This window comes from Curcuma longa, chromosome 8, assembly GCF_044706935.1.
Source record: "Curcuma longa cultivar G26 ecotype Majalengka, Jawa Barat chromosome 8, ITB_CL_G26_1.1, whole genome shotgun sequence".
In the NCBI taxonomy this organism is placed as follows: domain Eukaryota; kingdom Viridiplantae; phylum Streptophyta; class Magnoliopsida; order Zingiberales; family Zingiberaceae; genus Curcuma; species Curcuma longa.
In genome coordinates, this window is record NC_133868.1 from 2,264,286 (window position 1) to 2,336,374 (window position 72,089).

Below are 72,089 nucleotides of genomic sequence, written 5' to 3' on the forward strand. Positions count from 1 at the left end.
TAACATATATAAAAGATATTGAGTCGGTTCGCTGAACCAACTCCGAGTCTTAACTTCGGATCTCCGGTGAGATCCTGGGTTAGACCGGCGCCTACAGTTCCTCGTAGGAACGCGTCTTCACCCACTCCACTCGGGAGAATTTACCTGATGCCAACCAAGTCCTCCTGACTTGTTGGACTTGTGCTCGGCTCTGTCGTTGCCCCCCAGGACTTTAACTGCAACTGATCCTCCTGATCAGTCCAGCCTTCTGCTGCAACTTGTCCTCCTGACCCAAGTCCAGCCTTCTGCAACTTGGTCCTCCTGACCCAAGTCCAGATCTTGCCTGGTGCACGTTGACTCTGCCAAGTCTTCTTGCCTAGCCACACTAGGACTTTAACCTGTTCTCTGAAAACTCACTTCAACCTGGTTAGTCAAACCACATACTTAACTTGATCCTAGTTCCATAATCAAAACATAGGTTTGACCTGCTAGTGCTTCCTGCACTAACATGTCTTGCAGGAACCAGGAGCTGGAAGCAAGAGGGAAAAGCAGAGGTGAAGCAAGCAAAGTCAACCTAAAGTCAAGCTCAAAGTCAACTCTGGTCAAACCTGGGTTGAGTCGACTCAGATCGGGTTTTGAGTCGACTCGGCACTGGAGTCGACTCAGATCGGGTTTTGAGTCGACTCGGCACTGGAGTCGACTCAGATCGGGTTTTGAGTCGACCCAGGCTGACGTAGAGTCAAGACTTATCGGACTCGGCACTGGAGTCGACTCAGATCGGGTTTTGAGTCGACTCAGGCTGACGCAGAGTCATGTTCTTATCGCCGCTGACGCCACACAGGCTGGAGTCGACCCAGGAGTCAAGATGAGTCGACTCAGAGAGGAAATCGACGAGCGGGATAAAAGTTGATCTGCCACGCAGGCTGGAGTCGACCCAGATGGGCATCTGAGTCGACTCAGGAGGGCTATAAAAGGAGGTCGCGAGCAGCAGCTAGAAAACAACATTGATACTCCTTCTTCCCGACAAGAGTCACTACTGAACGAAGGTGATGAGTTAAGGTTTTTATTAATTTTTAATCGATTTATTTTTGGGCTTTTACATGAAAATAAATTATTAAATGAATTAATTTCATTCGTATTTGTCCTATGTGGTATAATTGAAGGTTTTATATAATTTTTATGATTTAATGGTGAATTTTTGTATTAATTTGGTTTTATTTGATTTTAGGGCTAAATCGGGTCAAGTTCGAGTTCAATCGCAATCAAATCAAGCTAATCGGCCCAAATTGACCAAGCCAACATGGAGGACATGACCTAGATCGAGCCCGATCAAAATTCAGAATTTTTCGCAAACCCTAAAAGCCTAGATCAAGTCCAGATCATCAAATTCAAAACGGACGGCCAGGATGCAGTGAATAATCAACCCTCAACTATATAAACCAAGTTTAATCGATTAACAGGTGGCTCCTGTGCTTCGTCCCGCCGCGCGACGCCACCCCTGTTCACCGACGTACGCGCACGGCCAGCCCCTTCCTCCCAAATCAACTCCCTTGTACTCCTTGGTCTCTGAAGAAGCTAAAGCCGGCCGATTGGGTATTTTCCGGCGACCAGACGGCGGAGGCGACGGAGGGGGTTCTTCCGGTCGCCGCCACCCCTGTTTTTTTTGGTTTCCAAGCATCTGTTGTGCAATCCGGAGCCGCAAGACATTGGAGGGGTTCTCCTTTGATCGCGTGGCACCCTTGCGTTGACAGAAGCACCGTCGGAGCTAGAAGAAGCAGTGGATTCCGGTTTTTGCCATTTCAAACGTGCCAGCACCGTCCTCTGTTCACGCCGGGTGAGGGTTTCCTCGGTTGTTTACGGTTCGGGAAGCTAGCAAACCCACCCGACGACCATCTTCAAGCTTCCAAGGGACTCAATATCTTGTTTGACACCAAGCTACGGAAATTCGATGGAGAAGAAAGGGATGGATGCATTTACTGCTCTTTGTTTCTGTTCCTGATTTTGTAGTTTCGGACAGCTTTTGTTCTTCTTATTTCTGAATGTTTCAGTTAAAGTAGAATTCTTAACGACTTTGTTGATTGGTTCATGGTTAGCTATTGATTGAATTCAAATGGTTTGATTGATTAATTAGTTTGTGTAATTGAGTTTTCTTAGCTTAAATGCCTTGCATTGCTTGAAGTCTGTTTCTGATAACCTGCTGCTTTGTGCCACCTTCAGCTGCTCCGTGCCAAGCTTTTCCCAGAATATCAGTAGGTTAGGGTTTTACAGCTGATTGGTGTTAATGTTAGTTCAGTGAATTCGATTAGCTAGTTGTTTTAGAATTGTTTTAGCTTTGTTTCAAAAGTAAAATCCAAGATAAATGTTTTGTGCCAATTCACTGTTCTGTGCCATTTTGTTTTCAACGTATTGGTTTTGCTAGGGTAGTTTTGTTTGAGTAGGGATTTCATTGCTAGCTAAGTGGAAGTGGATAATTAAATTGCATCATAGCTTTGATTTTTGCAAGCTAGATTAGTTTCATTAAATTCAATTTCTAGTTTTAGTTTAGCTTTTGAATTCTATTGCGTTGCTAGATTAGGAGTTATTTCAACTTGATTTCAATTGCATTTCATTAGATTATTTCATTTTCATTTTCATTATATTCCAAAAATACTAAAACCCCCATTTTTATAGAAAACCCCAAAAACACGACACGATAAGCTCAATTTACATAATTTTCTACTAGTCCTTGGAAAAATACGACTCGAGGCCCCTATACTTCATTTGCTTGAATTAATTGTGGGTTTTCGACATTTTATTAATTTGAAGCCCTATCGTGACACCTAGTTTAGGGCTTATCAAGGGTGAGGGAACTTACGTAGCCTTTAGAGAGGTTTTACCCTAAAGGAGAAGAAGATAATGAAGCCTTTGTAAAGCCTCAACCCTTTCCTTGCTTCTCCTAGACTCTCCTAGCCTTCCTAGAGCCTTTCCCTTTCTCCCTTTGCTTGGTTGATGAAGCCTCCTCCCTTGAGATTTTCGGCCACAAGGAGAAGAGAGGGGAAGAGAGGGAACTTTCGGTGAGGGAAGAATGAGGAAGAGATGAAGATTTCGGCAATAGGAAAACTCATAAGGAATTGATGGGGTGGAGGTTGCCATTTACTCTTCTCTCAACATGGTATGGAGTAATACCTCTTTAAACCCATTTAATCCCTTTCCTTATTCTCTATAACCTTCCATTTCATGATGAAGTTATCTCCTTAATCCATAATTTTTGAAATTCAAAATCCTCCTCATGAAGATTTCGGCAACACTCAAATAAAGAAAGAAAACTTGAATTGGGTGAGAAACATAATGAAGAAAAGGAGTTGGAAATTGCCACTTGTAACCTCTTTTCCTTTTTCTCCCCACTCAAATTTGTTTCCCCTTATGTCTCTAACAAGATAAACTTGCTAGCCCATTTGGTTATCCCATGCTTCTACTAGGCTTGCCATTCCATGAGGTCCAAGGATCAATCCTTGGTTCCTCCATTATTTTCCTCTTTTTATTTTTTTTTGCAAAGCCCACATGGAATTAGCCCATTTAATCATTAAGGCTCATTTAGAAATTTTACTAAATTTCTTTAAATCAATCATTCATCATTACCCAAGAATTATTGAAGGAAAATTGTGGGTATTACAGGGTTAAGTGATGCCAGCTTCCAAACCGACCAGGATGACTACAGATCGCAGTCAGGGTTCGTGTTTTGCTTAAATGGTGGTGCTGTGAGCTGGAAGAGTTCGAAGCAGGACACAGTAGCTGATTCTACAACAGAGGCCGAGTACATTGCTGCATCTGAGGCAGCAAAGGAGGTTGTTTGGATCCGCAAGTTCATTACTGAGCTTGGGGTGGTTCCTAGCATTGCAGAGCCTGTAGAGCTCTATTGTGACAACAATGGAGCGATTGCACAGGCTAAGGAACCTCGCTCACACCAGCGGACCAAACACATACTACGGCGCTTCCATCTCATTCGAGAGATCATCGATAGAGGAGATGTGAAGATTTGCAGAGTACCTACAGAGGCTAACATCGCAGATCCCTTGACCAAGGCTTTGGCACAGAGAAAGCATGATGGTCACACTAGGTCATTAGGGCTTAGAGCCTATACTGATTGGCACTAGTGCTAGTGGGAGATTGTTAGTGAGAGCCCTAGAGCCAATCATATGATGATTGTTGTATGGACTCATTGTATCATATTTCTATTTATAAAGGCATTTTATTATGGTTATTATACTTACTTGTATTGGTGCCAAATAACTAAGTATAGTAATGTCCTTGAGTAGCTGGTTCGTATCTATATCAATCGATTGGTTGAATCGATAGTGAGATGATATAGAGAACACTACTCTAAATGATTCCTAGTCAAGTATTAACATTCAAGGACAATGTTAATACGATGAGACTAGCATGTAGGTCAACATGATGACTTGATCTCACAAGTCATGGATATGAGATATCAAGTTGACACATGGGTATGCATTGGAGAATGTATACTGAATGACCCGCCATGAGAAAGTATCATGGATCGTTATATGAGTGTCATATACTTTCTCATGTGGCTATTAGTATGACTATTAGTCCTTGGACCTGAAGTCACCATGGTTCCCTACATAAGGAGTTACTTACTTTGGCTTCGTCAAACGTCACCCGTAACTGGGTGGACTATAAAGGCGATTACTGGGTATGTAACAAATTATGCGGAGGGATGTGAGTGATGTAGATGAGATCTATCCCTCCCATATAACGGGAGTGATATCATAGTTCTTGATAGAGTGAGATCACTAAAGTGCATGGCCATGCCCAAATGAGTCAACATGTGATGTTGAGCTCGTTTGATTGTAGTGAGTCTACTTGGAGTTCAAGACATAGATTGATTAGAGGATGACACGGTCTATGCCTCGGTTTGATCAATCATGATATCAAGGATAGAAGGACATTGTCACATATTGTGAAGAGTCACAATTAGTAGTCACAATGGTGATGTTGGATCTCAACATTCTTGTAACTTGGGTAGTAGTGATGTGTTGCTAGATACCGCTCACTACTTATGTTTCTAAATCGGTTTAGAAGCATTGCCAACGTTACAAGAACCTATAGGGTCACACACAAAGGACAATTAGGTGGAGATTAGGTTCATATGATGAACCAAGAGGATTAGATTCATGTGATGAATCAAATTGGGTTAAGTGTAATCCAAACTAGACTAGTTGAGTTGATTTGATCAACCTTGGGAGATTAGAAGTCAAGTTTTGACTTGACTTGAGAAGGAGAAAGTCAAGTTTGACAAATTGATGTCATGTCATTGATTTGTGGAGTCAAGTTTGACTTGACTTTGTGACTGAGGAAGTGACATGTCATCATAAATGTTGACTTGACTTTTTGCCATGTCATCAGTCACAACCAAGATGGTGTTGGACAACCCCAAGTTTGACTTGACTTATGCCACCTCATGGTCAATGTTTGACTTGCACCTCATGGTCAATGTTTGACTTGACCAAGATTATGTGACATATGTGATGGCCTATGATGATGCTCCACATCACCAATAAGTGCCACCTCATGGGAGTTACCAATAGGGATTGTAACTCATGGAAATAATTATTTTTGTTATTTCCAAAAAGATCTAACGGCTAAAAACCAAGCAAGCTAATCTAAGAGCCTAGATTTAAGAAGTTTTTATAATTTGGAAATAATTCATGGAATTAATTCAAATTAAAATTATTTCTTAATGGGCAAGAAAAGGGTGCTTGGTCTTGGGCATGAGGCTATAAAAGAGGCTAAGGGGGTGGGCGGCATTGAGCATTCAAGAGAAGAGAGGAGAGGTGGCCGAACCCTTCTCCTCCCTAAACCCCTAGCCGCCGCCCCTTCTTCTTCTTCCTTCTCCTCTTTATTTGTTTTCTTCTTCCACCGCCACCTTCCCCTATCTTCTCCTAAGGTGGCCGAACCTTCTTCCCAAGGGGGTGGCCGGATCTGAGCAAAGGAGACGAGACAAGGCGAAGATACTGCGAGAAGGAGAAAGTCGATCCAAGAGAAAGTCATCCGGAGGTTGCAGTTCTTGCTCCTGGAGGATCGTTGTCCACCCAACGTCCAGGAAGAAGAAAGGAATACAGCGGAAGGCAGCGAGGTCGACTACAGGTTCTGGTAAATTTATATATTCCGCAGTTTTAATTTACTAGAATTAATTTAGTTTATATACCGTAGATAATAATTTAGGAATCGGCGATCCTGAAGGATCAATTGATCTAGTCTTTTTGTAGACTTTGTCAATTGATCCTAGGCGGGATAAATTTTTGTTCTGTGGGGTTCTATGCTCTTCGGAGCGGATAGAATCCGGATCGCAGAACGGAGATCCAGATCGCCAACATGGTAAAGACTCTAAAAATGTAGATCTAGAGTAGATCTAAGTAGAAAACAAATTTTATATTTCGCACGGATCCGGTGGCTAGTGAATCGGGGTTTTTCGCAACGCAAAAAGGCAGTTTTTGCGGCCCGATTTGCTAACACAATCATCCAATAATCCTGATTCTTCCTACATCCTATAATCAGGAGGACTACTCCATATCAGGAAGGTTACAATACAGAGAAGAAGAGAAATAAATCATCCTATTCCAAGAATCTAAGAGAAAAATAAGAAATAGGACTTATCGATGAGCTTCTTCTTCTCCGGACTGCAATCTCTGCGAAGGTGGGATGTGGATGCGATGGAGTGTCTGGACGGATGAACGGATCATCGAATCTAGCTCCGAAATGAGGCGTCGGTGGCTCTAGCGTGCTCCGGTGGCTCTCCAAGGTCTCCCCCCTTTCTAGGGCTCTTAAGGGGGTCTATTTATAGGCCCCCACGAAATGCCCTGAAATTTGGCCAGGCTCCTGTCTTCTTCCTGGACGTTGGGTGGACAACGCTCCAGTAACAGGGAATACATGGAAGTTTTCCACCTCATTGTTCCCTCCATAAGCTTCGGCCAAAGCCCATAAGGAAGGAAAAATAAGATCTAAGGGGAAAGGAAATTAGCCGAGCAATCGTTTTAAACTTGCCATTTAGGGAGCGTCATTCCTTATCCTTATTTATTCATTTGAATTTCGAATCTACTTCCTTTCTTAAAGTTTCGGCCACTACCCTATAGGCAAGAAAATCTTGATTGAGTGGTTAGAACCTAATAGAGAAAAGTGATCGTAAACTGCCTTTTATAACCTCTCTTCCTTTATCTTCTCATTTAAATTTATTTCTCTATGTGTCTCTAACAAGATAAACTTGCTAGCACATTTGGTTAACTCATGCTTCTACTAGGCTTGCCATCCATGAGGTCCAGGGATCAATCCCCGGCTCCTCCATTAATTTTCTTTTATTTTACCTTTTTGCAAGCCCACATGAAATTAACCCATTAAATCATCAGGACACATATAGAAATTAAATTCCTTTGGAGCAATCATTCATTATCTTATTATCCAAGAATTATTTAAGGAAAATTGCGGGTATTACACTAAGTTTTTGCTTGAGGACAAGCAAAGGTTTAAGTCTGGGGGTGTGATGTGCATAGGATTCATATTCGTATTTATACTTTATTTGCACATTTTTTTGAGTTTATTGTTATATCTTGTGTGCATTGCATCCCTTATCCGTGCATTTAGGCATATATCTTGCATTTCCTAGTTCGGAGATCTGCTCTTGTTTTTACTTGTTTCAGGGTGGAAAATGGAGCGAAAGCGGGCAAATCGGAGTTACCATTGAAGACAAGGCAAGACAGGGCCGTGCCTCATAGGCACGACCGTGTCTATTCAGCTACCTGGCCGTGCTTCACAGGGCACGGGCGTGTGCACAAACAGAAGACCAACAAGCCTGGGCCGTGCCTCACTGGCACGGCCGTGCCAACATCCCCCATCAGCAGCAGAAGAGGCCGTGTCTACCAGACACGGCCGTGCTTTAAAACAGAAGCCAGCCGAGACGTGGCCGTGCCTCATAGGCACGACCGTGTTTCCAATCAGAGAGAAGCAACTGCTGTTGGCCGTGCCCACCAGGCACGGCCGTGTGTCAAAACAGAGAGTCCCCTGCAGCTGGTCGTGCCTCACAAACACGGCCGTGTCTAGCAAAATGAGAAGAGACAGGCTTAGGCCGTGCCCCACAGGCACGGTCGTGCCTTCAAACAGAGACCCAGCTCTTCTGGACCGTGCCCCAGAGGCACGGTCGTGCCTCAAAACAGAAGGATAACTACTCTAGGCCGTGCCCCAAAGGCACGGCCGTGTCTCATCCGATGAACTACGCCCACACTGGGACCGTGCCTCCCAGGCACGGCCGTGTGAGCGGGGGCGTGCTCACTCGGGGACTTCATATAAATAGGTCCTCTTAGTGACCTAAAAAGGGGGGAAGACCTTGGAGAGCCACCGGAGCTGTTCTAGAGCCACCGACGCCTGTTTCGGAGCAAGATTCGACGATCCATCCACCGATCCGACTGCTCCATTCCATCCACATCCCATCTACGCAGAGTTTGCAGTCCAAGGAAGAAGATAAGTCTTATTTCCTGCACTTTATTGTAATATCTTCGGAGTAAGATGTACCCTTTCTTTCCTTTGCATTGTAACCTCCACGATATGGAGTAGTTCCCTAGATTCTAGGATGTAGGATGAATCAGATGTATTGGATGATTGTACTCTGGATTTGTTAATCTACCGATTTCAATGATTTAATTGTTAATTGCTTTGTGGATTTGTGCTTGTGCTGTGATTGATGATATGCTTATGTATGAATCCATGAGGGTAGGGATTAATTATGAATTGAGGAATCATTAGGCCGTACACCGGGGCGCTTCGTGACAGGAAGAAAGCCTTGAACCGGGCGAGTTTCCGAGGGGTTTCTTGATTTATAGTTAGTTTCTATGAGGGATAGTTAGCGGTCATCCATTGTTGGGGAGAGGTCCGTAAAAAGATATCCTGTGACAGGGGATAGGGTTCTTTTAGCACTCCGGGGCGCCTGAGTGACACAGGAAAGCCTTAAACCGGGCTTCTAGAACCATCTCAAACCAACAATGATGGCGTAAGAACACCAATGCTTTATTTCGAGGATACCTAACGAGGTTGAATTGGATATATTGGTTAGCATCCCTACAATTGAACAATTATTGAGGAAAGGTAGAGGATCCAAGTCAATCAATCAATGCACTGAGGAGTCCGAAGTCCTAGGATCGCTTCCCAAACCATTGTCACAGTCGTCTCCTTACTTCGGTTCTAGGATAAAGTACTCTAGAATACTCCCTTCTCCCCCAACACAACTCATGCTCAGTTTTCTCTCCACCTTCTTGTGCTAAATCTAGTAAGTAATTCCACGGTCCCTGTGGATTGATATTTTTATTACTTGACGACAACCCGTATACTTGCGGGGAGCCCATCAGGGACGCCCGTGCTATATGCACAGGTAAAGGGTGTAACATACATAAGATACAGCATAAAAAGCATAAAGATGTGCGAATAAAGTATAAGAAATGTTTATATATCCTACGCACATCACACCCCTAGACTTAAACCTTTGCTTGTCCTCAAGTAAAAACCTAGCGTCTAGATTCAGATAAATGATTCAAGTAGTATAAATTCTCAAGTACATCAATCTAGTCTTATCAAACAAAAGCAATGGTAAGCATGATACTCAAAATCATCAAAACATGGCCTAGAAATAGTTATATTTGCTCGGTGCTAAGTGACCTTAGTCTAATTGGTATCAAAATAGTTCTCTTTCCTAAAAAAGAAAAACAGAATATTTATACTTAACAGAATATTTATCCCTAATAGAATATATTCCTAAATATTCTTAAATATTCTAACACTCCCCCTCAAGCTGGAGGATATAAATCATATGTATCCAGCTTGTTACATATGTAGTTAATTCGAGAATGTCCTTTATCTTCATACAAAAGACCCTTTCTTGGAGCACCTCTGATATATCGGATAATGCTTGTTACAGCATCCCAATGTTCCTTGTATGGAGAGTTGACTTACTACACTTACTGTAAATGAGATATCCGGACGAGTAACAGTAAGGTAGCTTAGTCTCCCCTACTAATCGCCTATATCGTTCAGGATCTGAAGAACTCCCCCTGATTTGGCATGAGCTTGATATTCGGAGAGCTAGAACTTGCTAGCTTGCTGCCGTTACTGAAAGAGGGCAGCGGATAAGAAGAAGCGGTTGATGTTGTTGCTTCTGTTGAGAAGAGAGGAGACGCAGACGAGCACAAGAAGACGGCGCGATCCTTGCGTCGAGACCCTAGTCGACGGATGAACATGCTGCTCAGAAGCGCGCGACCACGGGAAGAGTGGCGTTGCGAGGAAGAAACAGGAGCACGCGACCACGGGAAGAGTGGCGTCGCGAGGAAGAAACAGGAGCGCACGACCACGGAAAGAGTGGTGTCGCGAGGAAGATGTGTTGCTCGTCGCGACGAGGAAGCCGCTGTGATTGCTGCTGTCGCGATGAGAAAAACACGCGACGAGGAAGGCAGCGGAGGCGTGCTGCTCGTCGCGTCGAGGAAGACGCGCGACGAGGAAGCTGCTGCGATTGCTGCGTCGCAACGAGGAAAATGCACGATGGAGGAAAGACGGCAAACAGAAACGCACGCGAGGAAAACGCGTGGCGAATAGAGAGAGAAGGAAGCCGCTTGTGATTGCTGCGTCGCGACGAGGAAAACGCGCGACGAGGAAAAACGGCAACAGAAACACACGTGAGGAAAATGCGTGGCGAACGAGATTCATCTAAATTAATGTTTACATTAGCAATAACACATTTTTGCAAACTGACAATTGTCAAATTAAAATCAAAATCCTTTGTTGTGATTTTTTCATCCAAAAAAGAAAAAAAACAAAAAATATATTGTCAATTGCATTACTGAATGTTGTTGTCTAGTCATCTAGCTGTTGTTGCCATTTGACAAGATACAAAAGATCAATATCTATTTAACTTTTTGCATCATTTTTCTCAATCTTCACGCTTCATTGTTGTAATACAAACAGATAATGGAATTATTGCTACTTATTTTGATTTCTTCTCTTTGCATAAGAATATTTGTTTGTAAGAACATTTATAATTGCAGGGCATTGTCACAGAGAAGAAAATGAAGAAGCAGATGTGAGAACACCAATTCCAATCTAGAGCATAAAAGAGCTGGCCTAATCACTATGTTACAAACATAACACATGTTTCATTTTATTTAGCATAACTTATGGTCAGGGACACCAATAAAGATATAAGAAAAAATTTGATTCCAATATGAGTTAGATAAACCACCAAAAGTGCAGAAAAAAAATATGCAACTGCATTTATATCTTATTTCTTCCAAAATATAAAATCATGTTGAACTATTAACAACACTAAATTTTTCCTTCAGTACAAAAAATTATTACTTAAATGTACATGAAAGTCCAAATATAGTGAGCTTGGCTTTCAATTAAAGTTTTTAGTGCTATTTAATTTCAAATTTTATTGGTTATTTAAGGTGAACCAAATCAATTATTAGGTTTTAGGGAACTTAATCAGAGTGTAATTTGGGTTTAGTAGAGTCATTGGGTAGGGTTTGCAGTTTGGTGAAGTGAGTTTAAATTGGGTCCAATTCAGAATTGATTTAATCGGATATGGGCTTATTTTAGTTCAGACTAGATTTAATAGTGTTTTTCTGAATTAATTAGGAGTTTTGGGATAAGATTCTTATTTATTTCTTTTCTTTCTCTCCCCACTATACTCTCCTATCTCGAAGTTCCTCTCTCTTACCGAATCTCTCTTGTGATACTCCCTCTCATGCAGATCTCAATCAGTATCATTGTTATTAATCCGATTGTGACATCAGAGCACTAGATTGAGCTGCAAATGAGTGTCACTTCTTCCTCTTTTTCAATAGGTCAGTGATGTGTGTAAATTATGCATATATTTTTCTGTCTCATTTAACATACATCTACGGCATTTCATGAGCATATTTTGCATAAACTCTCAACTCTTTTCATCTTTTTAGTTCAGATGATTGCTCTTTGTGTATTTTATTGATAGAACGTGAAGATCTTGACGTTTGAGCGTGTTTTGGAGATGAAAAGCTAAAGGAGCAGTATTGCAGTATGATCCACGGCCAAACCGTGGTAACCACCATAGTCATGGGTCATCCAGAAGTCAAAATTGCCTTTAGAGCATCACCCAGAAGAAACAGCAAGAACCACAGCCAAGCCGTGGTACATTCTATTGCCTTAACGAAAATTTTCCAACACGAACCACGATCAGCCCATGGTAGCCACCCGGCCATGGTTCATTAGGGTTTTATGATGACACCCACCCCTATTTTTGAGAAAGTTTGTTATGTTTTGGTATCTATAAATAGAACCAAGGGACATCGGCTATAGACATGCGGAGTTCTCGTGATAGAAGACCCCAAAAGAGAATCATTCTCCAAGACATCCAAGGAGCCAAGAGATTCCGACCGTCGAAGAGCACATGGAGATCTTCCAGAAATGTCGACGACATCTACAACCGAGTTCTTTCTACACTTTACTCTCGTTTTCGATTGTAGATTGTTTTCCTTGATGTCTTTGGCTCGTATCTCCACGCGATGGAGTAGTCTTCTTAATTCTAGGATTAGGGAGTAATCCGATGTTAAATCGACAATTGATATATGTGAAATGACATGTTTGATTTTGGATTCGGTTTTAACTTGCTTCATGTATTCACGTATGTTTGCATGATCAAAGATTAAAGGATGGATTTCTTTGGAATAGTTCAAGAGGTAAACCTTTACCTAGGATCTAGCATATTAGTATACGTTGCATGTGTTAAGATTAGGGGATGGACCAACAAGTGAACTCTAATCTCGGAACTATAGAATTGAATTTGAGGGTTGGATCACGAAAGTGGTTCAAACTCTCTCAAGGTAAACATTGGTTGTCACAGAGCGTAAAAGATCTATCCATAATCGACTACCACAAAAGTAGAGGTCGCGTTAGGATAGATACATTGGTAGATTTCTTGTTTTTCTTTATCTTACAGACATATCGATTACCTTAGGATAAACCACCTTCAAGCATATCTAACATTGAGGTAAGAGGGAATCACAACTAAATTGTCAACAGTCATCATGATGAAATCGAAGTCTTAAGATTGTCTCAAAGAATTGATTTTCTCATTGCTTTTCATAAAGTCTTCTTAGTTTGCTTCCACAACAATTCTCTCAATTCAATTTCATCTAGATAGCCTGCTTCGCACATAAAATGGTAGTTAACACACAGTCCCATAGAACAATAATTTTATTACTTGACGACGACCGTACACTTGTGGTTCACACTCCTCAGTCAGCCTCTCTCTCCTACTCTTGAATTCACACTCTCTCCCTCCCTTGCATCTCTCACAACTTGTCGCGTTGCTATTGGACTAGATTGCATTGCTATCAGTGGGCAACAATGGGCAAGTTCCTCTTCTTTTCCCAAACTTCTCGCTCCCTTGGCTTGTCCTAACGTAACCTCACTACCTTTTGCAACAACGTGAGGAATCAATGGTGATTAATAGCATCTTCAACCTCGGCAGCAGTTATAACAACAAAGACAGCCTTGATGGCGCGACCCTGCTTGTAGGCCTTTTGCTTGACGAAGTCGTGGTCATGACCATTGAGTGAGCGACTCGATACTCATGAGCAAAACAACTTTGAGGAAGAGGAGAAAAAAAGAGGAGTGAAACAACTCCTCTGTTCGTGTTAGTAATGACGTTGTTATGTGTCTCAGTACTGGAGTGAATGAAAAATCTCGACTGTGTCGGCCAACATAGCTTGAGATTTTACACTGTGATAAAGACCATTGTACATTCTACCATATCCAATTGTCTCCTTTGTATGAGAGGGAAAAAAGTTACTTTAAAATTACAATTAAGTGTTTTAGTAATAGAGCTAATGGACTGAAGATTATTTGGAAAGCTAGGAACTTCAAGACAGAAGAAAGCTTTAAAGATGAATTTGCATGTAACTTCTGAAAAATGCAACAAGAGGAAAAAAGGGTTACTTTACAATTAAGTGTTTTAGTAATAGATCTAATGGACAAAATGTTATTTGGAAAGCTAGAAACATACAAGACAGAAGAAGGTTTCAAAGGTAAAGTTGGACTAATATCACCTTTACTAGAGATAGATGTAAAAGAACCATCAAGAATATGAACTTTATCTTTATCTGAACAGGGAAAATATGAGACAAGATTTGGTGAACTTGTCATATGATTAGATAGATGCACATGAGTCTATGATCCAAGAAGACGTTGAAGAATTCCTACAAGTGAATGCACTATATAAAATGTCTGATTGTGCAAAATGAGACTGAGACAAACAAAGAAAAGATTGAATAACTTAAGTCATATAAGAAGTTGCTGTAGGAAAGGAGGAATTTTCCATTTTTACAAAGCACAAATAATAATAGTTTTCCACCAAAGGTATTAAAAACTCGCTTGTTCACTTCAACCAAATTACTGGATCTCAAATGGCCAGCTCCTTTTACCTCTTCCTTATGTTTGTCATGTTAGGACCTGTAGGAATTGTCCCCACTATTTCATGATGTGAGAAAATCTATCCATATTGCTAACAATATCAAGTCAATCAAGCATTGGAATTGCGTCAGATTGAGATGATGGATGTAACAAAAGCTCAAAGTTGAACATTAGCTCGCATGATAGTCTGAATTCTTTTTGCTTGTCCATCTGAAATAGCCAAGGCCAAACAAGCATTTGATGCAGTAATTCAATGGCGGATGAAGAATCAAATCCTTATGACACATCCAGGCAATGAAAGAATGCCCTTCTGCTGATCATCCAAGCAGTGTTAATCTATTCGAGCAGGGGAGTTCAAAAATCTTGGGAACAGCAGAGTTCCATTGCCGTATCAGAGATATTGTTTGATTTCTAAGGGGGCAATGGTGACACCGACACTGCAGCAGAAACAACTAAAACTAAAAAAGCAACACCAACAGTGTTGGTGATGAATATAGTTGTGCTACCAAATTACAACAGAGAAAATATCAATTGCTACAAGGTAACTAGGGAGATTGAGAGGAAGAAGGAAGGAGAACGGTCTTGTTCATCTCCCTTCTCACAACCTTAAATTGTCACTTTAAGATTAATGTTGAAAATTGCAATTAGGTTCTTGGTAACTTAATAAATTTAATCCAAGCCCTTCATTATGATAAGCAATAACAAAGCAGTCCATGAAATGCACAATCTTACAAATATAGAAGAAAACAAGAGAAATTGTACTTACAGATGCAAGTTCAAAACTAGAGCAGTGTATGCTTTTTCCATGTTTGATAACCTAATATTGATGTTTAAGAACTTTTACTAAGGGCAATGCCAAAAATGAAGACAACATTTCAAACAATATAAACTGACATTGACCTGAATAAACCTGTCAGGAAGCTTTCCGCTGACATCTTTTTGTGGAATACTAAAGTAAAATCCTTGTCTATTGTTATAAGGAATCTTCAGATTTGGTAGCTTAAACTCGTCGCGGTACTTATTTGCGAGATTATGCACAGCTGTTGTGACCATATAATTAGAAGATTAACTATTCAAATAAATAGAAATCATGAATTAAACCTTCGCTAGTATCGCAAAAAGATCGCCTTGCAACATCAAGAAGTCCATCAATTCCGGCCTTAATAGCAAAACATTGTTGAGTGCAGGCAATAAAAGGAGCCCTTGCATGTATAACATCCTCATCAATGACATCCCCAATCCTAAACAGAAAGCAGAAGCCCTTTAAGGTTTTTATCCAAATTGTTAGCTACAGCATTCAATCACCAACAGAAATTCTAACAATTCATCCACGATATATCGAATTGCATGTGTTAAGAATAATAACCAACTAACATGACCACTAAAACAGTCATATGAGCATTGGAGGTAGGAGCATCGACAACTTAATTTTTTCTGCTCTTCAACAAAAGATTGGACATTATCGAATGGAAAATTTCCCAAAAGGCCCCTATTTTCAGTTAAAGCCCTGCCAAGGTCTTTCTTGCCCAAAGTCAAAGCCCTTCTGAGGTCTCCTCTTGATCAAAATACCCTCAGCACTGCTAATAAAAAATAAAAAAGAGATAAATTTCTTTATAAATAAAAAAAAAGAGTGTCAAAAAAAAAAAAAAGTGGTGCATCTAATGATTGTTGAAGACACTGACACTTGAAATTATTTTTCAAGGATTTCATAATGGGTCCTAAAATAATTTATTTTAGCACTCAAATATATTTTTTAGATTTTTTGGCACTAAATTTTGATCAAAATATGATTCCGTATTGCTTCCCGTGATATGTTAGAAGTTCATTTTTAATATTGTTAATGTCTATGATTATTTGCGGCTACCTATTGGGAATTTGCACATCATTATCTCTATTTTGGCACTCAAGCATGTCTTGGATGAAACATGGTATGTAATTCTTGAAATCGCATAACCAAAAAAGCATATTTTGGTCAAGAAGGGGCCTCAACAGAGCTTTATGAGAAAAAGGGCCTTAGCAGGGCCTTAACTAAAATTAGAGGCCTTTTCAGAGTTGATGCTCTTATTAAATTTGTAGCAAATATAGAAAAAACATGCTCCATGAATAATTGTTCTCACAAATCCAAGACAAAAATAACTGCCACTATTTACAATTTGAACCTAAAACTAAATTAGTCCAGCCTCAAGTGACAAACAGAGGAAACGTCATCAGTTAGTATTCTAAACTGAACTTCTAGAGTTGAATGATGACAAGCGACAAACAACTAACACTTAATCCTGAGACTCTTCACCCTGCTCCACTTGATTGTAACTCAAATGAAGCATTGCTAACCTTGTTCCTTTCACGTCCTCCCAAAATGAAATATGGAGGAAAAATAATCATATTTTATCACCTCTACAAATACATCAATAGCATGATGGTTTTCTATTGGCCTTCCATTTCCCTAAAACAGAGACTCTATTATTACCTAAGCACCTAATTATCCCAAGTGAGGAACATGTAAAGACCAATATAGGTATAAGATCAATGGTTTCAGGTGAGATCTTAATGCGTTCCTCATGAAAGATGCATCCAAACATTACTAATAACTATAAAATTCTCATAATACATAAACCTCAAGAGAAGTTTGTATAAAAAGATTATTGACATAAAATCATAGCCATTTGTCAAAGAAGTCATCGAGAAGTTGCATGCAAGAAACTTATAAATTACTTAAAAAATTTTGCACCATAGATACAGAAAGAATAAGAGCGGTTGCTAATGAGAGAAATGCCGGGAAGCCTCTAACCCAACAAAGATGGGAAGATCCTCGCTTGGAGAACTACAACTTCTAGTCTCGAGGAATTCTTCGGTCCTTTAGGTAATCATTGACACATATATCATTATGGATCAAGTAGCAAGGCATTCATGTAGTTTCGACTTAAGTAGTCAAAAAAGTTCTAAAGTAAACTCACTCCTTGGATAGTTGGCAATTGCAAATGTTTGGGTACTTAATGGATCATTCTCGCCCACAAGTGAGATCAATGGGTAATGGGCAAAACCATAATAATTGGGGAGGCCCTCTAAACTCCTTTGCTCATGGATTGAGGTGGGGTTAACTTAAAAGGATCCAAGGTTGCTCTCCAATCATCCATCACCAGGAGGATCATCAACCATTACTTGGAGCATTGCTTTCATTATCTGTGAAAAGGATACAACAACAACTTGTGTCGATCCCACTATCTTCTATAGTTGTCTTCAATAGGGTAGTCGCCTATGCCAATCTGACTAGGAAGTCTAACAAACCCCAGTGGACTTGCGAGTTGTTATGTTCCTTAGTTTCTATCATTGGAACAATCAATCAATCACCTCGAGTATTGTTGCATTCTTTAGTTTGATGCTCCCCTGTCTATCTTGGCAGTACACAAATAGGTATGGCCAAGGTTTAAAATATCGAGCCGTGCCGAAGTTTCGGTCCCGGACCGAAACGATACAGTTTCGGTACCGTATCGTACCATGCCGATATAATTTCAGTATTTTTAAAATATAAAATATATTAATTAAAATAAAAAATTAATCTAAATATTTAAAAATAAAAAATAAATTTTTTTTGATAATTTTATAGGTTTTAATAAAGCCTATTTAAATTATCCCGAACTATAGCTAGGAATTGATTATTAAAATCTAATTAAACCCTAAGTTTTAAAAATCAAAAAAATAAAAATTGCGGCCACTACGCGCGACCAGGTACGCGCGGCCCGCGCGCGGAGGCGTTGCCTGCGGCGACGGCGACGGCGACGGCACCTCTGGCAGCGTCGCTGGGCTCGAGCGGAGCCTTCGGCGGCATCGTCGAGGCCGCGCAACGCCTCCAGAGGCGTCGCCAAGGCCGCGCGATGCCTCCGAAGGCGTCGTCGAGCCCGGGCGACGTCGGCCTTGGCGATGCCTCCGGAGGCGTCCCCCGGCCAGAATTCTTGTGCCGGCCGGTGTTGATGCGTCAGCGGAACGAAATTTTTCACCCGTATCGCCCGATACGGTTCGAAATTTCAATCCTTGGGTATGACAACTTCTCCAATATCTTGAAGAGCCAGTTCTTCCCAATATTCAACTTAAGCCTTTTTGATGAAGGGTTCACAAATGTTAATTGCATGTTCCCATAAGACATATATGGACCTTTTCCTAGAAGGGAGTATCATTGTCATGGAAGAATAACTAACTTGTGTTACTTACTAGTATCTAGAGATGGGTGATGCACAATCGGAGGCTGTCACTATTGTTCCTCTTCAGCTCTTTGGCTTGCTGATCTACTGTAGGTATAAGGAAATTCTCAGGAATTTGTTCAGTGGTTGGGGAACCATCCTTGAATTGGAAAACGTCAAAGACTAATTTTCTCTCGATGGTTCTGTCAAATCCTTTGCAAGTCACCAAAGAAGATTCTGCACAGCATAAAATTGATAGTGAAGAGTTGTACCTTTTCCATTGATGTCCAGGTGATTTCTTCTTCTCCTTCGGCAAGTAGAGGCGGTTCTCTGATGTACAGTGGAAGCAGAGATTTGCAGGAGAGGACAATCCTGCAGAGGTAGAGGTAGATGGTGGGAGCTTAAAGGACCTGCCACAAAATTTCCATTTTGGGGTGTCTAAGAGAAAATTCAAAGCTGACAGAGATTTAGCACAACTTTGAAGAAATTGACAACTGAATCTAGCAGCCCTTCAGTTTCAGATTGGAGGATAATGTTGGCAATCTAGTTTTGATTCACTAGCACTTGGATCTATCCAACTGGAGGCCTCCTCCAAGGCATAAGGCCAAGAAAGGGTGAACGAAGCCTGTTGACCCACTTGGCATCCATTCCAGCTCAAATTCGGTAAGTCCACCAGCTGTCCATAAATGTTGCAGACTCAGTCAAAGAATTGTTGGGCCCTTCCCTCTTAGATCCTAAGGCACATTCTTATGCCACTTCTACTAGCAGACTATACATTTTCCTGGTCTGCATAGAGGATGTTAATGGAGGAGCTCCTGATCTTGATTAGGGAAGAGGGATTGAGTTGTATGTAGAAGCGCACATCCTAGCATCAGTGGAAGAGGGGACAACAGTATTGGATCGGATGATCACTTACAAGAAGGGGTCTTTACCTGGATCTCCCATAACATCAAGGAGGATGGAGTTCTCTAGCAGACCCCTCCGCATGTAGTAGGCTCAGTCAGTGTTCCTTTGCTATTGAAAGGTTGAACAGTTCTCCAGGAGACAGTATAGGCATGATGTTGGTTTGCAAAGCAGCAGACTTCAAGATCCAAGGCAACGACATGGCTGTAGATAGAGAAGTGGCCGAGTTGGCCTCTCATAGACAGAGTCGTTGCTCCACACCCTGTTTCTTTAGTTCCTAGCCTTTCTCAATGTATGTTCCTTAAAGCTTACTTGTTGGAATATCAGAGGGCTCAACAAGTTATCCAAGTGGAAATCTATAATAGATCTTGTGATGGAACATATATGTCATCTCATTATATTATACAAGACAAAAGCTAGTTCTCCCTAATACTTCGCAAATGGATATTCTATAAGAGGAGTGGAGCTTACAGCTGGGGGTGCCTTGTGGCTCTTGGCTGATCGAGTAGATTGGCACTTGATTACTCTAACAGATGGACACTTTTGGATCATCATTTTGGAGATTACTCTATCTCGATTTCTCTCAAGGATTCATGATCACTGAATATATTTCGTGTCACTTCAGTCTATGTCCTCACTCAAGCATAGAGTGGGTTAATTTCCTCACGGAATTGCAATATCTTGGTGGTCTTTTTGATGGATCGTGGCTTGTTGGAGGGTATTTCAATTCCACCTTATCTATGGCAGAAAGGGCAAATTGCATCACGAGTCAAGCAACTTCAGATATGCTTAATGATTGGCTTCCTGATCATGAAATATGGGATGTACCACTGCAGGGTTGCCACTTCACATGGGCAAGTTCACAAGGGGGAAATCCATGTCATGCCAAATTGGACAGCATCCACATCAATTCTAGTGCTGCAGAGATGTTGCAAGGATTCTTGACCATTGCTCTATCTTCGTGGTTGTCTAATCATTCCCCCATCCTTTTCTGATCTTGCAAGGTCAATTTCCTCACCCCTAATATCTTTTATCTTCAGAATAACTAGTTTTTCCACTATAAATTCCCAGATAAGGTGCAAAATGATGAGTCAAAGAAACTGGTGTGTGCGCTTGAGTTTGCAGGGTTTTGCCCCTTAAGATCTGGGCTTAGAAGGTGGGAGAGCTTTGTTAAGGCTCGAGTTGGGAGTAGGGAACACTGTCTACTAGAAGAACTTGTAAAAATAATAGTTTTGGAGAGCAAAGACCCTTGAAACTGCCGATTTAGAAAGCAAGATGGTCTCCCTAGCTGAGCTCCAGTCATTGAAGCTGGGCAAGATCAAAGTTGGGCAGCATAGACCAAAGTTTAGATGAGCCAAGGATGGGGGCAAGAATTCTAAATTCTATCACATTGCAGCAAATGAAAAGCGGCAGCGAAACTCTAACACTACAGCCCAGCTATTCTTGAAGCTTTTTCTGATCACTACTCAGAACATTTGGGTACTCCTAGCTCTTTGCTGCAATTATGCCTTTACATTTTTTGCTGATCATGACAGGTTCATGGATTCATTAGTAGCACATTTTTGAAAGAGGAGATTCTTAGTGCCTCTCGAAGACTAGGAAAATTGTAAAGTCTGAGGCCAGATGGGTTCAATGTGGAGTTCCTCTTGTCCTCCTAAGACGTGATTTGACATGACTTATTTGAGGATTTTCATGCAAGGAAACCACCTCCTAAAAATGCATCAACTATTTCTACCTAACACTTATCACAAAAGTGGAAGAAGCATGCAGGCTAGTTGATAATTGTTTTATAGCAGTAGAGTATATTCTGGTGAAGTTGATATTCAAAGTGTTTGTTGTAGGATTGTGATCCATTATTGAGGTTCTGATTGTCAATATCTGGCTTTCCTTCACCAAAAGCAAAAGCACAAAAACCTATTCCAGAATCAAAGCTGATTAATCGGTGTAAATCTGAAAGTGAAGAGGAATCATTATCAAATTGGATTATGATAGGACATTTGACAATGCTAGCTGGGATGCACTTGCCCATGTACTCACTCTCAGAGGAAAGTTCCTATTCCAGAATTGGCTCATCTTTTGTTTTCCTGTCCCATGATTACCTTGGGTTGGAAACGGACCTTTTGTTGTAGTTTCTATTCACTGGTCAGCCAATTTCACTGCTGACAGATAGCTTCTGCTGGCCCAGCAATCTCCTCAGAGGAAAAGAAGAATGCCCAATACTATTGTGCGCTTAGCTTCATTCTGTGTGGAGAGCTTGATGTGCAGTAATTAACCTTTGAAACTGTTCCAGCTGATGCCTTAAAGTTATGGGGAAAAAGATTCCACTTGTGGAAAATAAGGGTATCGGCTGTGGACCGAATAGTTTTTGATGGTCTCCTACTCCAGCTGCAATTCATGTTAAACCTAGACTAAAGGTTTCTGTGACCATTTTTTATTGTTGGTCGCTAATATTAAACTCCCTGTGTTGTTGGTGCAATTGGGCATCTTAATGTGTATGAAAAAAGTTTAAATTAAGTTTGTTTATTATTTTGTTGCGTGTATTTAAGTCTTGCAGGACTTGGTAGAATACACATGGAGATGACTTAGTGCAACCAACTTGGTTGGATATCCGATGGCTCGAGGTTCGTGGAGATTGGTGAAGGATGGCGTACAGCATCTAAGGGACTACAGAACGAGGAGTATCAAAATGTAGCCAAGGGAAGTAGACTTCAAAGGTAAAGGCGTGAACGATGGCATGGAGAGGAGCTGTGAGCTCAGGTACATCCAAAGGGCGTAGGACCGAAGAAAGATAGCTTCAAGACTAAGGTAAACTCTCAGGGAGTTAAGTGTTAAGAGACTATATCCCAGGTTGAGGAAAGTATATCAATATAAACGGAGTCGACCTTAGAATGGTCGTATCAAGTGCACCAATAGATTGGCACTCAACTGGTATATGATACCAATCGACTAAAAGCTAACTTAGGTATTCAGTGGTCGAATATAACAAGTTTCTATTCATGGCTATCCCGTCTAATTGATTGATGAGACTTGATGTCAACTGCTAAACTCTCAAACCCAAATGAGGAGATTTTGAGATTAAGCCCGAGTTGTGGTATTCCCAATTGACTTATAATGATTACCAAGTCAACTGGTAGGTTCATTCAACGGGCCAATGCAGTCAATTGGGGTCAATTAAGCAACAAATAGAATATTTTTTATCATGACTTAGTCGACTGGGGAATCAAATAATCATGGATCAATCTACTACTAGAAAATGTTGAATCCACTGCTTTTACAGAATTTGAATTGTCAGAAACCATTGATGGAGCACAACAGTCTAATTTGCTAACGATTAATGTGAGTAATCAACTAGTAGTAACTTAGCAGATTACTGGTAGGCGTCGGGAAGCAATGGTAACAGCCGAAATCTACATCTATAAAAAGAGAAGATGGAGCAGTACTGAAGGCTAACATTCCCGACATACTTGAAAAGTTGAAAGGCATTCCTAAGCTCTTTGTAATTTTTATTTCAATTTTCTTGTGCTTAATTGTAAATCAAAGAAATTGTAAGAGGTTTCTCCATCTCCGATGATTGATCGAGAAGGAGAAAAGCTTAGTGGCTGTTTGGAGACTAAGGTCATGGACATAACATCCCGTGAGGGATTGTGAACCACGTTAAATCTGGTATTTGGTTTGTTTTGTTTACTTTATTTTTGTTGCATTTGTTAAACTAACCAAAGTAATCTTCAAGCGAGTATTTTTTAAATCCTTTAGAAAGAGAGGCGTTTGCTATTCACCCCCCCCCCCAACTAAGCCATCCGATCCCCAATATATGCATTCAAAACTTCAGCTTGACTCAAAATAAAGAATTGCGTGAACATATCAGTAAACTCAAAATTCTTTTTCAAGAAATAAATGTTTGTTGAAACAAAGAGACAGAACTTGTGATACAAACCTTTTTCTCATTGCTCCATATTTTTTATTTTCACAAACAGTCTTGTAGATATTGCAAAGAAGCAAACTTTTTGCATCTTTAAGCACCTGAAAAGCAATTACAGCGACTTTTAACTCAAATATGAGCAAAGCATAGATGTGTTTAAAGCACATGTTGACCATCATTTCAAATAGAATAATCATGCATTAAATGATAACATTTCCTACATGCATATCATTCAGTCATATAATGTCTTCAGAAGGAAAAAGTTTGCAAGATCAGCTAAAGAATGAAATAGTTGCCAGTGTTAAAGTAGATGGCTTATCTTGCATTGTTTCCTGTAGCCTAGATATAAAAAACCCAATAACATCAATTATCACGAGAGATTCATGCACACCTTAGAGAGGAAAGGTAGGGCATCCAAAGCAGTTTTAAGAACTATGATATCTGATATCAGCATTTGGACCTTCCTAGTTTTTATTGTAGACCTCAAGGCTTCTTCTGTAACCTTTTTAGGTTTGAAGCAGAAGTGACAGAGTACTTTATCTGAACAAAGATTGTATAGATGCACAGTCAGTTGACAAACAATCAATAGTCACTTAACATATAATGGAAGCTTACCAGTTTCTTTTGGAAATTTTCGCAGAACTTGTGATAAACTGAAGAATAGTTCTTCATTGCTCATTAGCTCGTCCTGATAAAAGAAAAAAAAGTCAAGAGTGAGAGAATGTGAAAATGAGCCTGCAACTGATACAGAAGTTGTTTTATTGTCATATATGTGAGCCTGAAGCCAAGGTATATCCATAAAGAAATACAATTATCCAATTGCTGTGCATCATTATTGGAAGAATAGTTTTCCTACCTTGTCCTCAATGGTTGGCATGACTTCGAGGGTCTAGAGACACCAAAAACACTAGTCATTAATGCACTGACTTCTAAAGGTATCTTGTGCACTTACCTGTATTGAGTGGTCATAGGATAATAGGTCACAAACAAGGGCTGAAATCTTGTTCCAAACTAGGGTTTCGTTCCCTGATCAGAATGAGACATGCCAAGCGTGCCAGGCATCATTGCTAGTGATTGTGTTGAGTGCCAACCTTAGGCAAAGGAGGGAGGATGAACCAAAGGAGAAGAGGAGGAATTGCGTACTTGTGGAACCCTCATGGACCAATCAAAAGCCTCATGTCACATCACATAAAGGTTTCATTCACCAAAAGTCATCATATCGTGGCATGGAAGCCATCGTCTTACATCACAATCCCTCTTAGTGTTGCAGAAACCCTCGTCTGGTTGAAGTTGCACCAAGGAAGTCATCACAGGCAATTTTTGTTCGTCTAGGGCTGGTGTTATATAACAAATTTATTCCATTTGATTATTTTCATAATTTAATTTTAATTTTCAACAACTAATTGAACTAAACAAAACCATTTAATTTATTCATAATTCTAATTCTAATTTTGACGATAACTTGAGCTAAACCGAACCAATATTTTGAGTTTTGATGTCCAATTAAAGTCAGATTAGGTTTTCATCCAGTCGTTCAGGGAGGCGTGGTTAAGGTTCAGAATCTCAAGCTGTGCTAGTGTTTTTGTCTTTGACTAAAACGATATTGTTTCAGTATCGTGTCGACATACAATGTATGGTGTCGATAAAAAAATTAAAACTAGAAAAAGGAAAGAAATTAAGAAGAATAAGATACGACAACTATATAGTCAAGTTCAATTTTTTCCGTTGGAATGCTATGATTGACATTATCTTGTACGGAAACAAACTACAAAAAAAATCAACATTATCTTAATTTTAACAAGTGAACAGGTGTCGAGTGTTGGCATAAAATGATACTCGTCAATGTGATTGATACATCTCGCTATCGAGTAGAATTGAATTTCAATAATTTATCAAAACGATAAGTTTCGACCATTTCACCAAGTATGATATGAGATTTCAAACCATAGGCGTGGTGATTAGGATGAGATAAATTTAGATTGGTCACAATTTGGATTTATTTTGGTCATTTTAGGAATTGAATCAAGTTTCAACTTGAGATAGATTGATTTAGTCATGCTTGGTTGGATTTAGTGAAGTTTTTTGGATGTTAGAATCAAAATTTAAAATCTCGACTCGTGTCAGAGTTCGATTTTTAATTGGAATGATAGTGTTTCACTATCATGCCAACGTTTTGATGTATAGTGTCAATGGCGAATTGGAGGTGGAAGGAAGAAACATATGAAGAAGGAAAAGAACATGACAAAACAACTATATACTTAAGTTTGAACTTTGTGTTCCATCTGAAATGGTATAATTTTCACATTATCTATTATGAACACCAACTAAATAAATAACATTATCTTAATTCATCTAGACCTGTGTTGTAGCATGTCAAAGGTTATGAAGTGTTGGCATGGCACAATACTCATTGACATGACACAACAATATAGGAAGATATAAGTTTTGGTGATTCATTGAAACAATACATTTCGATTGTGTCGCACAACAACATAGTACGAGATTTTAAACCATGGTTAGCATTATTTAAATCTTCTCTTATTCTCTCTCCACATATCATTTCTTCCCGAAACCTCCAAACCCTTCATCTCTTCATGATTCCTTCTCGACACGGTTCCTCTCTCTCCTCCAACAACCCTAAGCTCTCCAATACCCTCTCCCTCTCTCACTCCCTTTCTTGATCCTCTTTCTTCTCCCATCCACTCACCTGTACAGTCCCAAAGCCACTCACTTGCTGCCACACAGCCTCCAACAAGCAATTGTGTTTCTTTTCCACCTCTGCAACCCAAGGGCCACCTCTATTCTCTTTCTTTTATCATCTGACCTCTCCCTTCTCTACTCACGCCGATAGCAACTTCCAAGCCATTGCCATTGACATCACCAATTAACTATTGCATGTTGTATTTTTTCTCTTTATAAGTTTTAATCCTGTGATTTCCTTCTTTGATTCAGATTAGGGGTGTTGGTTGTTGAGTAGATTTCTTCAATCCATACCATCAAATCTTTCTATCAAAAGACAACCGAATCTAGGTAAGGGGTTTCTTACCTTGGTTTATAGCCCTTTTTCTTGGTGATCGGAGCTCCATTCCTCATTGTAGCCTCTTATATTATCCCATTGATTAAAGGAGTGGTTAGGTATAAGTTGTTTGATAATTTATATGGTGCTGTATCATTGTTACCTTATTAGTGTGGGAAAGGTCTAAGTATTGTTTTGTTATTGCTATTATATTTGACTATAAATTGAGTTGTGGTATAAGTAATTGGATTAAGACTATCCGATGGTGGTTGATCCCTAAATTTAATGTTATTATTATGTTTAGTATTCTCTGCTATGGAAACAACTCTGTTCTTGTGGTTGGGTTTGACCATGTTGGCAATATGATTTAATTGTTGTGATTTGATATGTGCATCAAGTGCGCAGGTACTTGAATAGTGCACATGGTAGAGATCATGTGTTTAAGGGATGGAAGCTTGGACTGAGCAGAGCAAGGAGCTCGATAGATTCAATGGGATCAAGTTGTGGACTTGGCAATCATAGAGCTCATATGCTCAAGAGCTTAGCTTGAATCAAGTTGTTGCGTTGAAGCTCAAAGACGAGCTGATGGACTCAAGAGTCAGAAGAATGGATCAGATGGTTCCTAGATCAAGTTGTTGCATTGGAGCCCAGGGAGGAACTTGGTGAAGTCAAAGAGATAAAGTCCTAAATACATGAGGGTCATGACTATAAGGGTGGAAATTTAAGTTTTTCTTTGGACATGTAATATTATTGTAATAGTGTAATAGTGTGGTGATTGTTTTGGTAGTAGGTAAGCTACCTAGAGCTTGATGTAAGGAAGGGTCATGATTATGATAGCTTGTCATGTCAAGGTGCTATATTTGTTTGTGGAGGCTTACCATATTACTACTTGTGAAGGGTCAGTAATAATGGAATATATTCGAGGGCAATACATCGAATGTGTTATAGGTATACAGTAGAGCAAACTCTCCAACCCATCTCATATTCGGTGAATTATATTATTGAGTTTAACTGTTTTGCTAATAAATGTTGTTTGAACATATAGGCTTTTATATAGGATCGCATTTAGGGGAAGTTTTTATACTCTAATGGGATGCTTTACTTGCTCGTCTATTGATGTTTAACCTTCCATGTTTGAGATTGGTTTTATTTCATACTTATATGTTTAAACCTATTACAACTTAGCTCTTAAAACCTTCCTTTATTACATTATTAAATTTATGATGGTATTAAACAAATAGTGACATAGATTAGTCCCTCAAGCTCACTGTATTCTAATTGTGATATTTGCTATGTAATGTATAAACTAAAAGTGGAATAATATTTGAATATGGAAACCCTAAAAGGAATAAATAGCTATTATTAATGGAGAAATAAATAGTATAAAGTGAAACTCTAAGTCTAGCCTTTTATTAGAGCTCCTAGCCGCTCATAAAGACATATTGTGGAACATGTGCAGTGTGTATGACACTATATTGTTGTTTATCACGTGAGGACTTTAACCCATGTGTTAGATGACTACTAACAATTCACTTCTTAATAAACTTTCTTGTTGTAAACAAATGAGAAAAAACTAAAATTGGATACAAATCCATGTATGATTTAAAACTAGATTTTGCTTTATATATTTTATCTATGGTTCTTCTCATTTACCATTTTGTTTATGTACATCTTGTTGTACTTTCATTTATTGAAAATAATACTTTGTTTAGCACTTTCCTTTCTTATACAGAATGGTTTTGTTAATGTTTTGTAAAATTTTATGTGTTACTTTGAGAAAGGAATAAAACCATGTTTTGTTGTGGTACTTGTTTGTGTTGTGTTATTTATTGTCATCATGGACATGGATATATTCTAGCTAATTATCACTAGGTGGGGTACCTCCTGGCACATGAAAGATTAACTTGGGTCATGACAATTTATTTTAGTATCAGAGTGAGGTTCGCAATTTAACTTTCTGGGTTTTTGCACAAGTCAATGTGTATCTTTGACCAAGGAGACTTTTGCTCGTTGGTTTGTAATTTCATCTGTGATTTATTTGCTAAGTTATATTTTATTTCATGATGTCAGGTTATGCCTCGAGGCGGTGCTATTCGAGATCGATGTTGGGGCCAAGGTCAAGCTTGTAGTGGTGTGTTTATTGCACAGGGGGTTGATTAGAGTCCAGAGGACTTACTAGTTCTATTCCAGACTCATCATCAAATGCTTGTATCAATCTGGATGAGGGGATTGCAGGTCAGTCAGATGTGTCATATGTAATGGGCTTCAAGGATAATCCTTTTGAGCTTTGAGATTGCAGGTCATCAAATGCTTCAAGCATGTAGTAGTGTGTTTATTGCACAGGGGGTTGATTAGAGTCCAGAGGACTTACCTAGTTCTATTCCAGACTCATCATCAAATGCTTGTATCAATCCTGATGAGGGGATTGCAGATCAGTCAGATGTGTCATCTGTAATGGGCTTCAAGGTTGATCCTTTTGAGCTTTGAGAGTGTCCATGGTTAACAAAGCTATTATTGCAGCTGACTTGTTGGTGGATTACCTAGTTTTATTCTGAACTTGCCATCAGATGATGCTTGGATTGATCTCGGCAAGGAACTATAAATCATTAGATGTGCCACCTGCAATGGACAATGGACTCCAAGGTTAATCCTTTGAGAGTGTCAATGGTTAACCTGGCTACAATTCCAGCTAATGTGCTGATCGGTGAGGCACACATTCCTTTGCTTACCAAATTGGCAGAGGATCATTTTACATTTTTTCCATGGAGGTATTGATCCCTAGGAGGTGCGTGCATGGTTAGAAGATGTTGACTGTAGTTTTGAGTACATGTTCTGCTCGAATGTCAAGAAAGTGAAGTTAGCCACTTACCACTTTAAAGGCAAGTGGTTACATGGTAGAAAATTTTAAAATGTCACTTTAATAGTGATGAGTTTTAAATCAATTAAATTGTTGGGTTTAACTGTTGGGGTAATAAATGTTAAAGTTTCATCTTTCAACAAGTGGACTTTTATATGGGATTACATTTGAGAGAGAAAATTTTAAAATATAATTGAATGTTTTCATTCCTCATCTATTGATACATATTCTTTAAACTATTACACCATCCGTATCATGGTTTGAAATCTTGTGTTGTACCGGATGAAACGGGCGAAATATTTCATTCTGCCTGTCAATCAGCACTGGCATGCTCTGCACAAGACCTGCGGCAGCGGCGGACATGTCGCACGCCCCATCGATAGCAACGGAAGGGTCGTGCGACCCCGTCAACCATGACGGAGCGATCGCGAGACCTAATCGGCCATGACAAAGGCGACCCCGTCAGCAGCAACGGAGGGGGCCCCGTCGGCCGCGAAGAAGGGGTCGCGCAAGACATCGTGACACAGGGGCATATTTTTTAATAAAAACTTAGGTTAATAAACTAAATCAACTCCTAACTAAGATAGGAATAATCTAAATAGACTTAATTAAACCCTAATAAAATTATTTTATTAACTATATATTTTATTTATTTTAATTTAAAAAGCATATAATAAAATTTTATTTATTTATTACGATTACATTTTTTCTTTTTTAAAATTTTTTTTTTATATATTTTTATATTTTTTACATGTTTATATTAAATAGTTTATTTTTAATTAATATATTTTATATTTTAAAAAATATTGAAATCATATTAGCACGGCACGATACGGTACCAAAATCATATGGTTCCGATCATAGACTGAAACTCTGATACGACTCGAGATTTTAAACTATGATCCATATTTCATGTTTTTGTTTTTGTTTTATATCCATACTTATATCTATTACAACTTAGCTCTTGAAGCCCTCTTTTAAATATTATTAAAATCAGCACAACTAATGTCAAATACATTAGTCCCTCAAACTAACCATAATGAACGTGTGTGTGTGTGTGTGTGATATTTGCTATAAAATGTGTAAACTCAAAATGGAATAATACTTGAATATAAAAACTCTAAAGAGAATAAATGCCTAGCATAAATGGTGAAATAAATACTGAAAAGTAAACACTCTAAGCCTAGCTTTTATAGAGTTCCTAGCTACCCGTGGAGATATGTTTGTGTGTGACACGTACCTTTAGTGTTTATTTTGTGTGTGATGCTACATTGTTGTTTATCACCGTTTAGAGCTTCAACCCAGTTGGCATATAACTACTTATACTTTGGAGGACCAAACTCTAGTATTTTACTTCGTAGCAAATTTTCTTAATATAAAATGTGAAATAACTAAAGTTGGATCTAGATATATGTATTATTATTCATAAATGATATAAAATTTGAGCCTTAACTATATTGGAATCCTAACGTTGAAATGAGAACTACAACCCATTGAAATTCTTGGATTCTTACTTAGATTACAATTTATGCACAATTTTTTCTATTTAACCACATAGCAATTTGTGTTTCCTCCAAATTTCCCTTGGCCTGCAGTTTTATAGGCAAGGAAAGAATTTAGAGTCTTTTTAACTGTAAGAAATACCTAGAGATATTCTAACGTGCTGAAAAGTAGGTTTCACCTTACATGATTTACTTATCATTTTTCTTGTTTACCATTTTGTTATTGTAAATCTTGTTGTACTTTCTTTTATCGAAAAGAATACTTTGTTTAACACTTTGGTTTCTTATACAAATCGTTTTGTTAATGTTTTGTAAAATTTGCTCTATTAATAAATGTATATTTTGCTATGTGGTATTTGTTTATCTTGTGTTATTTATTAACATTAAGAATATGGATATTTTCTAGTCGTGATAGTTGGCGCTCAAGACAAGGATCGATACTTAGCGAAGGAGGAACAAGATGTCCAAGACATAGCAACATATTCGCCCGAGCATGATCGTCAATTTCATTCGTCTCTTGGAGTTCCACGTTTTGGTTGGCCAGTGAAACAAGATGTTTCTTGCGTCCCGATCAACACTTAACGATATTATAAACCATATTCTCAATATAACCCACATGCCTTAATTAATTAATCTTCTTCAACATTGAGGATTTATAGTATTTAAAAGTTGGAAATTGGAGTAATCAGAAGAACAAACATTTTAAATGGCTAACAAACTCAAGGTAGTGACACCTCTAGTAACTAAATTTGTTAGAATCGTATACCTGCTGATTTGAGATATGATGAAATTCTGTTTTCTCTATTACCTTCCTATCATTTACCCATATCTCATCTCACATGTGTTATCTTGTAAAAGACAAATGGTTTATCAGGATGCCAGCTTGTTTACATTATAAAAAGTTTGGTACTACAACAGTAGCAACCAAGTTTTATCCCACTAGATGGGGTCGACTATATGGATCCTTCTACGTCATTGGGTTCTATCCCCTACTATATCATCATCTATATTTAAATAAATTTTATCTTATTTTATTGTTGCTAACCAAGTCTTTTTTGATCTTCCTCTTCCTCGTTTGATGTACGTATTTTTCATAGTTTCACATCGCTTAACTGGAGCATTTATTGGTCGTCTAAGTACATGTCCGTACCATCTTAAATGTGTCTCTTAGAGTTTTCCCTCAATAGATGCAACTTCGACTTTTTCTAATGCTCTCATTTCTTATTTTGTCCATCCTCGTATGTCCACACATTAATCTTAACATCCTCATCTCTGCAACTCTCATCTTCTGCTCATGTGCTCGAGTCATAGCTGAACATTTAACGTCATATAACATAGTAGGTCTAACCGTCGTTTTGTAGAACTTCCCTTTAAATTTTAGAAGTACTTTACGATCACATAAAACACCGACACTCTCCTCCATTTCAACCATCCTACTTATATTCTATGTAAGACATCTCTCTCAATCCCTCCATCGTCTTACAAAAATGATCCTAAATACTTAAAGCTCTCAGTTCCAGACAACTCGTCATCTCCTATCTTAACAATTATCTCATTACGTCTAATATTACTAAACTTAAATTTCATATATTCTGTCTTTACTCTACTAAGCCTAAAACATTTCACTTCTAATGTTTCCCCAAGATTCTAGTTTAGCATTTACTCCTTCACGTGTCTCATCTACCAAAATAATATCATTTGCAAACAACATGCACCACGGTACTGTGTCTTAAATGTGTCCAGTGAGTTCGTCCATGATTAATGTAAAAAGATAAGGACTTAGAGTTGATCTTTGATGTAACTCTATCTTTATTGGAAATGCTTCAGTTAATCCGCTTGAAGTCTTCACTCTGATCATTACATCCTATGCATATCTTTAATTCAATATACTACGCTAACACCTCTCTTTTCTATAATTCTCCATATAATTTCTCTTGAGACTCTATTATAAGTTTTTTCTAAGTCAATGAATACCATATGTAGATCTTGCTTTTGCTCTCGATACTTTTCAATTAGTTGCCTGAGAAGATGTATAGCTTCTATTGTTAACCTTCCAAACATGAACCCAAATTGATTTTCGATCATCATGGTCTCTTTCCTTAATCTTTTTTTCTATTACTCTTTCCTAAAGTTTTATAGTATGACTCATTAATTTAATACCCCTATAGTTTGCACAATTTTGTACGTCTCCCTTATTCTTATATAAGGGCACTAGAGTACTTACCCTTCATTAATCAGACATTTTTTTTTTTCAATATCATGTTAAATAATTTTGTAAGTCATTCAATACCTTATTTTCCTAGGCACTTTCATACCTCTATCTTTGGAATATCATCTGTGGTCCAACAATTTTTCCATTTTACATCCTATTTAAAGCTTGTTCTACTTCTAAAGTTTGAATTTTACGATAAAAATTTAAATTTTTATACTCATTTGACCTACTTAAATTACCTAAATTAAGTTGGTCACCTAAAACTTTATTAAAAAGTTGATGAAAATACCTCTTCCACCACTTTTTTATTTCTCCATCATTTACTAGTACTATATTGCATTCATCTTTAATACATCTTATTTGAATAAGATCTTTTGTCTTCCTCTCTCTCACTTTAGCTATTCTATAAATGTCTCTTTCCCCTTCTTTTGTATCCAATTTTTGATATAACCATTCAAAAATTTCATTTTTAACTTCATTCACTGCTTTCTTAGCCTCTTTCTTAGCTCTTGTATATTTTTTAAAGTTTTCCTCATTCTTACAAATATATAATTCCTTATAAGTTGTTCGTTTTTCTTTCACTTTCTCTTGTACTTTCTCATTCCACCACCAAGATTCCTTACTTAGATGGTGCATGCCACTTTGACTCACCGAGTACACTCTTGACTATTATTTTCAACTTTGATATCCTCTTATCTCATGTCGTATTAGAGTTACCGTATATTTTACCTAATACTTGTACTTCTACCTTCTCCTTAAATATGTGTTGTCTCTCATCTTTTAACTTCGACCACTTAATTCTAGGAGTGGTGTATAGTTTCCTTCTATTAATACTATGTTTAAGGCGTATATTCAACCCTACTACCTATGTTAGATAGTTAAGCTTTCTTCAGGAATGACCTTGCAATCTTTACAAATCTTTCTATCCATCTTCCTAACTATAAGAAAATCAATTTACGATTTATTATTCCTACTTTTGAACGAGACCAAGTGTTTTTTTTCTTTTCTTAAAAAACATTTTAGTTAGTATAAATGCTAATAAAGTATGAACGTTTCTTTCCTCATGACTTTTTCTCCCTTATTTTGTTTCCCTTTAAAAACCTCTCTTACCCTAAACTCTAATCTCTCCAAAAATGATCTCACTCTCAAACTCCTCACGCCGCCACCGCCTCCATCCTTGCCCCCTGTCGTCGTCATCGTCGCCGCCGCACGTCGTCGCAGCACTGCCAATATTTCACAGCATCAAGTGCGAGTGGATATTTAATTGAGGTGGAGGTTCTTGCTTAATCACTTTCAATTTCCTTTCGTGCATGATTAAACCATTGGATCCCTTTTTGCTTGATCTTTTGTTGATTCAAAATTCAACCACATCCAATAATTTCTTAGCTCTGTTCGATTGCTAGTTTCACTCAGAATAAATCAAGTATATGTAGTGTATAAAATACTATCAATTTTATTTAGATTTCCATATACGGGAAGTAAAATTCATTTATTTTTGTTTGTTCTTATTAAAAGGTTATTCATATACAAGTTATTGTATAAGTCACTGTAAGGATACTTCCTTATGATAATCAATAAACAAAAGAAATTCATTCTATTAGCAAATATTAACAGATGGTATGTTTCTTTTGTTATCCGTATGGTTGATTTTTATCATGCATGTTGCTTACCTTTCTTATGATATCTATGATTCGTTTTTTTTCTAAGAATTAATAATGGAAAAAAAGAGATAATCTGAGTTATGATGAGAAAATAAGAGGGGATGAATATAATTAATAAATTATGTTCCTGCAAGTCGTATAACTGAAACAAGTAATATAACTATATGAGAGAATTTCGGCTCAACGCTCATAGGAAGTATATGACTTCTCAACTAAGTTAATTAAGAAGTGAATATACTCCTCGTGTTATGGAACTCAGTTCTATTTGTTATAAAAGATCTGAGATTAATTATATCAGAGTAATGAGGGAAATAACTCTATAAATAGAACTCTTTGCTCTGCAATTCGAAAGAACTTCCGAATCTTTCGACGCGTGCCTAAACTTCGAACAAATTGAAATAAAATTTTCCTCACAGGGTGGATTGCAAGTCGTTCACCCTATTCTTATGTGAGGCATCTCATGGGATGGATTGCAATCATCCATCCTATTTTCATGTGAAATATTTTTCGGGTGAATTGCGGATTGTTCACATGATCTATATATGTATAGATGCATACTTACGATGCAATTTCGTGACAGGTGGATTACAGGTCGTTCACTCTGTTATGCGATACATCTCTTTCAAGTGGGTTGCAAGTCGCTCACTTTGATATTTTTCATTTATATGTGATGTGTTTGTATTAGGCGGAAGGTAGATTGTTCACCTTTACTTCAACAACACCTTCTGGACGAGTATATTGTATGTTGTTCACCCACTCAATAAATCATATTGAGTTGTCGAATAATATAAGAAAATAATGAGAAGTTATGATATTAATTAAGAATGGAATAAAGACGAATGACATGAAATCAAAAAGATAAATGATAAATGATGTTATTGCCTCTTTAATACTATTTTTCATGCACGTCTATCGTATCTCTACTTTGCACTTTGTACTCACTTTCTTTTTCCCTTTAACCTCTAGATTCGCAGACTTGAGGCGATTTTCAAGGTTTGATCAATAAAGTTGAACGATTGTTCAGAGATACTCAGCAATAGTTATGGAGACGATTTCTACAAAGTCCATTAAGTTTGTTTTATTTGCATAGTTGGCTACTTAGTTATTTCGGCATTGTTTATTTCATTATCTACACGAGGTCAGTATGGTTGAGTCAGGTTTTGGGGTCAAACATTGTCTATATCATTGAATAAAGTATTACATATTTATGTTCGTACAGTCTCTATACCCTTGTTGGATATTATTTATGGATTTTGATGTCGAAATGAATATTGTCCGAGCAAGGAGGCTAACTTCCATATAGGGATGGAGGTCTCCGGGTCATGATAGATATCTTCATCTAACCCTACTTAAGGTGCATATATATTAATTACGTTCATAATTTCTTTCACTACCACTATTTTGAGAACTATAATTTTACCCCCCTTTCTAACTACTACAACTTCATCCTTTAACGAACTATGTACAACAATATCCACTTTATTTTTATTTTACTCTTTCCTGTGTACCATAACTTAAAACCCGAGTTCTCTATCATCTTTGTCTTCTCGCCTACTCATTTCATCCTTTAACGAACTATCTACAACAATACCCACTCCATTTCTTGTTTTATTCTTTCCTGTGTACCATAACTTAAAACCCGAGTTCTCTATCATCTTTGTCTTCTCGCCTACTCATTTTATCTCTTGTACACACAAAATACTAATTCTTCTACTAATTACCGTATTTACTACCTCCATTGCTTTACCAGTGAGGGTTCCTATGTTCCATGTTTCAAATCTTAGACTATTAGTTTTCCTATAATATTTGTTCTTATCCAACCTATGATGAGAGAATTTTTGTCTATTTAACACTACACTCGAGTTCTCATGGAAATGTAGTGGTCCTTACCGATACGTTACAGTCGAACTCTTGCATATTAATTACTACACCCGAGTTCTGGAGATGTAGGGATCCTTGCGAAGATGTTACAATCAGACCCTGCAACGCGTTCCTTTCGGAGAGCAATCTAGCATTAGCACAATAGTTTAATAGATTCATTCATTGAACATTTGCCTTAGTTTGATGTTGGTTGGCAACCTAACATAGCCCTCCTCCTTTATCAAGGCTTGGGACTGGTCATGACGGGTTTAATTCGTCATAGGTAGAGTTATAAGAAGTCTAGTATTTAGAATAACTTCTTTTGGATTAGACTACTGTTAAAAGTGAGTCAACTTGATGTGTTATTATCCCAGCCATGTAATCAGAGGTTAAATACATTACTTACCCAACTTAATTTAAAAACTTAGAAAAACACATCACAAAAATATAAATCATTTCAGGATTTTTTTCTTACACTAATTTCAAACATGATAGCCACATAAAAATCATAACAAAGTTATAGGATGGAATCAGAGGATTAATAAAGCATCAAAATTTTGAACTATAATGCAAGAATAAGTGTATTTAGCTTCTAAATAAACCATGCAACACTTACCAAGCAATCTAATCGAGCATTTATAGTTTCAACATCTTTCAGAGGCTGCAACAGGTTTGCGCGAAGTAGTCTAGTCCTGGAATGCACAAGCATAACCTAAATTTAAGATGGGAGGAAGAAAAAGAAAATATGAAGCATGGTAAGTATGCACGATTGCTCATATTTCATTTTAGAAAACACCAAAATTTGAACTTCAGACTACCAAACAAACTTTAAAGACTGAAAAATTAACACCAATTTCTAAACATTAATATTACATGTATTACATGTTAACCATCTAATATAAGTTGAACTGAGTTTTTAATTTTAATCTTTACAATTAAGAAGACAAAAAGGGCTGACTGGAAACATATTATACTGCTAGATATTGAGGTGGTACATGCACAAAAAGAACGATGGAGGAATAGAATGAAGTAACATGAATAATTTCAGGTGTTGGTATTGTGCAAACATAGTTCAACAGATATGTGCATGCGTACATTATGGTGATATATTGTGCATGTCAATGATATAGTTTAAAGAAAACCAAGCAACAAACATTTTGTCCACCATCAGAAAATTGATAAGAATACAAAAATTATATACCATGTGTGGTCGACTTCTATTTATATTCAGAAAAAAAAACTGAATGATTGACAATCATCCACCATCAGAAAATTAATATCAATACAAAAGTTATATACCATGTGTGGTCGACTGCTATTTATCATTCAGAAAAAAGAAGAAAAAAAAACTAGATGCTTGACAATTATGACAGAGGACATGATACTCAAGATTTTGGCAGACAATTGGATTATTCAGATTATTGGAGCAATAGGTCCCTGCCGAGAGAACGAGGGTTGCAAAGGACAAGTCGGGAACATGTCGACACAATTATGTTCAGAAGGGACAGGGTGGTTAATAGCTTTAGCTAGAACCTAGAAGCCTGGAACCCTAACACATTTAACCCCCCAAATATTTCTGATCCACCTAGGTGGTTTGCTAATAAATGTTGGTAATAGCTAACAAAGTAGTAGGATGAATTACCATTATCACCCTTCGCCACTTATGGCTTACCTATGTTCTTAATTCTTATTTAAAAACATAGGCATGTTGAATCCCTTCAGATTGTGATGTTCTTCATGTGTCAGCATGGTAACCACCATAGCTCATGGAAGGCAATCCCGGTTCTCTGCTTCTAAAGGCAAAGAATAATTGAAAATGGCCCAATGGCAGTTATGGTTGGAATAAAGTACGTATGATGATTGTTATTGACCCCCAAAACAGATTTCATGATGATATCATTTTAAAGAATAGGTTTAATCTCATTTGATGTATTAAGTCAATAGGTATTACATTGGAGTGCTACATGATCTCTTATCATATGAAAAATAGAGCTTACTGTCTCACTCAACATCAGAGGGGGCCAAATCTTAGGATTAGAGTTTCTTCTTCATCAATCCTGTTAGGGGGAGACTTTGAATTTTATGTGATGGCATGGCCTCCCCTCTTCTACAACACATTCCTTATGTCTTACTATTTCTTCCTCTTCTGTAGCAGTGTGATCCCTCCACACTATATGTTAGCCATGTTGTGCCCTTCTTGTTCATGGATTCCCTTTTCAATGCTTCTTATTTCCCTTCAGGCTCTCAGCTCTACTACCCATGAATCCCAATCTAGTGTCAACCATATTAGCCCTCTACGACAGATTTTCTATCACAATTCACCAAGACCTCTGTTATGAAGCTACTCACCCTCTCCATGACTCATGTCATCAACCATGTATCTCCCTTTGTAATGTCGATATTTCAATTGTGTATCCTATGAAGGAAGCAAAGTCAGAAGAAATTAAAGTTTTAGAAAAAAATTTTCAATAGCACTTTTGTTTCCTTTGGCAAAAATAAGGGAGGGAATGAAAATACAAGAGAAATGCTTTCCTAGTTTTCTTCTATATTGTTTCCGTCCTATTTGAGCAAGAAGCTTATGTTTACGTGCAATTGAGATTAAATCCAAACCTTAAAAATTCAAAATTATTTTTTCTTTTCAAATCTATTTTTTATTAATATTTTTTTCATGTTTAAAAAAAAAATCAAAGTTCCCCTCCCCCTTTCCTTCATTCTCAAATAGTTTCACAATTTCTTCGATAAACTTTCCCCTAGTTTTTGTTTTTCCTTAGTTGTTTTCATCCTTTATAAGAAACATGGGCTAAGTATATTGTCATAGCTCGTTTCTTCTACCATTACAGCAACTCCACCCTCCCACATGTCGCATCCATTCTCTTCTTCCTCCTAAGGTATTGGTACCATCAACCTAGTCTACCTTACTTAAGCTCCCATGTTATAGACATCATCAAGCCCCTTTACCCAAAGGATACCTCCAATTGCCCCCTTTTACATTGAACACCATCTCAAGGAGGACAAGTAGCAAGACCACCATCAAGGTCATCAATCCCACCTGATCTCTTCCCACTCCCTCCTTCCACCTAATTGCCCATTAGAAGAGACAAAACTAATATCGGAACCAAAACTCTCTCCTTGTCTCAATGTTAAAACAATCAAGAGAAAGGATGAGATCTCTCTAAGTTGAGGGTTCCAACAATGGTAGCATCTTGTCCAAATCATAACCACCGGTGGAAGTTCACCTAGATCATGACCAACAACTATTTGGCCTAGATCGGTGACAATCTCATTGTTGTCACTTTATGTGCAACATTTCACCTTCCAGTACCCCTGTCTTCCACAGAACACATGAGCAATCTCAAAATCACCAAAATCCAATGGCCTCTTTCTTCAATCTACAACTCCTGCTGGATGCCAACAAAGCATCCTTCACTAAATCACGTTTGTTTGTTGGGAGAAGAGCAGTGGGTGGCACAATCTGGGTAAGCAACAGGATTGAGAGTTGTGCAGTTGTGATTGGACTTACTGCCAGGGGAGAATAGGGGTGAATGTTATTGTTTGCTAAGTGAGGAGCGACAAATGGCTCAATCTTAATGGGCAAGGTAGGCAAATGACAATGGATTTGCCAACAATTGATGACGGGATTAAGGTAGACCTGCCCACAGGTCGGATCCAAACCAGATCCTGCCTGGAACCAGGTCAACTAGCAAATTACCCATTGATCCGGCCCGTCTAGAGACGAGCCGATTAAAGGTCAGGCCCCAAGTAACCGGCAGTTCAAATCGTTGGTTAACAACTTATTTATTTAAAAAATCTTTTTTTTATTTTGCTTTATATTTTTAAAATTATTTAATAATATTTTAGTGATATTAATGGTGTAGTTCAATATAACTAATTTTCTTAAAATTTTTCAATGTGGGATTATTGTACATTTCTATTAATTTACTTTTAACTCATTAAATTTATTAATCTAAATCTCTTAATAGGTTACTTGTAGGTCTTATTCTATCTTTTTATCATATAGACTATTTGACTTGTCTCATATATCCAATAATAAATTTATCAAGCGATATAATTTATTGAACAACAAAATTATATATATATTGAAGATTATTATTGAACATATAAAAACAATCAAAAGATATAACTTATGTGATATATATCTCATCATACTAAAATATAATAATATTAATGTTAGATTAAAAAAATCATTGATATCAAAAAATAAAAATAGTTCAAGGTTTAATATAATATTATTCTCGATCTACTTTGATTTCGACTTTTTGGAAGCACAAACACTATTTGATGATTGAACTAAAGTTATAAAAATAATAAAAGGAATACAATTTTCAAAGGACGAAGTAGAAGATTTTAATACTAAAGGAACTAACGAACTACGTGATTTTAATTCTCTTACACTCTAAGTGGATAAATAGATAACTTAAATAAATGCACAACTTTTTTATTTTTATTTTGCACATTTATAAATTTTTTAATATTTTTAAAAAAATAAAATATTAATAATATTTTGAACGGTTGCGAATTGTGAACCGAACTATAACCAACAGTTTCGAACCATGAATCATAACCACCTTGAACAATTAATGTTAAAGGTCAACATTCTTAGAATCGTCGAACCAACGATTCCGAACTGTGGTCGGGTCTTAGATTAACGGTGGCATGGGGAGGAGGAGTGGTTATGTTCATCAAGAAAAAAGCACAAGACTGGGAAGGGTGTAGTTTATGAGAGAGAGTCAGGATGATGAAAGTCATTTTTCCCCAGATGCTCATAGGAAAAAATTCTCTATTGGTCATAACCTTATGCAAAATAGTGAAAAACCTAAAAAATACTTTTGAAGAAAACACTTTCCATGAAACAAACGGACCTACTCTCATCATATCTCCTCACTCGAATTAGATATTAAAGCCAATTCTATTTTTGCCCACACCACTAGTATTAGTTTCCAAGGTTGTTATATCAAAATTGGGTTAGTCATTATCTCTCTCCCCCCTCCTCTCAAGTAGATAAAACTTTACTCAATGACTTCATTTGACATCCTTCTTTATCTCCCAGAGAAATATTGAATTTTACTTACCTCTTTTATGTCTGAGAGTGGATATTGATAACTTATATCTCTTTTTCTCTATAACCCTTTAGAATTTGGCACTTCATCTTTGCAAACTCTAGACACCTAGGATTTAATTTAAGCAGAATTATAGAGAAAGGTTAGATCAACTTAGTCAAAGTTGCTTTTAAAGATTGTTATAGCCTTAGTCAAAATCTTCTAAAAATTATTACAAATTCCAGCCTAAATATCAATGATTGTTACCACCTAGGATTTTATGTAGTATCATAGAAGTTTCACAAAAATGGTATTAGTGTTGCATTTTTAGCATTTCATTCAAGCATCTTATCGGTTTTATCTTTCTATTTATATGAGATTTTACATTTTTTAACAAGTTGGACATTGGTAAATACAAGATTTGAAATTTCGTGTCATGCCACCCGAAACGGACAGTATTTACCATTCTAGTGCGGAACCTGCACCGGCACAGCTACTACGAGAGTGTCGTGAGGTCGCAGAAAGCACTACGACCCCGTGGCGTCCCTCCACGAGGGTCGCGAAGGGCGCCACGACGGAGGTTGTTCTCCAGCTGCTATGGCGGGATGCACAAGCGTAGAAGAAAGGAGTGGCCGGAGTAGTGGGGAGAAAGGGAACACAGCGCCGACATCGGTTACTCACGTGGATGGCGCCAACGGTCAGGCGTAGTGGATGGGCGCTCAAGGAAGGGAGAGAACAACGACAGAGAACTTTAAGTTTTAAAAACCTTAATGTTTAATTAGAATACTTAATTTAATAGTCCAATCAACTCCTAACTTAAATAGTTAATTCAAACAAATTTCCTAAAATCCTAATTGAATTATTCTATTAAAATATATAAAAATTTATTTAAAATTCTAACAAATTCTTTAGAAATTTTTATATTCCCAAAATCCTCTAGTGGGCCACGACAGCCTCCGTGGGTCGTCGCAGCCACTATTTTTTATTTAGTTAATTTTTTTATTTTTTAAATATATATATTTTTATAAATAAACTATTATTAATAACAGTTATAAAATATTAAAAATTATTTCAAAATTTTTAAGTAATTTTATAAAATAATAAATATTTTATAAAATAATTTAAATTTTTTACTATATATTGAAAATTAAATATAAATTTAAAATAATGTAAAAAAATTAATATATAATTCTTAAATATTTCAAATAAATTTTTAAAAATAAAAAATTTAAAAATACATTCAAAAAAATAATTTAAGATTTTCAAATAATTTTATAATTATTTTTAGCCTTTCAAATGATTTTATAATTTTAAATTTAGTTTTAAATTTTGAGAATTATTTTTTAAAATAATTTTTATAAAAATTTAATAAGCATTATTTAATGAGAAAATATTGACATATAAATTCAACATCTCAAAATATAGAGCATATTTAATAATCAAATATTAATAAAATCAATATACATTTATATTTAAAATTTAAAAAATATCAAAACTATATCGGCACGATACGGAATCGAAACCGTATCATTTTGGTTCGAGACCGAAACCTCGGCACAGGTCAAGATTTTAAACCTTGGGTAAATATCTATGATGTGCAATCCAACTTAAGGAAAAGTTATAGAATATATAGATTTGGTCCCACATATAGTATTTAGTCATTAGATATCATGTTAAGAGTCTTATAAATATGGGGGTAATTCATTTATTTTCTATCAAATAAAGAGTGTTTTTTTATCCCTTTTCAACTAATAGAATGCAAGCTCAGAACAAAGACAAACAAATTTTAGCGCTAACACCATGGACTAAAATCTCATGTTGTCACCCAACATGACCATGACCAAAATTTACTATTCCAATTGATGTTGGAACTAGCGAATCTTAGTAGCCAACTAAGAGAAATCAACAAGAAAAGAGGAGGATACACTAAAGGAAAATGAAGAGGAGGTGGTCACAACTGAAATTGGAGAAAAGAAGAGGATGAATTCATCAACAAGTGTAGAAGGGTGGCTTCGCATACATAGGAAACAGACCACTCAAATGTGTAGGGATACCTTCATTTTTGGTACTACCCAAGCCTAAATCTGATTAACTACTCATTTACTAAACTTGATTAAGTATCCACTTAGGTGGCAAACAAATGCACTCATGTGTAACTGCAAATAAGTCAAGTACGCTTGGGGGTTTTTAAATTAATTTGAATGACCCTAACCTATACACAAATCAAGTACTTGACCATAACTTAAACAGTTAAAGTACCCAAGCATCAACCCTACCAACCTATAGGAAAGATGGTAGGGGAAGTCAGGGACATAAATTTTTGACTGCACAAGTGGGGTGGGTGAGTATATTATTACTTATAGGTATTCAAGGTAGTAATAAGTTGAATAAGTCATATAACTCATGAATAGTATATAGCATGGTGTAAAATACTGTCATACCAATTGGCATGGGCGAAATTTTCTATCTGCCCGCCAACCAGCATTGGCACGACTTCGGAGCCGCAAGACCGCCGCAATCTCACAGTGTCACAACGAAGCCACAACCTAACGACATCCTCTGTTTTTTATTTTTCATTTTCCATTTCTATTTTTTTATTTTGTAGACAGTTAATTCAAATTCTTTTCCCTATTCTTTTCTCTCTCTTAATTTTTCTCCTTCCTTGATCCGTTAATTTTGTTTCCTCCTTCATCATTAATTCCCCCCCCCCCCCCCCCTCCATCCATACACAAGGGTAAATAGAGAGGAAAAAAACTCTTTACTTCTTTAACGATGGTTAATTTTTTCCTCCTTCATCCATCCATAAGATAAACAAAAAAAAAAACATCCCTCTTAAAGAATGGTTAATTTTTTTCTCTTCATCTATCCACGAGGTAAATTGAGAAAAATAAACCTCTTTAAGATGAAGGAAATAGATTATTAGGGAAAACTATATATATATATATATATATATATATATATATATATATATATATATATATAATTTCTAACCTTATCAGATATACTACTATGAATCAAATTATTGTATATATAAATTTGATTTAATTTTAAATTGATCAAAACAAATTCAAATTAAATCCAATTTAAACCTATTTGATCCTGCCATCTCTACTTGGTAGACTTCAGCTAAAATCCTAAATTAACTTTTACTCAATAAGTATCAAATATTTCACGAGATAATATCAAAAGTTAAACTCTAACATTCAACATCTCAAATATAACTCAACAATAAGCATCTATAACAATCAAATATTAATAAAAATATTTTTTAATTAATATAATTATATTTAATCAAATATCGAAACCATATCAGCACGGCATGATAAGGTACCAAAATTATATCGTTCCCGGTTATAAATTGAAACTTCAACACGGTTCCAAATTTTAAACCTTGGTCTATAATACGAAAAAATATTATTAAACTTGTATAAGGTATGATGAATAAGTACTCAATTAATACATAGTTAATTAGCTATTTACAAATATTGTATACTTTATAGTCAATTAATAAACTGTTAGAGTTAAGTTTAAGTATATATATTAATTAACATTAAGTTAACATTAAATAGCTAAAATTATAGTTTATACTTGAATAGTTAAATTATATACTTTATAGTCAATTACCTATTATCTACATACTTTATAGTTAAATTTAACTATTTAATTAGTCAGGTTTAATTGAAATAGCTTTATAGATTAATTGTAACTAAAACATAACATGCATATAGCATTGTAGATTATTTAATTTATTTCTTAGTATTAGAATATTTAGGAATAAATATTCTAGTAGGGATAAATATTCTGTTTTTCTTTTTTAGAATAATTCTCCTAGAATAGGTCTCTATATTCGTGTATAAATAGGGGCTTATATCTTGTAATAGAATAAGAGAAATTCATTGTATTATTATTTTACATGGTATCAGAGCCCGGTTAGGTTTGGGTTTTCCTCCCTCGTCAGGTTTAGGGTTATCCGCTCAAACCAATCCTCTTCCTTCTCTCTTTGTTCGCCACGCATTTTCCTCGCGTGTGTTTCTGTTCGTCATCAGCAGCGACCGAGTCTTTCTCTTCTGGCCGATTGCAAATCCGAACGCCTCCGCCGCCTTACTCGTTGCGCGTTTTCCTTGTCGCGACGCAGCAATCGCAGCGGCTTCCTCGTCACGCGTCTTCCTCGATGCGACGAGCAACACGCCTCCTCCGCCGCCTTCCTTGTCGCGCATTTTCCTCGTTGCGACGCAGCAATCGCAGCGGCTTCCTCGTCGCACGTCTTCCTTGACGCGACGAGCAGCACGTCTCCTGAGCTGCCTTCCTCGTCGCGTGTTTTCTTCGTTGCGACGCAGCAATCGCAGCGGCTTCCTTATCGCGCGTCTTCCTTGACGCGACGAGCAACACGTCTCCTGAGCTGCCTTCCTCGTCGCGTGTTTTCTTCGTTGCGACGTAGCAATCGCAGCGGCTTCCTTATCGCGCGTCTTCCTTGACGCGACGAGCAACACGTCTCCTCCGCCGCCTTCCTTGTCGCGCGTTTTCCTCGTCGCGACGCAGCAATCGCAGCGGCTTCCTCGTCCCGCGTCTTCCTCGACGCGACGAGCAGCACGTCTTCCTTGCGACGCCACTCTTCCCGTGGTTGCGCGCTCCTGTTTCTTCCTCGCGACGCCACTCTTCCCGTGGTCGCGAGCTTCTGTGTCTTCCTCGCGACGCCACTCTTCCCGTGGTCACGCACTCCTGTTTCTTCCTCGCGACACCACTCTTCCCGTAGTCGTGCGCTCTTGTTTCTTCTTCGCAACGCCACTCTTTCCGTGGTCGCGCACTTCTGTTTCTTCCCATCGCGCGTTTTCCTTGTCGCGACATAGCAATCACAGCGGCTTCCTCGATGCGACAAGTAGCATGTCTTCCTCACGCGGCTAGGGTCTCGACGCAAGGATCGTGCCGTCTTCTTCTACTCGTCCATGTCTCCTCTCTTCTCAACAGAAGCAACAACATCAGCCGCTTCTCTTCTCCACTGCCCTCTTCTAGTAACGGCAGCAAGCTAGCAAGTTCCAGCTCTCCGAATGTCAAGCTCATGTCAAATCAGGGGAAGCCTCTTTCAGATCCTGAACGATACAGACGATTAGTAGGGAGACTAAGCTACCTTACTGTTACTCGTCCGGATATCTCATTTACAGTAAGCGTAGTAAGTCAACTCTCCATGCAAGGAACATTGGGATGCTGTAACAAGCATTATCCGATATATCAGAGGTGCTCCAGAAAAGGGCCTTTTATATGAAGACAAAGGATATCCTCGAATTGACTACATATGTAACAAGCTGGGTACATATGATTTATATCCTCCAGCTTGAGGGGGAGTGTTAGAATATTTAGGAATAAATATTCTAGTAGGGATAAATATTCTGTTTTTCTTTTTTAGAATAATTCTCCTAGAATAGGTCTCTATATTCGTGTATAAATAGGGGCTTATATCTTGTAATAGAATAAGAGAAATTCATTGTATTATTATTTTACACTTAGAAACAAATATTCCACCGAATTGTCATGCAATAAAGGAAGTGTATAATTTGCAATTTGGATAGTCATGATTCCTGATTCCAATTCCAGAATCAATGAATCCATTGTTATTAAACTATGATTAAAACACAATGAATATAGCTTATCAAATTATGACTATTTAACATGAATTTACTTAACCAATTCCGAGAAAATAATGCTTGAAATGTAACTTGTCAGAGGAAATTTTTAACTGGCTGCCAAAGCAGGGGATTGTTGCATACCCGCCGATGGTTTTTGTTGTTTTCAGCAACTGAAATAGGCTTCTCTTCTTGTTGCTGGTGCTCCACGACTCAGAATGCAATGGATCAATAATTTCCAAATTTTGAACACTGTTAAGCATGGTGCATAGGCAAGCTTAAGAATAGCTCTTATTGCAAAGATAGTAAACAAATCAATTTTGTTTGTATTTCTAGTTTTATGGTTACTAGAAACAACAAAAATATCATTTAGAAAAGAATACCTGGTAGCATCAATATTCAAGTGATCAAAGGAGCCATTGAAAGTAACCTGGGAAAAGTAAAATCAATAGATATATTACCATTAACAATATATTTAAAAGATAAGTATTAAAAAATTTGCCACAGATACAGTTTAAAACTATGGACTGCAAGACAATTCCATGGCAAAAAGTGCAGTCCCGTGACATAGAAGTTACCAAAGTTTAAAGTTTTGGTCTGTCCAAAATGATATGTTTCTTACTGTTCTATGCCAACACTTGGCATGCTTCACAGCATGTCAAGATCCATTCACATGAGTTTCAATTCCATAATCTTCTTCAACTTAGCTTGTTTACCTCCAAATTGATATCTATAGCAATTATAAAGTCCAATGAAATAGAAATTTGAAGCAATAATTTAAAATAATATAATAATCATATGACTAACAATTATACTCAATACCAAAAAAAGTGTCATTAGTTTTAATAGCATCCTAGCGAGATCATTTGTATTATTTCTCAAGCTAGTTTCTCCACATGTGCATAAATATCTCAACTAACCATTAAGAGGACTTGTAACGGCACAACTGAAACTGGACCTGGAACAAGTATAGTGCACGACATGAATATAACTCAGTTTCACGACTCCAGTTCTTGTTGCTAGTATTTCTCTCCTCTTTCTTGTTGCTAATCCACTAGTTGATTCTCATCTTCCACTTTCCTCTCCTTTTATAGTATTTCTCCTCATGATCGGTAAATGGAATCAAAGAGTGAGACACATGGGAATTTTCATCTCTCAGCTAGTCTGGATGGTACCAATCAAGACAAGCTCTATCTTGGTCAGCACCACCAAAACTGTGTTGGTACAAGCACTATAATCCGTGAAGACACCACATTAATATCAAAACAATGGTTTAGGTAAATAAAAGATTTAGTAAATAAAGCCCCATGTCCTTGGATCTGAGATCCAAGACACAAAAAATTGTATAAGGTCAAGTGATCTAGTTTATTTAACACATAGTTATGATAACACGATCAAATAATGACTCAATCAAGTTTAGATTTCGTCCTGAGAAAGAGTTTCAGTGGCCTGCAATTTCAGTATTGTGTCAAAGTGACAACACACGAGGAGGAGGAGGAGGAGGAGGAGGAGGAGAGAGGCAGGTAAGTACTTAAAATAGCTATTCGGCAGTTGCTGCTTCAATCAACTAAAGATGTTCGAGAGCTCCACCCTTGTAAAGCTATTTTTTAGTTCAAAATATTTGATGAACTCATGCAATCGTATAAACCTTTTTTTGTGAAATGAAGAAAACCTTTTTTTCTAATAATCTAAGTGTCCGGGCTTCACCCGATTAATCTTGGAGGTAGACAGCCTTCCCCCGATTCACCTATTGGATAAATCCTGAGCACAATTTATGCACACACTCAAAGGCCAACCTCTAGAATATTCGTCCCTATTGAGATTCGAACTTTGATCCTCTTATTTATTTCACTGAATGTTTTACCACTACACCACACTCGTGGAGGCTAAAGTATGAAGAAAACCCTTATTAGTTGTATTGCAAAGCGATTCTTGCAAAGTTATATCGAGTCATTGCAAATCATGAAGAAGTTCCTTCCTGGTAGACTAGCAGAGATGTTCACAAATTGTGCAGAATAATTCTGACTTTAAAAGAAGTTGTTCTAAATCCTCTCGCTCACATAAAAATTTATATACATTTTACCCCCATAATCTTCTTCCACTTAGTTTATTAACTTGTAAAAACAACACCGTAACAATAATGAATTAAATTAGAATTTGAAGAAAAAAGCTAATAACAAAATTTAATTTATTGTGGTGTGTCCAGTGTCAACACAATACAACTCTTATCAGCACAATAGGCACGAGCAACAAAGGATAGATTACTCACGTTGATCAATGTTGAGATCTAGCAATTATTGTATTGGTATATTTTGATTGTACCATTCAACATGATATGATTTCAAACCATAGACTCAATCGAGTTTCATGTCACTAGTTTATAGGTCAAACTAATCAATTAATCCATTAAGCCACATTTACTTAAACAATTACATGAACTATAATATATATAAAAAATATAAAATATCCTAAATTAATATATAACATATTTGTATATCAATAATTTTATATCATGTATAACTATAATATATGATTTAGAGTAAACATAGAAAATAAAATATTACACAATTGAAAATATATATATATTAGAAGAAAAAACTCATTGGATTTTTACAAGGGTTAAGCCTAATGGGGAGTCAAGTCCCTTTTTTCATTTCCAATTCAGGAAGTGGAATGGTTGATGTTCCAACACGTAAGTCGAATAGTCAAACAGGCATGTAAGGTTCCAGCACCAAATCAAGCTCCAAATCAAATAGATTTTGTCCGATTACGCTGACTATAGTTTGCAGAATCACAATCCGAATCATAGGACCGCACGATCCTACGATCCAGATGTACCCAAACGATCCAAGAACGTTTGGGATCGTTTTTTGCAGTGGGATCGGAGTAGGATTGGTGGAATCGATAGAATCAGAATAGAATCGATAAAATCAGAACAGGATCGATTAAGCTTTAAGAGATCATAACTTTTGACTCGGGTTGAACCACGGGACCTTTAAGATATCAAATCAAAGCTCGTTCAAAGATTTACATTCGTTAAAAATGTAACGGCCAAGTCTTAGGCCCAAAAAATATCATTTAAAGTCTTTTCAAAGGCTTCGAAGAATTTTAGTTCTTTTTATTAAGATTATTTTCGTCTTTTACATCGTTAGTTTTTTAAGACTATTTAAATAATTGTTTAGTTGTTGTTAGGGCATTATCTTTATTTGAGTTCATATTATTCAGTTAAACCAAGAGAAGAATTCTCTGCGTTTGGCGATTTCGATTCTCTGTTAGAACTAGCCTACAAAATAATCGTTATTCTGTCCAACGTTAAATAATAATGTCATTTATGATGTCGAGTGTCGACGGTTACATATATATGCAAAATTATTAATCTATTTATATGCAATTAATCTTTTTAAATATTTTTTTAATTATTAATTATGTACCATAAAATTTCAAGAGTGTTTGATAGGATCGTACGATTCTATGATCCGATTTCGACTAATCCGATCCTTACCCCAAATCGATCCTACGAACTATAACACCAACGCTTCATTTATGTAGGCTCCTTCAGCATCGATGAGAACGTGGGGGCCTTTGATGCCTCCCATAGTCAACGCATGTTATCCTCATTAGGTTACAAGATCCCACAAGGCTCTACTGCCTCTTGCAAATCCTCAAGCACTTAAGGTTCTAGCATCTTCCTGATCAACTCCTATTGGATTACATCCTCTAGCTATTTTGTCACCTCCCCTCTTCACTTTTCTCCCTTCTTATGCCTCATCGTCATTGTGGCACACACAAGCATTGTCAATCTTCTCTTGTTAAGAAAGCATCGTAAGGATCACCTACAGTAGAGATCAACATAGGAATAGGTCTCTCCTTGTCGCCCTGCCCCCTGACACACACACTCTAGATACGTTGCTTGTTTCTATGGAACAATGCTTCAAGTTGAGTTATTCTAGTGGTTATATTAACATGAAGCTTACTTTAAATTCCAATGCAAAAAATGTTAGATTTCTTAACAACTTCAATACCTCTAACCATTGATCTTTAGACCATTTTTAGCTCTATAATGACCACCACTAAGAAGCTTCATGAGAAGAATTATACTATGTATTAATGTGTCAAGTTTAATTAGAATATTGCCGCCAAGGCTACAAAGATTCCCAACTTACTTAAAGCTTCACAGGTGGAGCAGATTAAAATTAGTTGCTTACCCTTTGATTGTAGTCGCATGAGCATATGCACTGATATACTCACATATATTAGCCAATTTCAGACCATATTAATGATCTCAGAGATAACTTTTCGATGACATTGAATGTATAAGTTATGCAAGATCATCTTCACTAACTCCCACCATTATATTCTTCAAACAATCTATCTCTAGTTGGATCCTATCAAGACTCAGATTTGAGAAGGCACCTCAATTCCACCCCTAGACCAATAAATTATCTATAGCTAGAAGGGGGCCATCTAGGGGACCACACATATGCTTCTTGATCAATTGGCCAAAAGTTGCACTTGATAGGATTCATTCTCTCACATAACATTATATCCTTGAATGTTGTAACTTTGTTACTGCACTGAACCAGATTTGCCATTGTAGCAGTTTGATATTTTCTCTACAGGCTCTAGAATCGGTCCACTGCCAAGGTAGGTTGTTGTTTTTAGAGAGCCACAATAAAGTTAAGGTCTTGTGCAATAAACAGTGGGTGGGTGGCGTTGGGATTGCCAAAACAAGAAAATGGAGGGTTCTCAAATGAATAATGAGGGCTGATGTATATATGAGAATCGAGTTGTAAGGTCAATGCTTTTTGAGAGGGGTTGTAAATGGTACAGTTGCTCAAGGAGCAGGTAGAGGAGGTATGCTCAGATGATGGTAATGGTAGTTGGATATGGTAGAGACCAGAGAAGACGAAAAAGATGAGTGTGCTAGGAGAAATATTGTAGCGATGGAGGAAGACAACAATGAAGCATGCTAGGTAAATTCAAGATCCGCAAATAAGTTTAGCATTTATGCCACTAGACACAGAATGAGAAAGAGCTTACGCCTTAGTCGACAATCTCAAAAGAGACTTGGCACTAATGCCTCAATCAGCAATTTTGCAAGAGAAAAGAGGATCTCTAAAACACAAAATTATTGTAAATTTAATGATAAAAAAATGAGAGGTATCTTTTATTGCACTTACAATAGTTCGATCAACACATACAAAGTAGACTAAAGTAGAAACAATGAAATTAGACTAAAGTAGAAACAATGAAATTATTCTTGAATACAACCAATATAAAATTGTAGACTATAATCTGGATTACATATTTGATTGGTTTGTTTTTAGAGGGTATATTTTATTGCATCAATATTCATGGTAAAGAATGATCATATGGAAGCACATTAATCAAACTGAAGGGAGGCATAAAACTGGCAATGCCATCAATCACATTTATCTTTCCAGAATGTATGATACTGTAAGATTCTAACCTCTTAAATTCTACTCATCAGTCATCAAGTAGTTACCAAAAAAGAACAAGGGTGTACCAGTAATGAGTGATTTACAACTATTACACCTTGCTCGGCTTCAATCCTGTGATAATAAAGTCAGGTAATTGTGTAGCCTCTTAGCAAAACCAAATAAGAAAAGAAACACATTAACAAGAGAGTCAGTTTTAATTTCACATGAAAAAAATTAAAATCCAGCCAAATGAACTATAATTAATGACGCAAAAAAAGAACAATCTAGTAACATTGACACTTTAAAAATGACTGATATTATTGTTTAAGATGATAAGTAAAAAAAGGGTACAAGAAAGAAAAGGAAAAAACTAAACCGATTTCATAATTTAGTAAACTAAAATCATTTACTAGAAGCAACTAAGCATATATTAAATAAAAGCATGTAAACAGCAAGACAACGTACCACTTTATGGTAGCAGCTGCAGCAGCTAGGCATAGATAATATTGTTTATGGTAGCTTCCTAAACCCAGAGCAGATGGTTCCTTCGCTGCCAAACTTTTAACAAGCACAGCCCCCTTCAGAAATCAGACAAAAATACTATAAGCACACAAGCAAATTACAATGTCCAAGAAAAACAATGTATCACCTTAGTATCATCAAAACAACAACGAGGCAGTGTGACCTGCAGCATGTACAATGTCATGAATATGGCATATTCAAGATGAAATTAATTAAGAATTGGCACCTTTTTGTTCGATGTATAATGTTTATCTACAAATTCTAGGACTCCAACCATACCATCTGCTGCCAGTTTGGTTGGTGGTACAATTATGACCATCGGATCATAAAAATGAAGCAGTGTATTAGTATTCTGGTATGAACAACTCGTTTCAATGTACTGAGAAAGATGTAAGGAGGCTGATCTCAAGTCAAAAGCTGCCACACCAACCTACAAAAGTGGTTTAATTTTTAACAAAATATAACAAACTTTTAGTGACCGCTAACATTGGGAAAAAAATTATAGGACATTTTAATTCTAAAATTTTAAAAGAAATTTCAAAATTACTTCCCAATTTTTGAAGTGTGTCACATCAAGGAAACAATAATCTTATGGAAAAAGAAATCAATAATTAATACAAGGTTTCCTTGAGTTCAAGAAAAGTGAATCTTTTATGTATAATATTTCAATAAAATCACGAGAAGTATGGAGGAAATTAACAAAAAGTTAGATGGAACTTATAGATAATATGTACAGTCATAATGAACAAACAAACAAGATGAAAACATAAGTTTTGAAATGACTTGACAATATATACAAGCAAGCAGAAACAAGAATGCTAAGATTTGACACAGAAATGCAAGTAGTGGTATGTCAAGGAGTTGTGTTCAGACAAAGCACACCATGCTTCATCACAGGTCGTGTTAGGTCACAGTCTCTCACCCAACTCAAGCCTGGTTGATCCATACCCATATCGGCCTAGGCCGAAGCCCACTAAATTAGAAATTAATAAAAATAATGATAAAAATAGAAAAAACAGAAAAGAAAAAGAAAAAAATAAGAAAAAAGTTATAGAAAAGAAAATTAGGATTTTTAGAATTTTAGGGAAAAAATTGGGATTTTTCTGTTTTTTTAAGTCAATTTGATAACTTTAGGCAAATTTGACCAAAATACTCCAAACTAGCCCTTGTATTTAAAATAGAGATTATTTAGGCCTTTTTTTCCTATTTTTTCATGTTAATTGCCTCTACCCCTATTCTGACTTGGCACGTGGGTTGAGCTCCTGCTGCTCAACCCAACACAGAGTCCAAGCTAGGCTTGACCTGGCAAAGTCCGATTTTTGGTGAGTGATGACAAGCATACCCAAGACTGTGTCAAGTTAGGCCAAGTATCATATGGTCGAACCTATTTCACACCTCTACCCAATGCCTTAGTTTGATCTCTACATGAACATTGTGTTAACTAAAATAGAATAAGTTTGTGGTAGAAATATGGTCATAATATCCTCTAGCTAAAAAACCAACTCATGGAGTATTATACATATAGCAATATTTTTCTAAACAAACATTAGCAATTTGTATAAGCAAGCAGCACAAACCAACAATCAAATAGATGTGTTAAAAATGGCATAAAGATGGTCAAATTGCACAAAAATGGTTAGGATTTTAATGATTTTTTGTGTGAGACAGAAATGAGCCGACAAAAAATAGATAAACCTAAGTAACCAAACAACTTAACTCTAACATCATTTTCCAAACATAATAGGCAAATAGATAGTTAAACCCCACTTTAAGTAGCTAATAGTTATAATTCTACAAATGACAGTGGGAGGTTCATGGTGGATACATAATTGAGTCAGCTTTTCTTTCATACTATAAATATTTTAGAAGTGAATGCAACCAGAAGAAATATACTAATAGAGACAATAAAATATCAGATCCATTACTCAGTTATCAATCTTGACATATGCAATCTTAAAATAATCTCAGATACTTAAAAGAATGACAACTCAAATTTTGGAACCATAGAAGAACTCTTGAAAGTTCACTCAACTCTCAAACATCAATGGTTTTAGATAGAAGTTCAACTTTCACCAGCCCAGGCAAATCAATGAATAGATCACCTAGTATGGCTATCTTTCTTTGTTATGCACTATACCTCAATTACGATTCCTCTAAAACTAAGAGACACTACAAAGTATCCCATAAAATGTTCGTCCAATTCTCAGATCTATTATGGTGTTTGGATTCCCTGGAGTTTCTGATGCACATTCAAAACCAGGGGTACAAATGAAAAACAGAATGATTACACAAATTGATTCGTCCATTTCTCAGATCTATCATGGTGTTTGGATTCCCTGGAGTCTCTGATGCACATTCAAAATCAGGGGTACAAATGAAAAACAGAATGATTATACAAATTGATTTGGATGCAGATAACAGAAGATAAAAATGATCTTCCATTATTTTGTTCTTGATTCCATAGGTCCCAGAGTAAGAACCTAGATTCAGTTGTCCTATATAATTAGTTAGGTGTTGTTTCTTGATGCTAGAAAATAAAAATAGGGGAAAATTCAAGATACACCAAAATCTGCCAATCCTAGTCTTACCACATCTAAGGAACAACCAATGATTTAGAAAATCTCCAACCGGCTCTGTCTAAGCTTTACATTGCTTGAAAAAGAAAAGAGAAACATAGCATCAACTTTTATACTTATTTATTATATTTCTCTGCACACAAGAGAGTCCAAAAGAGAAGTTGCAAATAATTGTATCCAAACATAAATGTGAATGAAGAATGTGATTTGATCTTGTGCTTAAATGACTTAAAGGAGGAACAAACAATAATGCTGAAGAAATACAACTGAAGTTTTCTTTGGACATCAATCTAAGTTCAACATAAATAAACAAGACAAAATTGTATTTCATTTTTCAAGTTTCTTTCTTAATGATTGCTTCATAGGAAAAGGTATGATATGAGAACATGTGATAGCTCCCTGGTCAGGCTTAACACAAGTTTATAAAAGCTAATCCTTTTGCCCATTACTTATGAAACTAGTTATAACATCACGTTCATCAAAATGACAATTTGCCCACATGCTCAAAACGCCAGGCATGGATAGATTATTCACAAATGGCAAGCATGCATGTTTTATTCTCTAATGGCAACCATGATCAACTAAGGACCGATTCCTAAACAGAGGAGGGCATCATATATTTTCGTACCCTGACATGAGCTTCATGTGAATCCATGATATTCTCTCCAAGGTATTTTTTTCCTCACAGTTGTACTCATTGGTGGAAGATGTCTTAAAAGTTGAAGCCCAGGTCGCATCAGATCACGGCAGAAGACCCGACCATGTTTCTTAAAAAATTAATAAAAACAAAATAAAATCGAAGCCTAAAATGAAAGCTACCAAGTTTTATACGGCCTCCGGGAATCTATGAACCTAAGGCCAACCTTACATTTAATACAACAAAAACCCTAGAAAAAATTTAGAACGCATAGATCGCATGAACTAGAACTGATATGATTTTTGCACTCAAAACCTCTCGAAATAATCAAAGAAGATCAGACGAAGAAGAGGGCATAACGACTCACTGAAGGTTCAGTTACAAATTCCAAAATGCAGGCAGCAACAAGGGAAGGACCGACATAATGTCTGCTACGAATGAGAGAGATCAGGAACTAGTGGAGAGCCGAGAAGAGACAGGTCGAGGAATACCTCCTTTGCTCGATTCTCGATCAGCCCCACCACGAAGCTTGATCGCTCCCCTCCGTCCTTGTCCATTCCCTCCAAAAGCATACCATAAGGCGCTCTTAGCGGGGGTATTTATAGGAGCATCGACATCCAAATGATAAGCAGAAGACGAAGGTTTGAATTGAGTCCAGTCGAGCTGACTCCCTCGTTGGGCTGCGTTAAAAGCGATCTGAATTCATACAAATAAAAAGGGATCATAAATTTTATTATGGACCCTCATGAAAACTCAAATTCGAACTTTATCCTTCAAAATTCTAAAATTTCTGGGTTCGACACCAAACCATGCTAAGTAGATCTGACCATGGGTCGTCTGGCTGGGTTTGAGCTGGACCACTGGTCAAATTTGAATCGGATCCGGTTTAAAATCGAAACCGAGTCAACGGATCAATTATCGATTAATCTGATTCAACAGGCCTGATCTATAATCGAACTGGCCTTTAATTAGGCCGGTTAAGGGTGGCCCCAAGTGAGTTAGTGATTTGAACAGATGATTCATTGGTATTTATGTAAGTAATAATATTTTTTAAAATTTTATTTTAAACACTAAAAATTTGAGGCGGCGATGGTGGCGATCGTCCCCACCTAATTTTTTAATATAAGAGATGTAGAGTATAGAAATGAAGGACGTATAGGAGTGCGAATGGAGAGCGACAACACATCTTCTCTCAATATAAACACACATCTTTCACCTTTTAATATAAAATTTCTGACTCCAATCCCTGATCCTAATAGATAGATAACTTAAATAAGTTCATATTTTTTAAATTTATAATTTTTTCACATTTATAAATTTTTAAATACTTTTTTAAATAAAATATAAATAATAATCTTGAATCGTCAAGAATTGTGAATTGAATCATAATCAGTGATTTTGAACTGTGAACCATAATCACTTTTGAAGATTAAGGTTAAGGATTAGAAATTTTTAAATCGTCATACAGACGATTCTGAATCGTGATCGGATCTAATACTAGGTGGCTGAGTTACAAATTTTTATTAACATTGAACTAATTTTCTCTTCTTAAATCCTTTTAAAAATGAAAAAAATACTATACAAAATTCTTCTCACAATAAATAGAAACAGGTGAGAGCAAGTAAGAGGCACAATACTTAAAATTACAATAAAAGAACTTAGAGATGTAAGAAGTTAAGCCCAGGGTCAACCTTTGCAAGTTCACTTAGGGGTGTAATCGAACCGAACCAAGCCGAACAGTAAGAGGCTCGAGCTCGAGCTCGGTTCGTTTTTCCTAAGCTCGAGTTCGGCTCGAGTTCGATTCGAGCTTTAATTCTTAAGCTCGAGCTCGGCTCGTAATGAAATTAAATAGTTCGCGAACGGCTCGAGCTCGGTTCAAAAAAGGCTCGTTTTAAAGTTAAACGAATTTAGTTCGAGCTCGGTTCAAAAATAGCTCGTTTAAAAGTTAAACGAGCTTAGTTCGAACTTGGCTCATTAATATAAAATATTTATAATTCATTATATATATATATATATTTATTTATTTATATTCGTGAATCTCTTAACAAACATGTTTGTGAGTCTTTAAACGAACATGTTCGCGAACACGTTCGTGAGCCTTTAAACGAACATGTTCGCGAGCTCACGAACCAAATACTATTAAGTTCGAGCTCGGCTCGATAATATTTTCGAGCTCGAAATCAGGCTCGAGCTCGGCTCGTTAACTTAATCGAACGAACTCAAACGAACTTTTTTTCGAGCCGAGACTCGAATAGCTCGTGAGCAGCTTGGCTCATTTACACCCCTAAGTTCACTGTGGTCGTCTTTTATAGCTTCTAAGTTATCTTTAGCTTCATATTTGTTATGTCGCCTATTAATATGATTGCATTTTTATGTGACTATTTTTGTAGTCATTAATTGGCTACTTTAGTTGACTTGATCCAACTGCAATCGATCATGTTGTTATAATTCTTATGTCGTCGAATTGTTGCAATTTATCTGTCAGATCAGCGATCGTCATCTAGCTTTCCTGTTATATAATTAATTGACTACTAAGTCGATTAAATCCAACCTAGTCGACTCAGCTACAAACAAAAGACATTCTATTTATATTTGTTTATTGATCAATTAAAGTCGACTTAGACACTAATTAATCAAAATCCATCTTTAGTCGACTGGATCGTCAATTATGACCATTATGATGGTCGAGCCTTCACCTAAATTAAGAGCAGCTCTAATCTATGTTACATGTTTTTGGACTCCATAACTTAAGAGTTTATCTTTGCATTTTGAATTTTGCTCGCAAAGTCATCTCTCATCAGATTGTAAGTTGTTTGGATACACCAAATTAAACTCTCGACTTGTTCCACATATCCTTCACTCTTCAGATATGCAATTTGCTTCATTCTGACTATCATCAACATTGTTACTTTGATGTTGCTCATTATGTAATCCCTCTGATGTTCCATTCCTTTTTTGTTCTCTTGTGGACTTTGAGTCATCAACTTAATCGTCAATCTTAATCGTGCTAAATCTTCATTTGTATTTTACCAAGTCTGTACATAACTTTACACACACATTAGAAGTATATAAACCTAACTTAAACTTTTTCCCTAACACATCAAAACTCATAATCAAATCTAACCACTTTGAGTCATGATTGCACCAATACCTTTAGATAGTCATTACATTCCTACAATATAGTCATGGCTCAAACGTTCACTAACTCACATTGAATGTCTCTAATTGACTAGCAACCCTTGCTCACTTAATTAGATGATTGAAATTTAAATGTTGGAGTCAAACAACCATATATCTAGTTGACTAAAAAGCATCTTCACTTGACTTCTCATCCTCTGAGTCAACTAAAAACTCATTTAATAGACTGTTGGTCTCAAACAGAATCATTCTATTTAGTCAAATTCTACATCCACTAAATTGTTAATACTAGTTTGCTCGATGACCTTCTCCAAGTCTTTGGAAACTCTTATATGTCAAATTGCACTGTATGGTCATTCATTACTCCATGAAGCTTGGTATAAGCCGTTGTACAGTCTAGGACTTGAGTCGATCGATAAACATGACTTGGGGACCTCCTAATGCATCTAGGATTCCTTAACAAGCCTTAGGTAGTCAACTCTCTACTAGGCAATCACAACATCAATACGTTTTAACCTGAAAATAAATTGAAGATTACATCCACGCATTCAATGCAAGGTTCACATGTCTTTGTTCCTTCATCCTAGCTCGATGGCCATCCATGAGTCATCATCCCTTCTTGGCTCTTGATCCATAATGATCCTCTTCCTTTAAACTTAATACGTATGATTACCTTGATCTACAAATGTCATTTTGTATGACAACTCTTGCATATTTAATGCATGAATGTTAAATGCACACCTAACTAATCATTAAAACACCATGTTCAAACATAAGGGACTAAGGGAGGAACTATAAATTTTCAATAATATTTCCTTTTTTATATTTGACAATCCGTTTAAGTTAGAAACAACAATAATCATAAGAGAAGGGCATCTAGGTAATTGAAGACTCAGAGTCTTCTTTTGATCATATCTACTCCTTGACCCAAGCATCTTACGAACCACACACCCTCAAGTCATTTTACCTTTGAGGTGATGGCTTTGTTTTCTAATTGAAGGAGTTTTACTTACTTAAACTCAACATTTCTCTTCTTTTGTCATGCACTAAAAAGATGTCAAATATGCAATGGATAAAAATCATTTGAGCATTTTTTTTCCTTTTTAAAGTTGATATAGGAGTTTCAAAAATATGCCATTAAGTGTCAACTTTGTTCCATAAAATTGAACAAACTTTCAAAATGATATTAGGTAGATTTTCATGATAGTCTAGATGCAAATGAGTGTTAGTACCGATTGAATCAAAATATCTTTACAATGGTATGATATTGTCCACTTTGAGTCTAAGCCCTCATGACTTTGTTCTTGGGCTCTCCCCAAAAGGCCTCATGCCAATGGAGATGCTTTCTATCCTTTTAAACTCATGATTTTTTCCATGTACTTTAGTTGTGGGACTATGTTTGCACCCTTGCAATCCAACAATCCCCCCCCCTCAAACAAAGGATCACAGGCCCCCCTCAACGTTGTTTTTGATGTCTGAATCCTCGACCCACCAGGACTTTTTGCCCCTCGGTCCACCCGACTTATTAGGACTTCCCACTTAGCCGCAGCTAGAACTTTTTGTCCTTCGGTCCACCCGACTTACTAGGACTTCCCACCTAGTCGTAACTAGGACTTTTTGCCCCTCGGTCTACTCGACATACTAGGACTTCTCACCTGGTGTCTGGTCCTCTTGATTCAGACACGGGAGCACCCAGCTCGTCAAAATGATAATCGTGGCCCTCCTCCCACTCCATGCCGCGATAAACTTTCTTCATTCCGGCTAGGGAGAAGTTCTTAAATCCAATCCGGTCGAAGTCAGTAAGCGACTTGATGTTCGCCCTGTCCCTAGCAACATCAATGCCTAAGGATGCTAACCATGCAGTGATAAGATGGGCAAAGGGCATGTGGACCTTCCTCTGAATAGGCACCATATAATGAAGAATGCAATGAAACATCTGGAGTGCTATATCAACCTCTAAACGCTGGCGAAGGGCGTATATAAGAAAGAGGTGACTCAACCTTACATAAGAAAGAATGCAATGCAACGAGCTTGGTGTTGTAGAGACTGTTGGGTTGCAAGGGTGCAAATATAATCCCACATCTAAAGTACATGGAAGAGATCATGGGGTTAAAAGGATGGAAAGTATCTCCATTGGTATGAGGTCTTTTGGGGAGAGCCCAAGAACAAAGTCATGAGAGTTTAAGCTCAAAGTGGACAATATCATACCATTGTGGAGATATTTTGATTCCATCGATTTTAACAAGTGGTATCAGAGCGAGACCGCTCTTCACCGGACTAACCGCCGGATGAGCTATGATCCAGATCTAACCATGTGGTTTGAACCTTAAACAAAGGAAGTGGGTGCTCCCATGTCTGAATCAAGAGGACCAGACACCAGGTGAGAAGTCCTAGTAGGTTGGGTGGACCGAGGGGCAAAAAGTCCTAGTTGCAACTAGGTGGGAAGTCCTAGTGGGTCGAGTGGACCGAGGGGCAAAAAGTCCTAGCTGCGGTTAGGCGGGAAGTCCTAGTAGGTCGGGTGGACCGAGGGGCAAAAAGTCCTGATGGGTCGAGGATTCAGACATCAAAAATGACATTGAGGGGGACCTGTGGTCCTTTGTTTGAAGGGGGGATTATTGGGTTGCAAGGGTGCAAACATAGTCCCACATCTAAAGTACATGGAAAAGATCATGAGGTTAAAAGGATGGAAAGTATCTCCATTGGCATGAGGCCTTTTGGGGAGAGCCCAAGAACAAAACCATGAGGGCTTAGTCCCAAAGTGGACAATATCATACCATTGTGGAGATATTTTGATTCCATCGGTTCTAACAGAGACCGAGGGGTAAAAAGTCCTAGTTGCGACTAGGTGGGAAGTCCTAGTAGGTCGGGTGGACCGAGGGGTAAAAAGTCCTGGTGGATCGAGGATTCAGACATCAAAAACGACGTTGAGGGGGGGCCTGTGGTCCTTTGTTTGAGGAGGGGATTGTTGGGTTGTAAAGATGCAAACATAGTTCCACATCTAAAGTACATGAAAAAGATCATGGGGTTAAAAGGATTAAAAGTATCTCCATTGGTATGAGGCCTTTTGGGGAGAGCCCAAGAACAAAGTCATGAGGGTTTAGGCCCAAAGTGGACAATATCATACCATTGTGGAGATATTTTGATTCCATCGGTTTTAACAAGTGGTATCAAAGCGAGGCCGCTCTTCACCGGACTAACCACCGGATGAGCTATGATCCGGATCTAACCATATGGGTTAAACCTTAAACAAAGGAAGTGAGTGCTCCCGTGTTTGAATCAAGAGGACCAGACACCAGGCAGGAAGTCCTCGTAGGTCGGGTGGACCGAGGGGCAGGAAGTCCTAGTTGCGGCTAGGTAGAAAGTCCTAGTAGGTCGGATGGACCGAGGGGCAGAAAGTTCTAGTTGCGGCTAGGCAGGAAGTCCTAGTAGGTCGGGTGGACCGAAGGACAGAAAGTTCAGGTGGATCACAGATTCAGACATTAAAAACGACGTTTGAGAGGGGCCTGTGGTCCTTTGTTTGAGGGGGGATTGTTGAGTTGCAAGGGTGCAAACATAGTTCCACATCTAAAATACATGGAAAAGATCATGAGTTTAAAAGGATGAAAAATACCTCCATTGGTATGAGGCCTTTTGGGTTGAGTCCAAGAACAAGTCATGAGGGTTTAGATTCAAAGTGGATAATATCATACTATTGTGAAGATATTTTGAATCTATCGGTATTAACAATGAGTAGGAAATTTGATATGATAGGCATGAAACAAGTTATTGTATTGGCATTGTAATTCATGTTAATTGAGACAACTTGCGATAAACTAAGAATAATCATAAACACATCGTAAGGTATGAAACTTAAGTTAACAAAGTTTTTGCAACATATATATTTTATACCTAAAAAATAAAATCTAAGATTACACACATGCAACCAAAAGATTCACAAATCTTCAGTTCCTTCGTCTAAGCTCAATGGCCATCCATGAGTCTCATGCCTCCTTGACTCTCCACTCTAGCATGATGTTTGTCATCCTCTAAGCTTGATCTCCAACATTTAATATGCATGATCACTTCAATCTCCAATTCGACACGAAACAACTTGTACACTTGATGGGCCACTATCAATTACACCCATAGCCTAAGTTGTATCATCAAATCATTCAAACACCATAGTCAAACCTAATCACAAGGGAAGAATCGATTTCCCAATGAAGGTCTTATTCTTGTAGAGACTTTATCTTAAGGTCATAGAGGCTTGTTCTATTTCCTTGTAAAGGAGCTATTAGTGGATTTTTATTCGACAGTGATGCGCTTAAAAATTGGTCCATGGACAATCGATGCTATGAGCTTTAAACCATGTTATACACCTCCATGGGCGTAGCTGAGTTGGTACTTGGGTGACAGAGTTATTTCACCGGGCAAGGGTCGAGTCCCACGAGGTTCATTCCCTGAGGATTTAAAGCCCTCTCACCTAGGTTCGGTATCGTAATTTACCTCCCTTCATCTTAGGAGTAGATCTAACTAGGATTTTAGATTTGGGAGTTGTTCTGATCAAATATCACGGATGGTCAAGTCGTCAGTCAACAAATAGTTCGACGTAGGCAACCTCCTAGATGAGCTAAGGTGCGGGAGATTATCCGAACCTGAAACACACTTCAGAGAAAAGGCTAGACTGGTGTTGGGGGTCCCGGCAAGCCATTCCGAGGCTCAAATCAGGGATCCGAGGAAGATGATGAAATGTAGAAAGGAGAGAAGATGGTGCTAGCAGAGTTTTTGGAAGCAACCCTCAAATATGGCGATGGGCTGAACCTTTTATAGCCTGCTCCTGCTATCCCCATAGCAACCTACAAAGGGGACCGGGTCGGACAACTGTTTCCTTTTGGCCTTGTGTGCAAAAAGAGAGATATCTGAGAGGACCAGGTCTGACAACCTCGTATTCCCTATGCAAAAAAAGGAGTATCTGAGGGGACCGAATCTGACAACCTTATAATCACTTGTATGTCCTCGGACTGCTATATGTCCGTAAGAATATTCGCGTTCTTTTTTAACAAGCTATGTAAGGTACTGTTCACCGAAGATATGAGGGCGGACCCCAGGAGATGGAGTGGTCAAGATGAAGTGGTTGAGGCCGACCGAGATGAGACGTCTGAGGTAGCTGAGACGAGACAATTGAGATGGCTGAGATGAGGCTGGCCGAGACAAAATGTCTGAGATGGCCGAGACGAGACGACCGAGATGGCGTTGACGAGGCTGATCGAGATGAGCCGCCTGAAATGGCTGAGACGAGATGAGACGACTGAGATGGCCGAGATGAGACGACTGAGATGGCTAAGACAGTGCAGCTGGCCTAGACGACAACACGCTTGAGATGGCTTCGGGAGCCCAAATCGAATCATGGACTAAACCCATGCTACGCCCAAGATACGGTTTGAATCCGAGGTGTCAAATATCTCCTTCTGGTGGGATTGGGTCCATGTTGACCCAGCTTGTCACATCGGCTTAGATCTTGACGTTCGCATAACTTTTGATTTTTATCCCAGAGGGAGCCACGTCATTTACGACATCCGCATCAGGAGTCCTATACTAGTAGTGAAAATAATTATTATACATTGTATATAATTTTCAAAACTTGAAGTAAGATTTTTATACTTGGCATTTACAATTCTAATGAACCGAAACATTCAAATATTAAATTATATGATATTAGAAATTTAAAAATCTCCGATTAAACAAGTTGAAATTTTTGAAAAATGCCCAAATAAATTTAAAATTTTGTTAAATATCTCAAATCGATATAAAGTTCATACTTACATGTAAAGATACAACAAATATCAATTATTGATATTAAAATCGAATCAAAATGGCACAAATCAAGCCACAAATTTGCTCACCGTCAAACAACCTCCGAATCTTGATTTAGGATTGGAATTGAGCTCAAAATTTCATAAAAATCACCAAGTTGCATTGTGGTTTATGGCAAGTTCGTGTGCAGCTCCGACATGAAACAGGGGCTGAAGGCTCATCTAAAGATCACGATGTTACTTTGAAATTTTGATAATGGGCTTTTCAAATATATACTAAATTTTATAGTCGATTTTGCTAATCGGTCGTTAATCGACAGTGACACAATTGACCGTGAAAATAGCATCATGGATTTCGAAGTGAATTGAGGAAGATTTGATTAGGGAAAGAGAATGTAATTGGACGGTGAAAATAGCATCATGGATTAAAAAAAAGTGAATTGAGGAAGATTTGATTAGGGAAATAAATGCTCTTTGGAGAAGAGAAGGTAAATAGCCACCTTAGCGGTCCCACGAAGGTAAAAAAAATTATATACTAATAATGAAGATTCACACATGAACTGGGGCCGTCTATATATAAATTCGCTGTTGCTTCATCTTATTGTGGAGTCGATGATGAAAGATATTTAAATGAGTGAAATCATCTTTTGCTTCATTTAAATCATATGATATATATTTGTATTAGCATTGTGATTATTTTTTATTATTTATTTTCCACTAAAGCAACAACATAAGAAGTTCAATACTTAGACTAATCTTATTATATTTGTTGGGAACAGTGATGCATGCAAAATTTGGAGTGAATAACGAGAACAAAGAAGAAATTTCTTAGAAGTAAAAGAGTTTCCTGTAAGTAATTAATATTCTTGGTAGAAATTATGATAGTTTCTCATATTTGTGGTTAAGCATGTTTCTTCTTATACCACATCACATCAATGACTAGAGGACAGGAGAGGCATTTATTATTGGAGAAAATTATCACAAATAATAAACTTGTAGAATTTAAAGTTGTTAAATTTAGAAATTCAGATTTATCTGATAGGTTGAGATGATCTTGACGTGCGAATTGAATTCAAAATTATCAAATTGAGAAGATTAAGTTGTCAAAAAAGACTGAACTACTCAGAATTTAAATCGGTCGAGTATTGAGTGCCTAAGTTGTTAAGTGGATTGAATTGTCGAGTGCTCGAAGGAGTTGTCCAAGTGAGGAGAAGTGCTAATGCAGTTGATGTCTATGTAAAATATAATTTTTTTGAAATAGATTTATTCCCTCTAACAATATTTAGAGGTTTCATCGGACATTTATTTTTTAAGATATCATGACTCAACTATGTTCCCAACCAAACTCTAATTGTACGGGACTAACGGAATGTGTACCTGAATATTATATCATCAAGAAAAAAAAAAGAGTTGTTGAATAAGTTTGTCCGATAAAATGGTAGAGAACGAAGTTGGATGGAAATTTCGTTCCAAAATTGAAATGGATACTGAAAATCAGTGGTCCAACCCAACGTACATGGGCCCTACATAACTAGGTTTAATTAAAACTTGACGAAAAGCAAAGCATTTCGATAAAAAAAAAGAGCTAAACTTAGAATTTCCGTCTCATTCTTGTGGTGTTACGTGGCAATGAGATATCTACTATAATCAAAACTGTGATGGGATCTGTTCCGACTAAATATCGCAGACAGTCAAGCTATTAATCAACGAACTATTTGATGAGGATGATCCTTAGACTAGATGTGAAAGAGAGGTCGGGCTAGAGAGTGAGACCGGAGCAGAATCTAAAACACACTTGAAAAGAAAGGTTAGACTGGCACCGGGAGTCCCGACAAATCACTCCGACGCTCAAGTTAGGGTTCCGGTAAGGATGAGGAGAACGAAGAGCAAGTAGTAAGAACAATAAGGGTTTCAGAGATCGGACCTTTTGCGTGATGGTGAGTTACTCTTTTTATAATCTGTATTAGGGTTTTGTCTGTAGAGTCGACTGACGTATGCCTCGTGCCGCCGCACGCTTTAGAAAATAACTCCCTTCTGTCCCCTCCGCTTTTGCATATGCAAGGAAAAAGCATTGAAGGAGATCAGATTTGACACCAATATCTTTCTTTTGGCGATATGTGCAAGGCTACGAGGCTAGAGAAAAATCACGTCTAACGGTTTGATACGCCCTCTATGCGGTAGCGCAGAAAGGAGGGGTGTCAAAGGGAACCAAACTTGTGTTATCTATAGATAAGTCCTTTTTTGAGTGACGGCGCCCAAGGCTAGTGTGTCAGAAACTCATGACTGAGATTAGGGACTAACCTGAGTGAGGTGGAGTGGCTGAGACGGTATGTGGAGGTGAGGTTGGCTGAGATGAGGGCAGTCGAAACAAGGTTGGCTGAGATGAGGGCAGTCGAAACAAGGCTGACTGAGACGGAGTGGGTCGAGACCGGTCTGGCCGAGATAAGAGGTGTCCGAGATGGATCTAGCCAAGACAGGAGATGGCTGAGATGAATCCGGCCGAGACGCGAGGTGGTCGATACGGATCTAGCCGAGATAGGAATCCACTGAGACGGAAGGTGGTCGAGACGATAAGGTGGTCGAGATGGATCTAGACTGAGACACGAGGTGGCCGAGATAGGAGTCCACTGAGACGGATCTAGCCGAGACAGAATGTGGCCGAGACAGAAGACGGCTAAGATAGATCTGGTCAAGACGGAGTCAAGGTTCATGTCGACTCGCGTTGACACTTCAGCTTGGACTTTGACCATCAGAAGGCCTACAAGAGAGACACTTCAGCCTGGACTTTGACCAGCAGAAGCCCTACAAGAGAGCCACGTCATCCATTTTAACCATCCGCATCAGGATCTATGGGTGGAAGATATGTTGCCCTTGTTCCTGAGTTATAGTGTGATGTTAAAAGGTAAGACAGACTTGCTAGACAATGAAGGTTTAAATTTTACTCGGGATATATTATACTTGAGAAATTTAAAAAAAATTATTTAAATTAAGGCATCCATTATGATCCATCTATGCTTCCCGATTTACCTTGATAGCTATTAGAAAATTTTAGTGGGACTAGACCTATCACCTTCAAATAAAGTCGTCTCAAAAAAGTCGTCTCAACCATTTTGAAGCCTTAGGTAAAAAAATCTTTAATATTTTCTAAAAATTAATATTAAATTGTTCAAAAAATGTATTTTTATATAAAATTTAATTTTTAACTTTTTAAATCCAAAATTACTAATTAAATTTTTTATATTCACACTTTGATAATAATTTTTTAATTGATAAAACTATTAAATTATTAAATTTTTTTAGAAATTGTTGAATTTATTAATTTTAATTTTGAAAAACTTATTTATGCTCAAACTATACTAATAGATATTGTCAATAGTATTCTATAAGTTAAGGGAGAGTCCACAGCGATAAGGAGCTAAAAGATTCACTATTTTAATTCCTATTTCAAAGATTGAGAATTGTGTATCCAACTCTATAAATGTGGGTGCGGGTTTATGAATAGGAGATGTTGTGCTAGTATCTACAGGACCTAAATGATTAACAAATTGTTGAAAATTCGTCCGAGTGTAGCTCCGCCAACTGGAATGCTTAGAGGAGCTCCCATATCAATTACTTCCATCAACCCATCCATAGTACTCATAGCTACAGCTCTAACTCGATTATTTCTTAATAATTGTTGTACTTCACAAGTCATATTAATTTGCTGACTGACAGTATCTCGACTCTTAACTACTATAGCATTATAAATATTAGCCATCCTGTCCGAAGGAAAAACAACATCTAGTGTTGGGCCAATAATTTAAGCAATACGCCTTAGGTTTTGTATGAAAACCACAAGATTAGAAGGGGTAGGATTGATTTTCATAATTATAATTAAGGTGAAATATGTAGTCAATTTGAAAATTTTATTTTTATTGAAAATATACTAATAAATATTGTCAATAGTATTCAATAAGTTAAGGGAGAGTCAATTAAGTATTAAGGGGCTCAATAAAATTGAGATTCTACATGGGACAGAGCTAAGGGCGATAGCCGCCATCGCATCCTTCTATCAATTTTTTAGCACAAGAGGTATAAGGGTATAGAAGGAGGTGAATGAGAGGGTGAATGGGTCGGGGAGCGACAACACGACTACCCTCTTAACGTAAACACACATCTTTCGCCTCCCCCTCTTCTCATATGAAAATTTTGACTCTGTCCCTAAATCATAGACATAGCCCATAATGACTTTTGCCTTGAAGCCGATACTTTCTCTAAAATTAATCGGATCATAAAAATTAAATATCTAAATTAAAAAAATAGTTTTTTTTCTTGCTCAGTCTTTTTCTTCCATCTAAGTTCTCTCATCTAGTTTGGTTGTTTTACCGTAAAATATTATATCCAGAATTCCATACATCATATATCATTCCTATGCATGGTGTTGCGCTGCGGTCTTCAGTCTGTCTCCACACATGTTAGCATCAAGCTAGAACTTCTCTTTGGTGATTCGAGTATTTTAACATCCTTTCTCCACCAACTTGATTCACTTGTCACCAACAGAAGAAGCAAAAGTTCTTTAAGGCACCATGACCAAAAAGATCAGTATTTAATTTTTTGTTGTTGTTTTTTGTTTTTGTATTGGACTCTGTTTATAAATACAAGATCGCACAGCATTTTTGCTACATCAGTTGCACTGCACACCCTGGTGGTCCTTCCTTTGTGTGCATTCTAAGCCTCTCCTGTCTTCCTCTTGTCGTGTGTTGCTTCTTCACTTCTCGTCAGAAACCTACTCACCCGAAAGTTGATCTCCTTTATTTCCATAATAAGCATCCAATTTTATCGGCAACTCGCTCACCTCCTCCTACTGCTGAATTCTTCCTCCTCAGCAGCCATGAATGATCATGGAGAAGGAAAAGTGTGCTGTGATTTCCATCCTGAGGAAATACTAGTAGGAGTGTGTGCCCATTGTTTGAAGAAGAGGCTTCTTGTGCTGGCCTCAAAGCAAGGCCAACTTGCTAGTGTGCGCAAGAAGGCCATCAAATTCTCTTCCAGAGCCATGAGGAGGAAACGCATCATTAGAATTCCTAAAGTTCTTGCTCTGGCCGGACCCTTCCTGTATCGGTTCGATTCGCGGTATCGGAGAAGCAAGGATGATTCTGAGGATGATGAGGAAGGTTCAGATGGTAGTAATGAAGGTAATCTATCACTCTATTGCTTAGTTCAATGAAAACAAGGACTTGAATGCATGAAGCCATCATGCTCTGGGGAATTACTGAAGATTTTAGCATTCGTTTTCATAGCATGATCCATAGTCTTTTTTACTATTTATGAAGATTTTGCTATTTCATTAGTCAAGCAGAAGTAGATAATGTTTGGCTATGCCTTGAGATCAAGTTCTTTAAAAAGTCTGATAAAATTATCACTTGCTTTGATAGACTCGTTTATCTCTGTAAAATTCGACGATAATGGGTGTGCTTGGTGGGACACCAAGGAATCGATTTCAACTGGAACTTCGACTGTCAGCAACATCAGAAGTGAATCAAACAGAAACAAGCACATGGTGGTGGCAAAAACTAAGAAAAGCAACACTTTCAAGTGGAAGAAGAGACTAGGACAATTCCTACAACTGACACAACCGAAGAAGGCGAACGATAAGATCAGCTCACATTTAGGCTTCGACAGCAAGGTGGAAGGATCCAAGGGGAGGAGAGGGTGGGTAATCAGGAGCCTAATAAGGAGGAAGACAACCAAGAGGCAGTCAAGAACTTAAAGAGTTTAATTAGACCAAACAAAAAAGAAATAGACTTGCTCTTTTCATCAGCTTGTTGTGCAATATGTGTGTGCATGTTTTGTGGACACAGAAGATCAATATCTGTATACTGCAAACTAGTAAAGTTTCAAAGGGTTTTGGTGCTTTCTACCTGCCATTTTTCTTACTTCTTCAAGTTTCCAACAAGTTTTTGTATCATTTCATTTTAACTGATCTGGTTAAGGATCACAAAACCTGCATGGTTTAACTTGCTTCCTGCAAAATTTTTAAGATTAATTAGAAAGCTGTCATTGTTGTCAATTATTGTGAATCAATTAGATTTCATGTCACAAGTCAATTCTAAGAGGGAAAATTATGGACCTGTGAGAAATAGTCACATTCTGATGTGTTATGGCATGTGGATTACAGTGATGCAAAGGGAAATGTTGGGTCCCAATTAGGTGGCTGGATTCTTTCAATGTGTTACTGGATGTAGGTTTGGTTGAGTTGTTAAACACTTTGCAGCATTAATTATATGTTTTGGAGCTGTGGTTGTTTTCTGAAATAATTTTATACAAAAATGATTTTGTTTGGAAATTTAATTCAATTCAATTTAATTTTTTTTGAAAATTTAAGATGACAGGTTGAGAATTAATGTTCAATGGACTTGTTCTTCAAGCTTACTTAAAACTGAAAATAGCTAAAGAGAAGATGATTTCAGAGGAAGCAGCATATTGCCTTTGTAAGGACTTCACAGTTCAAGAAAAGACTCATCATAGACAACAAACTAACAGAGTTAGGGTTCTTTCAGACAAATCACTCTAAATCTGATGCATAATTCAAAAACACAACCACGAAAAGTATCATCACTTACAACTTCCAAGTTTAGATTCAGTAGGATCTAAGTGAATTTGACTGTAGAAAGTTCAAGTATACAAATATCATTATTTCACTTTCTGTAACAGAAAGGGGGTGTTTGGTTTTAAGTTGTATTTTTTCAACGGAAAGTTGA

General features: G+C 37.4%; 2 protein-coding genes across 2 annotated transcripts; one reads left to right on the forward strand and one right to left on the reverse strand.

Moving 5' to 3' along the window:
- Nucleotides 1-14,568: 14,568 nt before the first annotated feature.
- Nucleotides 14,569-56,976, reverse strand: LOC141833183 (DNA mismatch repair protein MSH4). Its single transcript, XM_074720569.1, has 15 exons — nucleotides 56,911-56,976; nucleotides 53,433-53,636; nucleotides 53,334-53,369; nucleotides 53,150-53,262; nucleotides 52,771-52,816; nucleotides 47,627-47,673; nucleotides 47,388-47,495; nucleotides 37,185-37,260; nucleotides 24,076-24,148; nucleotides 23,852-24,000; nucleotides 23,476-23,561; nucleotides 15,565-15,704; nucleotides 15,364-15,503; nucleotides 15,230-15,280; nucleotides 14,569-14,673 (listed from the first exon to the last, which is right to left on the reverse strand). Exons 1-15 carry the CDS (start codon nucleotides 56,974-56,976, stop codon nucleotides 14,569-14,571), a joined length of 1,440 nt encoding a protein of 479 aa, XP_074576670.1.
- Nucleotides 56,977-70,044: 13,068 nt separating this feature from the next.
- On the forward strand, nucleotides 70,045-71,264 carry LOC141834170 (uncharacterized). The gene is made up of 2 exons (XM_074721619.1): nucleotides 70,045-70,523; nucleotides 70,764-71,264. Exons 1-2 carry the CDS (start codon nucleotides 70,220-70,222, stop codon nucleotides 71,096-71,098), a joined length of 639 nt encoding a protein of 212 aa, XP_074577720.1. The 5' UTR covers nucleotides 70,045-70,219; the 3' UTR covers nucleotides 71,099-71,264.
- Nucleotides 71,265-72,089: the final 825 nt, after the last annotated feature.

Bases quoted from the DNA above. Each gene is read 5' to 3' on its own strand.
- LOC141833183 (XM_074720569.1), bottom strand. From the start codon at position 56,976: ATGGACAAGGACGGAGGGGAGCGATCAAGCTTCGTGGTGGGGCTGATC. The intron at 53,370-53,432 runs GTGCCAATTCTT...TACATGCTGCAG, and splicing joins ATTATACATCGAACAAAAAG to GTCACACTGCCTCGTTGTTG. The intron at 47,674-52,770 runs GTACACCCTTGT...TACTTTTCCCAG, and splicing joins TTGTAAATCACTCATTACTG to GTTACTTTCAATGGCTCCTT.
- LOC141834170 (XM_074721619.1), top strand. From the start codon at position 70,220: ATGAATGATCATGGAGAAGGAAAAGTGTGCTGTGATTTCCATCCTGAG. The intron at 70,524-70,763 runs GTAATCTATCAC...TTGCTTTGATAG, and splicing joins TTCAGATGGTAGTAATGAAG to ACTCGTTTATCTCTGTAAAA.